The sequence below is a fragment of the Sinohyriopsis cumingii genome, chromosome 6 (assembly GCF_028554795.1).
Source record: "Sinohyriopsis cumingii isolate HCF-2022 chromosome 6, ASM2855479v2, whole genome shotgun sequence".
NCBI lineage: Eukaryota > Metazoa > Mollusca > Bivalvia > Unionida > Unionidae > Sinohyriopsis > Sinohyriopsis cumingii.
Genome location: NC_142966.1, coordinates 48,371,372 through 48,443,460, shown reverse-complemented (window position 1 = coordinate 48,443,460; position 72,089 = coordinate 48,371,372). Strand labels below are relative to the sequence as shown.

Sequence of the window (72,089 nt, the reverse complement as noted above, 5' to 3'; positions counted from 1 at the left end):
AAGGACATGTGAACCTATTTATCAGAGGGCAGTACAGAGACAGTTGCGTTCTCTAGGTTTCAAACAGAGATTTGTTGGGGAAAGAATGACGATAAGCCAATGTAATAGCTAACTAAGAAAATACATTAGTTGGTGCAGGTCGATACTAATATGGACCGTTGACAATCAGTGCAAAAGAGTCATTTATTGTAGTGAAAGTTGATCAGATAATCGTGAACAGACCTTTTGCTGAAACGTCATTTTGAAAACTAAGACCTCATACGAAAAAGTTAAAACAAAATAAGGTCAATAACGCCTAACCAAAACCTCTAACTTTACCTCGAGTTTCTCTAATTGAGTTAGTTTTTTGGTTACTTTATCCTTGTCGAAGTTTTTGTGTGTTTTTGTTTGCCCGCCTGACGTCTCATTTAGGTCGCACCCTCCCTGCTGCTGCAAATTAAATCATTATTATATAAACCGAATATTTTATCAAGACCTGCACGATATCTTGTTCTGGGATTGTATGCATGTATTGTTATAAATCCGTGTGGAGCAGATTGTGCTTATGAAAAGAAGCTTTTGAACTTAATCATGTCCATATCCCCACTACACTAAGTCTGATGAATATTTCGTGAAGTATGTATATCGACTCCATTAAACACAACTAAAATATTACAGTTATTTCTAATTACTTTTGGTATTTATAAATATCTCTGAATAACATAAATCCCATCAGTATCTTTATGCCTACCTCGAGAAAATATCCGAGCTGGATTTGTTTGTTTGTCAAGCATTACGTCGACGTATACGTATATATTCATTTGAGCAATTTACGAGGTGTCACTCAAAACCAAAATGGCAGATTTGGAAATCCTGGTTATAAGGATAATATTGCAAGAAGAGTTGTATCTACAACTATAGAGACAGATGACATAATATTTCAATCGATGTATGCAGCTATAAAATATTTTGATATTTACAGGTGTTCTATTCATCTAGCCGCAGAAAATATAACCAAATCGGGTTTGTAAAAGAAATATAAACAAATTACATTTCCATATTGCTGCATTTACGGCATCTTCCAGTTTTTTTCTAATCGTTTTTGTGTTTATATCAACGAGTTTTACGTCAACAGTCAACGAACTTCTAAAGAAATCATCTGCGATTTCATTAAGTTTTTGAAAGCTTCTACAAAGTCTTGTAAACACGCGTACATGAGAATCATACTCAGCTTGTAGCGTAGATAATTTAGTGTCTACTGTGTTTACATATTTTTTTGTTGCGGCATCATCATCAGATGTTGGATCTCTTAAAACAATTATTGTATTTCCGTTCATGCTTTGTTCGCCCGTCATTGTATCACCGGTGTTCGCAAACGATTAGCAACCCTTCTTGCAATTTCATTTCTAATAATCGCGATTGATATACTTGAGTCTCTGAGTCTACCACCGTCTGTAAATACTGGAATATTATCCGTGGTAGCACCGAGAACTCTACGAACTATATCATTCCATTTGATATTACTCGTCTTTAAAACACCGTATTTATCCTAAAAAATACCAACTTCATCACGGTCAACTCCAGAAAGATTCATAATATCGGCAAGTTTATCTTTAGTCACGTAATTTGACAAATCAGTATCATCTTTTTTTTCTTACCCTTAGTGGTACCACTAAGAGAAGATCTTCCGTAAATATCAACTAATATACTTTAAAATCTGTTTAAAACGACGAAGTTACTTGTATACTCGTGCAGGACTTTATGAGGTGGTAATGTTGATGAAGATATGGCATTGAGTACATTAATTTTTTCACGACCACATGTCGGTGCGTCTGTTATTGTTTGTGTTGGTAATGTTGAATACCAGAATGAAATATGTTTTGTGTTTGCATATTTTAAAAATTCAATTGGTGGTGCTAGCCCATACGAATCGAAATAAACAATTCCACGTGGATCGATTGCGTATAAAACCCAGTGAGTTCCTGGACCATAACTGTTATCTAGATTAATAATTCCTGTTTCAAAAATGTTTGGTTTGAAAGGTAATTGATCACGCATAGCAAACACCTCTAAACGTTTTGATATTTAATATTTTAGCAGCACCAAGTAAATCAAAGTTAGACATTGGAAGAATTATCTAATTGTTCCTGGAAGTCTTAGACCTTTTCCGTATCGATAGGGGGTTCCCGGTAACCTTAGACCCCTTCCCTGTTTTATATCCTTTTCCTGTTATTTTATCAACAAGCATACTGCCAACCTTTCCGGCAGTACCAGTTAAAACACCAAGTGCAGCTGTTTTTGCTGCAGTGGCTATGAACGCTGGTAAAGCTACAAAAAGTGGAAATATACCTAATGTTTAATTTAGTCTTTAATGGAACTCTGAGAAAGATTAAGTTGAACTCCGGTGTTTGATTTTAAAGCCTTATTAAAATGTTTAAGTTGAGTCTAGGTTAATGCTAATTTGTTTGGACCGCCACTAGAAATTTGAATTTTTTTAGTGATATTTTTGTACCGCATTTAATTGCAAGGTTTCATTGTAATTTTTTCACCTGACCGGAAGTCAGAGTGACATTTACATGACTATACGATATTTTTTTAATATCATGAGCGATTTAATTACATGTTTTCTACTGGTGCGTCAAAACCTCGCATTTTTCCACCAGCAACTTCAAGTAACATTTCTTTACCTAAAATAATAACTGTAATTTCTCTGTAACCATCAACGGGTACTTCGTTTTCGCGAGCTCGGAAGTGTATATCAACGACGGTTATTCGTGCTAAATCAAGATGATCCAGTAAAAAATGTAATATTTGCTTCAGCGGGTATTAAATATTTACTTGTATCCTGAACTTGTAATTCGATGCTTCCACGCTGATTCGGTTTTCTTGCTTCATAAGAATAAAATTGTTAATCACGTATCGATTCATCTTTGAGAATCGATGCGACTATGTTGAATGATGGATCAGATGTACTTTTAAACATTTTATTATATTTATTATCGTCTAAAACGAAGACTACTTCCTGCTCTTAAATTTGCAGTTATATTTATTTCTGCTTCACCAGCCAACTCTGACAGTTTTTGGATTGCGGATTGATTTATTATTTTACTGACATTTGCAGGCATAACTTCAGTGCTAGGTACTTTTACTGGTTCCTGTGGTTTCGTCTAATTAACCGTGCTAGTCTATCCTTGATTGTCGAGAACGCTTTACCGGCAAGATTACCAATAGCGCCGATGCCTTTATCACGAACAGCCTCAATAGTATTTATTCCTAGTTGTTTAGCAATCGTTATTGCTTGTGGAACTATCCTTTTGAATAAACCCATAACAACATCACCGAGTCCAACTCCGGAAATCGCTTTGTATGTTGGTAATCATGAGTGTACTACCCTTAGCATTACACTTCCATATTGTGCATTGTGTATAATCATTTTTAAATTACATGCTGATTACTTGGTTGTTTCTTTAAATAATCATTCACAATTTCATCAATGAGAGCACGATAAACATTGATATCCTTAATACCGCCAGTAAATAATCTTCGACAAATAACAGATATTTCATTAATAATTTCCGGAGAATTACTTCCAGTACGTTTTCTTCCGTTCAGAATTTCTAATATATCTACGTCAGAAAGAATATTATTAGGACAAGTAATAAGAACGCGTATTCCTGGCGTAGCTGAGTAAAAATCACTTCCAGTAGCGCCTGACTTAGGTTGGTAAATTTCATCAGGCTCATTATATCGCTGTTTAGCTTCTTTAATAGTCTCATTTGCTTCTTTCGCTATTCTTTTATATTCTCCCTCTCTATGTCTCATTACTCCTTTTTTAAAGTGAATAAAATCCTGACTAGTAGCATCCAAATAATCTCGATTTCTATGGGCGGCATATACTATAGCAATCCATTTTCCAGCTTCTATCCGTTCAACAAAATCTTCATTCAAATAATGTTCTCTACTTCTAAATAAAGCAGCAATACTTGTTGATGATGCTCGATTAGCAAGTAAAACATGACTTTCTTTTATCAAATATATTCCTATAAACACTAGAGTTTTGCTCAGGAGGTTGTGTTTTTTGTTGTGACCGAGTAATTCGTGAAGGAGTGTTTCGTTCCTTTTGTTCTCGCTCTATTTGTTGCTGCGGTGGAGGAAGTAGATAGGAAGGCTCTTGCTCTGGAGGTTGTGGTTTCGATTGTTTCAGTGCCTCATTATAAAGTCTTTTTATTTCACTAACAACACTTTTATATTTTAGATCATTATCTCTGGCTTCCTTTTTCGTTATAATATATGCGATATACCCACTTGATGAAATTATCATCACTTACAGTATAATGATCAGGTTTTAATATTTAGACTTTTTAAAAATAGCTTCCAATGTCACCTGAAGTAAATCTTTCTTTTTAATATTTTTAAATTCTTTAACAACACCTTCTCTAAAATAAATTCAATGTTTTCTTCTTTTACTTTAGGTTTCGATGCAAGATCTTCATTTATTTGACCAATACCTTCAAGCATTTCTTCACCTATAGAAGGAGGCTGAGCAGCAGCTATTTCAGTTGGAAGATCTCGTAAATCTTTGCTTTTTGTTTAGTTCTTCTTGCTATCTTTTCAGTTTGCTAAGCAGTTTGTTTTACTGCTGGAACAATACCTTCAGTAGCCTCTGCAACTCTTTCAGTAACCTTTGTAATGGGCTTAAGTAATTTTTCTGTACCTTCTGCATGTTCAACTTGAGATTCTTGACGTTCTTGAAGTTTTGTCTAAGAGAATCACGAACAGGCAAAAACGTTTTGATTGCTTAACTCTTTCTCTAGCTAATCTAGCTATATACGATTCCGTACCCGGTGTCATTATTGATATATAAATAATGATATAATTATAGCAGCAGAGAGGGCGCTATCTCAATGAGACGTCAGGCGGGTAAACAAAATCACACACAAATTTCAGCACAAATAAAGTAACAAAAAATCTAACTCAATTAGAGAAACTATCGGTAAAGTTAGAGGCTTCGGTTTAGCATTAGTGACCTTATTTGTTTATTTTTTCGTATGAAGTCTTAGCATAAAATAGATATCTAACCACTGCATACATTCTGACATACGGTGACGTAAACGGTTAATGGTCCTTACAAATTTAGACTGTATTTGGAGTAATGTACATCTAAATCGGGCCTAATTCGATAAGTCATCACCCTCACTTCAAAGCAACGGACCATAAATTAATATGTGAGCGGTGCATATAACAAATATTTCCGTATATCTCTGTTTACGCTACCACATGACTCATTAAATATCCAACTTAGTCAGTTCCACTCAATAAGATAAATGTTATCGATTACTATTGCAAAATATTTACTAACTTCTAGCTCAAGTCAATCCCTAACCTACAAGGTTTTTAATCATTAAAAAATCAGATTAAAATATGTAATTATCGTTAAATAACGATAATCAGTGTCGTCCTAACAGATTAAGGAAATTAATGAAATCCTACACATCTGATAATTTGGATCGCATGCAACCCTTCAATTCTATCAATGAAACATTAACTATAAAATTAAAGAAATAAACTGCATAACAAATGTAGCATATCAACACATTTGCATAAAACAAAATAAACAAAATAGAACATTGCATGAAAATTAAAACTGCGTACCTTAATGCTGTTCTTTGCAGGAAATTGTACATCCTAGCGCTTATGGCCTGTCTTTGCCTACAAGACAGTCACCTGGTCCACCTAACATGTATAACTTGTCTTAACGAGAAAAGAACAACCATTTAGTTTTTCCTCGGAGTCAGACGAGTCTTGCTCATGCTGCAGGAAAATCTTGCGCTGTGGAAATTCGCCCAAATTTGTGATTTTAAATTCAACCTTTCTTCCAGGGTGTACGCTTTATGTTAAACTGACCAATCGTGATCAGCCGTCCCTAATTTTCCACAAATAATCTGAGAATTACGACACATACCAACTTCCTTTTATTAAATGACTATTCGACATGCCGTTCCCATTAGGCGGCTATGGTCGGCATCTTAATGTTTACTTTTCAGGACGACTTTACACTGCCCGGGCCAATTCTAAATTAGCCGCATATGCTGGCTTCTCCCTCTCCCACGAAATCTAACAACTGACATGGGAAAAGGCCGAAGTAGCTTTTCACATAAACCGTGCTGGTTTGGCTGTAATAATATTTTAATGTACAATGCATACTCAACATTGAACAGATTACAGTTGCCATTGGTCATAAATGGACTTCTATTTTGCTTCAACATCTAAATGCCAGTTATAATTCAGGCCTCAGGAGGATACGATCTCTTCCGGAAAAGACCTATCATAAAGTAAATTGTGTTATATTAACGCATGAATATAAGTATACTTTGTGATTATACTCATAACGTCACAATGCATGCATCATGTATGTGTCAGCGATTTAAATGGAACGTATGTCTTAAAGGTTAAAGCATTAAATCAGCAAAATACATGCATGGGTTAAGTTCTTAGACTCTAAAAAATGCTAGAATAAAATATGAGATAAATAAAAACCTAACCAAATTAATGCAAAAGTGAAGTAGTGGTCACTTAGACCAGATTTCGGTAAATCGGTGTTGTACACATCAAAATATATATATATATATATATATATATATATATATATATATATATATATATATATATATATATATATATATATATATATATATATATATATATATATATATATATCTGTGTGTGTATGTGCGTGAGAGAGAGAGGGAGTAAAAATGAACAAAAATGGAACACCATTGTATAAATCAACATGTTTTATTAAGCTCCATTAACTCATATATCTTTATATGAAGAGACAGGTTTACGGAAGTGTTTGAACAAAACTGAATCCCTCTATTATAAACTTATGTTATCTTATTAATATTTAAAATTTAGACAAAGAGATTAGTACTGATAGGATATTTAATAAAATCACAATAAAATTGCAAACACATAACAAAAGGTAATTTCTTCTTCTGTCTTTTTATTTTGAGTTTATTCATTGGCATGTGCTCTTCTGCGTCAGAAAATGATCTAACAAGAATCAAAGACTGTGTTGGTGATGAAAATAAACTCAATACTGAGTGTACTCTCTCAGAAGGCATAACATATCATGTCTTATAACATTTGCAGAAAATTCCAGTCACAAAATGCTTTCTGTTTTCAAGTAAAATCAAATTTAGAGCGTTCAAATAAAGCACATAAACCTCTAAAATCGATTCGTCGGTGGCGTCTAAAATTCACTCTCAAAATAAGAAAGAGTACGAAAGCCACAAGAGATCTTTTCAAATCCTCATGGAATCATATTACAATTTTAACAGTGATGATAAGCGTATATTGAATTAAGATTTCCAGACTTGTCGTGTCGCAAGACGGATGAGCCATAGAAATGTTGGGAATGTAAGTTACAATCTCTTGAGAACATCGAATTTAAAAATAAGATAAAATCCACACGATGGTCCTGCTTCTCTTCCTGTTCTATCCGTCATGCAATGATTTTTTTAGTTCATTTTTATATCCTGGAATGTAACATTTATAGTCAAACTCATTGCCTTGGACATAAACATGATATGATTTATTTCGTAAACAAATGTGAGGAGGGGTACTAACATGCTGCTTACAAGCTATAATGATTGTATATCCAACAATCATTACTAAAATAAATGGAGATGATAGAGTCACTTAAGCTGATTAAAGCGAATGATCTGCAAAACATTGGTACCAAAGGCATGTTCAATTACCGGCTCAACAGACCATTATAGTCTTCACCTAGCAATCCTACTTATGCATCGTAAACAAGATGGAGAGAATAATAAACAATCATATGGCTTCAACGTGAAATGTATTGCTAAAATTCCCATTTATTTAACATTACAAGTCTCAGTTTTTTATGCAAGAAATGCAACGTTAAAATTACACATACTAAATACTAAGGCATTTTTGGAGTAATCAATACCCGTTCCGTGTGAAATACGTCACATTGGCTTTCGTGGAAAAAAATACCTTTATGTGCCACACATGGTGCGGTCGAAATTTAAAATACGCGTAATGATATGAAGGTTCTAAACTCAGAGCTAAAATAAACTTTCAGCAATTTCCCGTTAGAAATCAAATTATATGAAAATTATACCACTATCAGTGAACAATGAACTACAAAGTAGCTGCATCCTCGCAACAGACGCTATTATCTGGCTGATTGTTTTAGTGTTTTTAGTGAGTTAGTCATTGTTTACTGGATTACACGTTACTCATATATCTGTGTGTAGATAATGAAGAGATGAGAAGACCGTACTGATCTTTTTCATCTGGAGATTCTGAAAATATAATTTACGACTATAAACACTCATCAGATTCTGACGAGATGCATAACAAGGTAAACTCGCGGATTGCTCATAGGGCAAAATATATTTTAGATTATCTAACAGTTGAAGACGAGATTGTTACTGATAAAAATTGGATCTTTTGCCGTGTCAATATGTATGATCTACACTATGCTTTATGACTTTTGGTTATCGTTATCTCGGAGATGATCGTCGACGGATCGAGTAATCGATAAAATGAAATATGAAATTAACCACCTAATATCGCGAGGGAGATTACTTTAAAATCCTGAATTCCATCTAGGAACACGTACCAAGTCTTTTAGCTTAGCCAATCATTATTACAACTTTAATTTCCAAACATTTTAACACTCCCATACAAGTCAGAATAATCCTCTCCAGTCCGCCTTTATTAATAACGATTCAGGAAAAGATCACTTTATCACACCTGTTCAAATGGGCCCAACTTCCTTGGTTCGTCTCGACTCTCGTCGTGTACTGCTAGATGGCCTTACACTGAAATATTTGTATGACCTGTATCGAATGAACTGGAATTAAAAATCAGTTTATGCCTCCAAGCATAATAAGTTAATTATTGAAAGCTGACAAGTAATAGCAGACATGGCCAATACACCAATCTGAATGTCCACGTGTCATGCTGACCACGTCAGAAAGCACTGAAATGTTCTCTACAAATATTATTCTACAAACTTTTGCACCATTACACCCAGAAAGCTTTTATTATGTTTAGGAGTCGCACTGGAATAACTATCAAATACCATTTGTGGGGGATGGGGTTCATACATGTGACTTCCTGTTAGAGACACAATGGGACCGGTCAACAAAAGAACTACACAAACTCAGTGCAAAAATAGATCAGATCATTATCAAAGGGGAAGAAAAACCAAGTGTATTAGCTACTGAACCATATAGTGAAGATTAAAAACAATTCCCGAAGGAAATACAACATATATCAGCTTTTGATTCATACCGTGAACCGGTCTTTGATCTAGATAAGAAGAAATGCCACTTGACAATCTTCCGTGGATTCCAGCTCACCCCGTCCTACATGGTGTTCCGTACACAACCATTCCCTAAAGAATCTTTCAATATCCATATGCTTATTCGCTACGCCAAGGATGAGTTTCGTTATGACGGAGCGGCATATTTGTACTAGACTAGATCCAGGACTGATTTAAATTGCAAAATAACATAACTTTGTGCATCAGTTATGTTAGTGTTTGTTCCACCCAACAAAGGGCATTTCTCACAAATGAAATTTATTATTGTCGATAAACGTTGTGAATGTTTTGTTTCAGATAAAGTCGATTCAGTGCGTGAGACTGTATGTTGCTATGTCTGCGTATTGGCATTTGATGAAGTAATAATGAATATCAAGCACAAGCATTTTGGAGAGGTCAATAACGGCTGCGACAAAGTCGATGGGTTTCTACAGCTTGAGGTTGTTGTTTATTTAATTCGATTGCGACGACATATTCGTCAAAGATTTTCATGCTGACGAAGGCATCGTTGGCCACGAGCTTATCTCGTCATAGGTTATTGCCGATTTCTATTTTCTTTCTGCGTCTAATATTTCCCACGTTGTTCATGGGTTTAAAGGAATTTTTACCGCTGTAAATATTACAACGAAAAATTGAGAACCACCCAGAGACTCAAAAACCATTCGACGGTATTCGATGAGTTTTTGGCGAAGATTAGGCATGACGCTGTAAATGAAGTTAACCACGACTCGGGAAACTGCGTTCCCGTAGAATGTTTATCCAGTGTTTAGTCGTTACGAAGATAACGTGAAGGAAGAGGCACGTAGCGTGCACACAAAAATCAGACACGTGGTTCGGTTAAGCACCACCGGATACTCCATCGTTCATCTGTAAGTCATAGAATCAGGGTGTGCCGTCATCGTTTTGTGTTTGAAGCTCATCATGGAATTGTTCCCATAGCTTAATCCGTTGTTCAGCTAATTGGTGATAAATCCAATAATTAATTAGACAATTTAGAGAAAAGACCTGACGGATAGCACAAATAAATGTTGTGTTAACGAATACAAAGACATTTTTATGCCTATGTGGTTTCGTACACCAAATTGAGGAGCTCTTTTCGATGCATGCAGGGGATTCTGTGCTTGAAAATGAGGTCTTTATCGTAGACGATGTTGAGCTTGCCAGTATCGTAGAGCTCTTTCTGCTGTGCCGTCGTAAGCGACACGAGATCGTTTCCTATTTCGACCACCTTGGTGAGTACGAGAGCCAAGCTGATGTCAATGTTGAGATGCAAAGCGTTCACGATAGCATCCTCGAGATCTTTCCGATTTTCCACGATGACGTACGTAAGATATCGTGTCTGATCAACAGAGTTGATTGGGTCAGCTTCGGCGTTGATTGAGGTGACCTCACTGTCGACTGGCATGGCAACCGAGCTCATTGGACCCACTTCCTCCATGTTTATTCTTAAAACTAAGATAATTGTAGGATTTGCAGTGTTTGTTCGCTGATACATCGCATGCAGTGCTGTCTGATCAGATCCTCGTCGTATAAGATAACTCCACAATTTGCTCTCGCGCGAGGAAGTCCTGTTTGCGCGCTGCTTCCTACGTTTTTAGTTAGCGTCAGTTGCAGCACATTATTTCGAACCACCGTCGCAATGGCTTCATGGAGCGCTTCTGGATTGTGCATGATCACGCCGACGACAAATACCTCATCTTCATCAAGACCGGCAGTATATCTGCTGTAGCCTGACATTTTCTATATATAATCCCTGACAAACTTTTTATCGTAGAATTTTCGAATCCTCTTAGCGTTTTCAACCCGCATTGGTTGCCCATCATGCCCACGATGAGATCATGGACGGATCTCATCTATCTCTCCGATGAGCAAATCCATGTCAAAGGAGGTTGTTTCAGATACGAGTGTATTTTATTGAGCATTTTCTGATATGACAGTAAGGCCTGCTTGGTGGTATTTTCTTAAGCCTCCAGTCGTGGCTCAATGCGTTGCATCATCGTTTATAAAGCCAGTCCGGGTCCGGATAGAATCAGCATCATCGGATTGACCATCGCGCCCGTAGACACTACACAGGCGGTGGTCACAACGAGCGGTGTCAACGAGATGAATCTCAGAACGCGCTTATATCACATGTACGCGTGATTCTACACGTAGACTTAGCTATAATACGATTCTTGTTTGGGACACTTTTCCGCCGACAATTTCTGGTCGATGTGGTTGACGTCGATGATGGGCTTCATTTTTAGATGCCTCTGCGTCGACTAAACCCTGAAGCAGCCGTTCAAATTGTTGCACGCTCTCCTTTAATTCATGGTAATTTTATTGACCATAATGTAACTAACGGTTTCTCCAACCATCCAAAGGGGAAATCTATTTAACCCTGTTGTGCTGATTTAATGTTACAAATTCCGATATCGTATCAGAAGTTGCTGTCAGCTCAAGATGGTCCAGATATCGCTGTGAGTCTAAGAGCTTTAACAATCAGAAATCTTCAGCAGAATAATGTATTTTACGATGTTATTTGTAAATGTAATATAACGACAGGCAATTTTATTCTCCTTTGAGATTTACTTTTCACAGTCTTTTGAAAGCACACTTTCTTTTTTCAAAACACTGCTCAGTTTTTTCTTTATTTCATCCGCCGAGAAATTTTTCAAATAAGTTATGATGCTACAGTGATATCTGGATCGATTTTATCATGCACGTTATATATGATCATGTTAAAAAGTGCTTCCATAGCCGTAATCCTTTCAAAACCAGGTTGTTCTGCCACCGATTGTAGAATCGATGGTTCAGAAACAACTGCATCGTCAAGAGCAATCACTTCCATGATCACTTCGACGTCCTCTTGCTCTAGTTCGGCATGTTGAAAAAAAATTTCATCTTGTCGATGGCATTGCTTAGTGCTCACTTTTCGCGAAATCTCTTTTTGGATACTATTTTGTTTATGCAGTCGTTATATTTTTAGAGTGCGTCATCGTCTTAAATCGTAGTCGTTTAATGTATCCGGTTTTCACTACTGTATCAACGATGTTTGGATGCTGTTACTGGATAATCGTGTGAACAATTTCTTCAATGCTTTTTGCAAGCCATGTCGATTCCCTATCGTTACAAAATTTAAATACGGCTAAATACTTGTCTAAGACTTCACTGAGTTGTTCTTTTGAAATAAGTCGAACTGAAATATGATACAGTTTGATTTTATTGTGTTTCCCTTGTTCATTGCATTTTCTACAGACAACTGTAACCTATTTCTCACCTGATTGATACCCGAGGAAATCTCCGTGGTCTACTGAGCAAGTTCTTGTCATTTCAAGCATACGACGCATCCTGCCTGTAAGTATCGTCGAAAAATAACTGGTAAAGTTCGATAGCTACTCCGATAATTTACGCCATGGTGAAACCTATATTAGTTAGATAATGCTAAAATAATCGTTAATCAATATCAGACCATCCAGTTTAAAAATGTGGAAATAACTTAACCCAAAATTAGAAGGTTCTGCCCTAAGAACAGAAAATTTAAACGTGGAATACTTCATGCTTGTGGCGGATATATATAAATTCAAGCGTTATGGAACCAATGGGAGAGGTACCTTCGTAAAGATGATCACCGATGATATCTAACCTCCACGTGAGAATGCGCTGTGTTCCAGAGCTGTGTCCACGAACTTGAAATTTCCGGATTGCTACTTTAGCAGTTAACTGAACATGAAGCCAGAAATTAGACGTACTTTCAGACGTGGCCCACTAGTTGCCAGCATTGGACGTTACCAGGTGATTGTCAGAAAATAATAAGCATGGTAAGAGCTTGAGAATTCTGATGAAGCTGATACAGAAACTCTACACCAGTTTCCATTATGTCCCCTGAACTTTGGAATGTGCCAAGATCTGTCTATGACACGGTGCGGATCGAGGTACATTCTCGTAGTTAACTCGTTGTGTACCGTGGGTGGATAATTCGTTACCGCGATTTTAGCTCCAGTCACTACGGTGTGATTTCCTGTGAGCGTTCCTCCAGTGGTAGATAATTATGTGCCACCAAACGTGTTCACCGGTGAATACGATATCGCCTGGCTGCACTATGTGATCGACCATGTGGTGGGAAGTCCGTACAAATTTTAGTTTTCCATCGATGTCGTTCTGTACAAGCAAATCTTTATATTATTGATGGTCAAACGTTGATCATAATCATCATTGTCAACTCTGAAACCTTCAACGGTCTTGACTACGATTGGTGTATAATTTCCACTGGCATCCTTGTCGATCCAGATAGATTTATGGCACCAAGGTTATAGATCATAGTTGTTCTCGTGTTCAGTCCGGTATACACTCCAGCTAGTCTAGAATTCTGCGATGTAGTTCCAGAGGTATGTAATAGAAATGGAAAGATCGCTAGTCACTTAGCCAGTCACGGATAAATTTCCATATATATCACCACCCAGCCAGTGTCACATCAAGATCTGCCGACGAGATGACACGAGAAGATGCAAGAACCTGTCCTATTGGAGATGGTAAACCATACAGAAAGTTTTCCTCCCATGTACATATTTATTGTCATTTCTCCTCCGGTCAACCATAATTTCCTCTTTGCCAGTCTGTTGGCGTGCTACCATCGTGCGACGTTGGCATCCGGGGTACCTTACATCGTCGACACTGGTGATGGTATGACCATTCCTGTTGCGATTACGACATGGTTTGTAGATAAGATCGACTCACGTGAATGATTTACTAAGATCACTGAGGTTCTGAACCCACACTGGTCGTTCTATTTCAGAGCTATAATTCCATTAGTGAAGACGATGGCACCAAAAATATTTTCATCGGTTCTTGTTCGGTTGGGACCTTCCGCAGCAACTGGAACTATCACCGGAGCTACACATAAAGCGATGATGGAAGATGGTGTTGCACGTAGCAGAAACCTCCACGGTGTAATTATCCGACAAATACGTGCCATCGTGACATCGTCCATAGGCTATCGAAATAAACCCGTGAAAAGAATACTCCCAAAATAATAGCATTTAATATAGCACTATGTCCTACATTCCAGTAGATGTTACGCTGTCACCACAGAAGAAGAAAAGTGTCGCTGTGCCAACCACGCATTAAAGGCCAGTATCCAGGTCTGGATAGAATCTCCCGATGAAGTCGTGCGCTACCTCCAACCATCGCATAAAGCAGCTGTGCACAACTCATTACAACTTCAAGAGTTCAACGATAACACGTGTGGATGGTACTGCATCGATTACATCCATCGTAGGTACGGAGGAAAATCACCCCTCGAAATTTTTTTATCGCTAAAATAATGCACACTATAACATAACACAACCAAGAAGAACTCGTGGTGCCTTATGTGCAAAATGAAAACAGAGTATCGATCCCGTCCGTGGTCGCAAACAATCATCGAGTCGTGATTAAATCGAAGTGTGCAGTATGTGGTTCCAAAATATTACACATTGTCACCATCGGAGACCAGTAAAATATAGACTATGTGCAACTTTGCTGACGACAACAGAGTTGCATGCAACATCGTGTCATGGCTCTATATAAAAAATGTACCATTGTAGGAACTGTGACATCGACACGAACTCCAAAAATCTTCGCATGCAAAGAAATATGTGCGTCTGAGACTGTAAATGCTAGGGCAAGAGACCAATTCTCGGTGGCGCCGTGGCGGGTGGATATTGCCTGGACATAAATGTATCGAACCGAGGAATCCCTTAGAACACAACTGGATGAAAACGATCAGCCCCTGTCCGGGCAAGAGCCCTAAAAGGGAGTCTATGCCATCGCGATGCAATACGGTATATGTTACAGAGATCATATCGACGACCAAGCGCGATGCGATTAAGTCATACTGAAGGACTTAAAAACACTCAGTCCAAAAACTTTCAGAGAACGTGTAGATCGAGCTCTTGTGCGTGGCATCATTGCACCAAACATAAACTGGGCATCGAGATTCCAGGTATAATGGAAAAGTCTGCTGCAATAGAAGATCTTTCGACGCTCGCAGATTAACGGCATCAACAAGCACGTAAGCATTTTCCACCACGCAGAGTCATCGTGGTCGCGGATGACGATGTATAGTCAGCAGATCTCGTCGACATGATAGATTACAGCACGTACAACGATTATTTCAAATATATCATGACAGTCATCGATGTGTTCAGAAAATACGCATGGGAAGTTCTTGTAATGAAACAAAAACAAAGGGAAATTATATCGTTAAAGTGTTTGATAGCATTGTAGGTGTACGAAAGCGCAATAAATTATGGACAGATCATGGTACTGAATTTTATAACAAAACCGTCTCATATTGTCTTCAAAAAATAATATCATCTTGTACAGCAAACAAAATCAAATCAAAGTGGCCGTCGTAGAGAGGTTTTATAGAATTCTCAAAACTTGCACGTGGAAGAGATTTACTAGCGATAACACCAACGATACTTAGATCTTTTGCCAGACATCGTCTACCAGTAGTACGATCATATATGGTATCGAAGTATCAAAATGACACCTACGGAAGCCTCTTCAACAGACAAAAAAGTAACAGGCCAGAAAGGCCTTATTTTTTAAAATCAAAATTCGAAGCAGGAGACAAGGTCAGAATCAGCAGTCAAAAAACTACATTCTAAAAGGTATACACCCCTAATTGGACTGAAGAAGCATGAGTTCCCGTCACGTACAAAGATCCCTCGGGGAAAGCCCATACAGGGTCCATTTCACGAGCAGGAATTACAACAATAAAAACACTTCAGAGTTGAAAAAGTCATGTCTACCAAAGGCAAAAATCGCTCATCAAATGGTTTGGTTATCTTGAACAATTCATCTCGTGGATTCCCACAGCATCATGATTCCTTTGTCTCGAGAGTCTATGACTCAGACGACAACGCCTCAGAAATAATCTTATCGCACTCCTTTCCCAAACTCTTCCCGGAGACCGTCTTACATTTCTCCGCATGCTCGTGAAGACCAATCTTCTCAAATATACGTATGAACACATACTCAAATTTTACAAATTTCACATGACCTACTAGCTTAACTCGAGTCACTTTATTCAGCCAATAGTAAAACTGGTCTCGCTTTATCTCTTACTTATGTTTGAAGTAAAACTGCTTATTGTACCGCTGCACCGGACGCTGATGACTATGACTGCGTCTCACCCATTCCTCATTCTCAGATTCGTCTTCGCTTTCCTCGCAATCAATCATCTCTGGTACAGAACTCAGATCCCTCAATCCCAATCGATCTACACTCCATGGATAACACGGAAGAGTCATCTTCCTTATATTACAAGCACACCTCTAACAACATGAAAGGTGAGGCAGAAACCCTTAGTATATGGACAGAGAACATTACTTATCACGCATTGCGCAACCATATAGGTCTAAAACAACCCCATATTTTCTGCGCTGGAATCACCACCCACCCCCCAAGAAAAAAGTGACCCAGAATCCCATACTCCAGTAGTATATAGACCCATGGCGGGCTCTCTCGACCACGCTTTATCACGCAGTGATAAAAATGAGCAAGAACCCCCATTTCTATATAATACCGTGGCGAAATCAGTTCTTCAGTCCCGACAGAATAATCGGCTCATCTTAGTGTTATATAGAACAATATTACAACGGGGCCATTTTAACAATTATCAAGCCAAACATTATTAATAATAATTATTAGTTTTTAATGAGCGATGTCCCGGCAAGGTGGAAGTTTCGCCTAGGGTGCCAAATGCCCTTGCACCGGCCCTGGTTACAACGTACGTGTCATAATGTAACTTGAACGAATCTTTGGAATGTCAGAGATATGATAGACTCTCTCTCTCTCTCTCTCTCTTGTCTACTTATATTTGTATAGCCCAAACGTTTAGCTTTATATGATCAGAATTTAATAAAGTCGAATTTGTTCTGTATTTTCTACTGTCTTCAAACCTGTATTTTATATACATGATATGATCACATTGCTCTCATAGTTGATGTAAACAAACATTTTGTTAATGCAGCTAGTAAATATTTTACACAGATTAAATTTTAATGTCAATGTGGAAAGACATAGTGCCATTAGGCTGGGCTATATAATGTTGTTTTCGGTTCATACAGGTATGAACCCCAAACAATTTAAAACAGTCTGGTCAATTAAATTGCTGGAAATAGTAATGATGAAAAAAAAATTAATTATATGAAAATAAATATAACCTACTCAGTGAAATCTTGACTGAGGCATCAGTATATCATATCTTCAGTAAATAATTCTTAATTATTTACATGAATTATTATTATTATTATTATTATTATTATTATTATTATTAATTTTGTCGTTGTTGCTGTTGTTGTTGCTTTTGACATTTTTGTTATTTCTTGCTCAGCGTTCCTCTACGACATTGTTATGACATTGATATTTGCCACCAATAGTTTTTATCCATTTTTTCAGGCTGGAAGTTGTTGTTGTTGTTTTAGGTAAAAACAATTTGATTATCTGTTCATAGTTACAAATTACACAGGTCATTCCATGTTTTATGCTTGCTTTAAACGTTTTCAAATCTGCCAACCGCACACATGTAGTTAACTCATTTCGAGACCTTTTTTCAACTTTTCTTATTTTCTTTTTTCCGGTATTCAGCTCGTTGACAAATTCCCTCTCATTCAAAATTTTATAGTCCACATTTTCTCTCGGCTTTTTTGTTTATCGTTGGATTTGTAGACGTAAGTTGTCCCTTCCCTTACTGTATTGTCTGATTAGCTCAAAATGTTGGGAAACTGTTTTGGAAACTTATATTAGAAAGATGACATTGAGAGCAAATCTGGCCAAGCGGTCATAATACCTGAATACGTGACCTATCTGGCTTTACAGAAGCGTGTGCATAGTGAAAGAACAACAATAAATGTGAACAAATTATATTTCCGACTTCATTTTTCCTATAGATGAGCACAACTGCATAACTCATTAGTCCGAGGACAAAAATGTGTTCTTCCCAAAACTACAAATATACATGAGGCTATATAAAAAAATCTTGCTTATGTTTATAAAAAGATTCTTAATGATTTGAAGGTCTAATAGTTATATTAAATAAAACACACATCAAGTCGCCAATGATAATATCCGAAATATCCAGATACCCTTCCATCGGAAGGTTACAAGTCTAATAAGGGCAAAATTTGTCGCACACTGGAACATGACACTCAGCTTAATTACACAAAATAAAGGAATATATACTTTTATGCTCGTGAAAGTTCATCTGCATTCACATTATCTTTTCCTATGTTTCTAATGTCAGTATTGTATTTTTGCAGCATCACCTCAACATTCTCCGATTTTTGTTTTTAATTTTGTAATGAAAATAAGGGATTGTGTTCACTGACTACAATATTCGGAGAAGGAGCTGAATTTGTTGTAAATATTAAAGCCAAACATTGCTTCTTGACTTTTGAATAATTTATTTCGTTTATTTCGTTTATTTTGTTGAATGTTTTAAAGGACAAATAGCACAGTGGATGATTCACATCATCTTTATCTTTTTGAATCAGTAGTCCACAACGCACACATCAATTGCATCAACATAGTTTCCATAACTGGTTGACATATGGTGCTAAAAGAAAGGTTCACTTGAAAGTATGACCTTTAATTTGTCAAAACTATCCTGACACTTGTCACACTAAAGAAACTTTACTTGAAAAATCTGTCAGAGGTTCCGCAATTATGAGAAAAAAATGATGAAACTTTCCCATAATATCCGGTCATACCCAAAATCGTATCAGCTTTATTTTGCTAATAGGCACTGGGAATTCAGAGATAGCCTTGACCTTAATTTCTACAAGTTAAACTTGACCTTTTCTCACAATATGTCATAAAATGTGACAACAAGCACGGCAAAACTCGCTTTTACTAAAGGTTATGCATATTTAATTTATATTGTGTACTTGACCTTTGTCTGTTGTTGAGGGTAGAGGTCTTGCCTATTTGATTTGTATCATGTAATGCCTGCCTGATTTAAAATGGTTAACAAGATGTCTACTAAAATTTAAGTTCAATGCCTGACCTTGATTACAAATTAATGAATTTTTCCAAAATATTATGTTGCGTTATAGGTCCGATGACATTTTGAATATGAAGAGGTTTTAGCAAACAATTATTTATTCCTGTCTTAAGTTCATTCTGGTGAATCATTTGCTTTTGATTTCAGACATAATTTGATATGAATCATCTACTCAAATTATTCATTGGAACTACAAACTGATCATCGACTTTTTGTATTAAAACACTACTTTCGAATTATTGTAAAATCATTCAAAGGCATTATGGACTATATCATTGTGATACACCAATACTATTGGTACATCAGCATATTCGATACTATTAGTACATCAGAACATTTAATACTGGAATTTATTTGCAGCATTCTAAAAGTTGGGACCTGTGAGATCATTTAAAATAATTTAGGATTAATCTCACAATACTGCAAGTTCCTCTTAAAGTTTCACTTTGTAACTTAGAGAAGTAAATTATTTGTTAGTTATACTAAACTTCTTGACTTCGCTTCTTTCTGTTATATAGATTAAGACCATAGAGTGGTAACAGAATTGTGGCTCGCCTAGAATCTGAATTAATTTAAAGCATTTCAGAGATATTACAAATAGTCTTTACAATTTAAATTTTCTTTATTTCGGAAGTTTGGAAAAGATTTCGTGAAACCAGCAATCCTTCATGACGACGTTTAAAATGGAGACCTCTGTTTTAAATCCTACCTAAGAAGGGTTAGAGTCTTTGAAAAACGGGCGAGTTGTTTGCTTGGGCTACTCAGACATTGTGATCTTCTGAAGTGTAAGCATTTTTCACAAAATTGGAGATATAAATAATTTGATTCAGCATTAGGAGGAAAGGAAAGTTTCGATGATAATGCTTTGGGTTTGATTAGTAAGTCCTCTCTGGTTTTGATATGATATTAAAGGAACTACAATGAAATAACGTGACGGAATTGGAATTAATAAAGCACCAGCATCAGGACAAATGATGAAAATGCAAACTCACAATGAGGAAAGGGAAATGCAATTACAGACAGAAGAGAGAGAAAGAGGAAAAGAAAAGTCATAAAAAGAGAGAAAAACGTGATAGAGAAATACAATATGCAAAGAGAGTGAAGGTAAGCAGATATAGAGAGAAAATGGGAAATGCTCTGAGAGAGAGAGAGAGAGAGAGAGAGAGAGAGAGAGAGAGAGAGAGAGAGAGAATGGGGGTAATGTAATATAGTTCATAAGAATTAGCACTCCCAGATGGAAAATGCGCCCCCCCCCCCCGACCAAAGTTCAGGTTTTGATGTTAGCAGAAATATTAGGTTAGTACAGTTTTATAGAAAATAAGTAGATGAATAATTTCTTCATTTTGAGAAAATTGCTAATTGTAAAAACACGTGAAGTCTACTTTTCACTGTCGCTGCAACAAAGCGCTGATTATGTGGTTGAAGAGTTATGAGTTGGTGCCTAAAGCATAAGGACAAAGGGTTAGGAATTGTAGACAAGAATAGGACAAACCGATGTGGAATTAGCTAGGGAAAAATAAATTATATTTGATTGGTAGTGTTCAGCCAAAAAGGTTTATCAAGATATGATAAACTCGGACAGCTGGTATTAGTTGAATGGCGTGTCATTTCAGATTGCTACAGATTTGAAAAATAAGCAACATAATAAAAACACAGCTATTCCAAACGCTCCTATTTCAAAAATGTCAAGGTCACATATTGAAGTTGAAAGTAATTTTTGTGTTAGGACAATCAAACCCCAGTCCGATCCTGTTATGGCTAACTACTGGTGATTCTGTCTAGCTTATCACAATTAAAATATTAAGGGACATATCATAATCTTGTGTTATCAGGCACTTTGCATTTGTCACCGAAGTCTTCTTTCAGTTAATCTTCTTATTTAGGAGTTGACTGCGGTTTTGTTCATGTTCTTCAACAACTTGGCATAAGGCTTAGTCTCAGGAAACATGGATGTCGAGGTAGTGGCTTCTAGACGTATTGACGATATCCGTTTATTGCTAATCAATGAACTAGTGAGAAATAAGGCGAAAAGGAGCAGGATCCTGAGATATATTTGTTTCAATTGGCTATTAGTGAAATTGAAGCCACACAAGTCCCAGTGTGTGTCAACAAGATTTCCAGAGGCAATTCCTTTGAGAAATAGTAACACGAAATGAGTAATAAAAGCACTGATTAACATTTTTACTTATGTTGGCCTTCCCACATCTGTCCAGTCCGATCAAGGGTCAAATTGTATGTTTATAATATTCCAACAAGTTTAGCATAAATTAGGCATCCATCAATACTAATCATCTGTTCATCACCATGATAGTCAGGATAGATTGGAAAGATTTTCTTAAATTTTGAATAATATCTTTTCGGTTATATTGCTTTGATAAGGAACAGAATGGAGTGAGGGTATACATTTATTGTTGTTTGCTATTAGAGAAAAAGTTCAAGAATCATTAGGTTTTATTCCTTTTGAGCTTGCAATTGGACATCCTGTCCATGGACCATTGAAGTTATAAGACTCTTCTTAAATATGGCTCTGATTTCAAATGTAAGTTGACCTTTGCCGATGACTGATGAGAAAGTTTTGGTTTTTATGTTTTTTGTCATTTTCTAAGTGATATATAGATTATCTTTGTTCAAGGTCTAGTCTCCTTTTAGAAATTTAGAATGTTCCAAAAAAGAACTTTTGACCCACATCCTCTTAATTTTTTGCCTTAGGTTTTCATATAAGGTTGTGGTCAACAAAATTAATCATTCTTCCCTTAAGGTAAGTCTGTAGAATTATTTACTAATGTTTTGATATATTATCTGAGACAATTATTTATTAGAAGGTATTCATTGGAATTGCCAAATCCACATTGCCATTTGAGGCTAAATCACTGTTTTGTGATTATTGCGAATTCATTCAAAGACATTCTGAATAACATCATTGTCATACATCAAGACTATTGATACATCAACACAATCAAGACTTTTGGTATGTCAACATACTTAAGACTATTGGTACATCAACATACTCAAGACTATTGGTACATTGATACATCAACCTAGATTGGTACATCAACCTGCTCAAGACTATTGGTACATCAATCTACTAAAGGCTATTGGTACATCGACCTACTCAAGAATGTTGGCACATCAACCTACTCAAGACTATTGGTACATCAACCTACTCAAGACTATTGGTACATCAACCTACTTAAGACTTTTGGTACATCAACCTACTCAAGACTATTGGTACATCAACCAACTCAAGACTATTGGTACATCTACATACTCAAGACTATTGGTACATTGATACATTCATTATTGAAATTCATTAAAGTTTATAATATTACCCACGTCTTCTAACTACAGTTCAATGAATTAAAGCGTAGGATCGCAGTACCGTCATTTCCTATCGTGCAATATATATTTGGGGTTAAGACACCATTCACAAAAAACGCAAAATTCACTTGTTCACCAGGACGTCCCTGTAGGTGAATTTCTAGGTCATCTGATACTAAGACTTCCCTGGACTCGTTGGGGGGACATCGAAACCCATTTGTTCACTTCATCATATATAAGGATCTCATTCTTCCTAACAAATATGAAAATATAGGTACAAAAAACAAAGTAAATTGTTTAATGCCCGATAAGGAAAAACTGAAGTTTGTAAGCAAGAAGTAAATACGCTACAAATATGCAGAGAAAAAACATAAATCAAAAATAGTCTCATGAATTCCGTGGAGTCTGATGGTCGCTCTTTCCTGAGCAATTCTATGAATCATTGCTTTCAAATAACATGGAGTTTACAAGTGCCAAGCATGTCAACTTTGCATACTACTGAAGGCACGTTTGAGGCATGTCTTGTTAAGTACATTTTAATAATTACGTTTATTTACAGAGGTGTACAAATTGTCTTTACAATTTAAACGAAGCTAAATTGCATGAAGGTCGCTGATATAGTTAAGCAACAATTAGTGAGACACACGCGCAAAATCTGCTGTAAAATGAAAGACGACAATACAAGGTCAGAACCGCTGCACCATCGCACCATACATGACCCTACTATGACTTTAAATGACTGTATTAGTTGTAGTACTAGTAATAGAAGTAGTAATGCTAATAATACACTTTAGGTAACTCAGATACAATATTCTATTCTATTTTCATGCCTCCAAGACAAAATTGGCAATTATAAAATGCAGTTAAAACAATTCACAAAGTCACGACAGCACATACAAGTAGACGGCATACATGTTGTAAGTGTATGAAACTAAATTTCAGAACCTAATCCTTAAATAAATATACTTCGAAAACAAAAGTACAAAACTTATTCTTCAAGGCGCAATTTGCTTCTATGGGAGATATTCATATATTTTAGTATTTAACACCTTTCGATTTATTGTTTACTTAAAAATGTTTGGTAAAACATTCCATAAGATAGTACTGGAGTTGGCAAATGCTTTTTCAAAGTATTTGCTTTGGACAATGCATTAATCATGGATGCTGAACAAATAAAAACATATCTCGGTATAAGCACAATTAGGAAATGATGATAGATCAGTTTATTAAATTATTGTTCTAGAGTCAGGACAAAATACAGATCAGTTCATCAAAATAATAGGGGTTATGACTCTACACGACATATAGCGGTAACACAACGGTGAGAAAAATAGAAGTGTCGCAAAGGAGAGAACTCGAACGTTATATTATACGGCCACCCCTTGTTTAATAAACGTATACATTAGCCAAGAAAGGCATCGTTGACTATTGACCAACCTGTCTTCAAGAGCTCGACCTTTTAACAAAGTGTGCGGTTTTGAACTAAATTTAATTTGTACAAACCATTAGCTTTTTAATGAACAAGAATATTTTCTTATTACACTTACCATGGCCATGACGAATAATCTTTCAACTCCATAATATACAAGGTCATTAATCACCCTAAGTGAAAGTCGTCCACATAGTTTAATGAAAAATCTTATTCTAGGGCAAATTTTACTTTGCTAAACCCAAGTAATTTGTTACAATGGCCATTTATATTTACCCGCCCACCCCTACACAACCTCCACCAAGCAATACCCCTCTTTCATATTTTAAGTGCAATTACTTTACAAATGTTAGTCTAGGTACGTGCTCTCCGACTTAATTTAATGCAGAAATAATTGTCTTGTTTTAGTACAGATGATCCTGACCGTTAACATTTTAGCGACGAAATCGAATGTTTCTTACTTGCTATATATGCAAGGCATTTGCAAAGTTTGTTAACTTTTGACAATAAACAAGTTGAATTATTTTACAGAACCTGAATTGTTAAAAGACAGACGGACAGACGCTGATTAGACGGACGGACAATATATTATCAAATTACGCTCCACCTTATAGTGGACGTATACTAATACAAATTTCTGGAATTTTGTATTAACTGCACTAAATATGCTGACATCGAATGCATTTAACTATGAGTTCTTATTTCTTTTAAAGCAACCCAAAGCCCCATTTCATTTCTAAATATTTTACCCATATCTGAAAATGTGGACCATAGCAACGTGGTCACTTGTCACCTACCCAACTTGAAATATGGAACTTGTATACCACACACACGGAGCTTCTTTCGGACAATTTTGTAGTTTCAGATGATACTGCTCAGAGAAATTCATAGCCACCGAGTGTCCTTCGCTGTAGCTGAAAACTTTCCGAACTGGAAGGATGAAATAAATTTTGCAATGAAAATATTACCCTTAGATCTATTAAATATATAATTTAGTGTATTCAGTTTATCACGACATTCGTATATAGCTTCCATGCGTGTTGAAATACTATCATATAAAAAATTTATCGTTATACCTTGACCGGGGGGGGGGGTGACGTAACGGGATGTGATAGGGTTAACAGGAATCTTCGTGTCCGTCTTTCCATCCGTCCTTGCGGATTCTGAGCATGGTGTAGTATATTGCAGAAATTTGTTTAACACGACTAGTCTCAGTTTTTAATTGATCGACACGAAATTCTATACATTTTACACTCGTGAAGACGTACACGTCGAAAAATTACTCTTATTTAACTATTTTGGCAAAGGTATTGTCCGTTTTCTCATGCAGCTGATACTTTGTAAGACAGAATCTTTTGAATGTGATTTGCCTTGGGTTTTTGTATGGATAGCTTTGAAACTTGATACGATATTATGGTATATTCTAATGATGGAGATATTGACAAATGTTAGTACTGCCATGATGATTTTTTAAATAAGAGTTATTGCCCTTTGTGACGTGTGTGTGTGTGTGTGTGTGTGTATATATATATATATATATATATATATATATATATATATATATATATATATATATATAATACCTGTGTTAGTAGAACTATTGTTGCAGTTTGTAGTGTATTACTGTGAAACTTAGCATATAGTATGACCATGATCAGAAGATATTCATGCCGATCATGGCCTCGCTCTATTTTCAGAAGAGTTATGCCCCTTTTCCATCATAGCCCCATCGCCAACATGAGGTAGAAGGGATATGCTAAAATAAGTGGGGGTATAATTAAATGAGCTAATTGTTTAATCCAATTTTGCTGATATTTAAAAGGTAGCTCTATGTCACAGTCTGATTTCAGAAATTTAGCCAGTCTCGAGTTTTCTCGGAAAGGGATGGGTGAAGTGGCGATTCATTGTGTGCATTTTCTAGATACAAAGAAAAAAATGTTATTATGAACTAATACAGCTTGACAAAGGGCAAAAATATAACGTCTATTATTTCTATTCAACATAATCATGGAAAATCACAATAGAAACACATATAAAATCACACAGAATATGATTATATATTTATTGTGTGCGCCGGATGCGGGAGGTCGTGGGTTCGATCCCCGGCCGAGTCATACCAGAGACTTAAAAAATGGTACTAACAGCTGCCTCGCTTGGCATTCAGCATTAAGAGGTTAGTGTTAGGACTGGTCGGCCTGGTGTCAGGATAATGTGACTGGGTGGGACATCATGCTACATGTCTGCGGCATGATGCCCCAGTGCTAGACATCACTATAAACTGCTCAATGCAGACATCGTAGCGATGTGACTGAAAAATTGTTAAAGCTACGTTAAAAAAAACTAAAACATCACATCACATCACATCACATCACATTGTGTGCGCGTGTGCGCATATTTCGTACTGTCTGAATATGACATTAATACGATTGGGTAGGAACGTTTCAACATAGTCACTGTTCAATTGGTAAATTAGGGACATAGTCATCTCAAGGCTACTTACTTGTAATGTTCTGGCTGCTAATTGAAGCCATTAAAAGTAACAATATATTTCTTGCCAAATTTTGAAATTATAACTCATATTTAGGGAGATGAAACTGGATATGCTTATATCCATGATAATCTGACGATGTTTCATGTACCACTTTTATGTTTCTATTTAAATGTTAAGGTATTGAATTTTTGTATCCAGGCTGTAGCTCTGAAGCTGTTTAAGATATTAGGAAGAATGTGTATAGATGATACAGAGAGTGTGTTGCATAGCATGTTTCATGCCATTTTGCAAGGTCAAGACAAGAAAACTTAAAGTATCATGTTAAATTATGATATAACTATTAATACATGTCTACATCCATCTTAATTTGGGAAAATTATGTTAACACTATAGCTCTCCATCCTTCTATTAGCGTTTGCTTGTCCAATCCGTAACATTGTGACAGCTGGAGAGATTTCATGAAATTCAGCCCATTATATATCATGACTGGATGGTGCATCAAATGACATACACAGCCCCCCACCCCCTCCGAGACTAGGTTATGTTCACCGCAATTCAAGAGAAAATGTAATGTTTTGATTGTTCACATTTTCTGGAGGATAACTTTTAAACTACTGATATTTTAAAGACACTTGAACCAGTTATATATCTTAGATATTCCTAGCCATGACGTTAGTCTCAAGGTTTAGGAATCAGCTAGGTAAGATATAAATCAGTGAGCTCTGTATGCAGGTACAACATTTTAACAAATGATGGTATTTTCATGCAAATTTATCTTGCTATATATCGGGACTTGGTAATATCTAATATATTTAAAGTCACACCCTCTAGCCCCAAGGATAAGTTCCAAAGAAAAGGAAGTCACTGACTTGTTTCCGTATCTAGGCTTTCACCTTTTAACCACTTAATATATTTTTTTATGAAATGTTAAGTCCACAACTTTTCATGAAGAAGGCAGGTTTGCAGCTCTAAGGTTAACGTAGGTGGTAAGGAAAAGGGCACGAGATGGGCCTATACTATGCTTTGTGCTACTCTTGACTTGTATGCTGGAGGTTGCGTCACATATTATTGTTTTGGTACCATCTTCAGAACTGAAACTGTAGACATTTAGAATGTTATTCTATATGCTTTTACAATCAACCATGTTTCTGTGCATACAGCTATAGTGGTAGGGTTTAGTAATGCATAAAAGGGAAGAGATGCATACATACTGATTGTCTAATGCTTTCCATTTAAAAACAACTACCCATAAGTTCTATATGACACACATTTTGGCACTAAAGAACTCTTGACATGAACCTATTTGTCAAACATTCGAAGAATTTGAGGAGTGTTTCAACTGCTGCTAAGAGCTTAATTGAAAGTGAGGCATGACATATACCATAATCATTTATCATCTGTCATGCATGCATTTGTGAAGTGAATTTACAAGAGTTTTTCATTTTTGTAACAGCTGTATATACAAGAACTGCTAAGGGACCAGTCACTTATTCTGGCAGAGGGAGAGGAGTGTTTCTTGGATTTTATTTAAAACCAGAATCGTTTTCTATTACAGCAAGATAATTCTCTTCAACTAATATAATGGATATAACAAGAAATTTTTCCCCACCAATCAGAACCACCATTTATTTAACCTATTCAAGTGGCAGTTTAATGCAACAGTGTGACTAATGTCCGAATCCAGTTTAATTTGAGAATTAATATTATTTCTTTATTTTTTTATTTCGTTCAATGTTATCCTAGTAGGTCATCTTTACTTCATTAAAAGTAGGCTTCATTAACCCCGATAAAATTCATTAAATTTCTTGAAATGTAATTCTAAAGATGCGACCTTTTCAAAATATTTTCTTTTTGTATTCTCATGTCAATAATCTGGATTATGGGATATACTTTGCCCATCTATGTGTGCGAGGGTTTATCATTCTTCCATGTCCATGCTGAACCTTCTTTAGAGCTTCACTTATTAGCATTAAACTTTACCTATGTGTGAATTTGGGATTAGTATGTATGTACCTTAGAGACAAACAGATATAGGGATCATCCTTTTATTATTTCATTTCACCTTACCTTACGAGAGAGAGAGAGAGAGAGAGAGAGAGAGAGAGATGTGACGTAACTTTACAGTCATTAACGCTTTGAAATGTCATCCACGATCCCATTACACAATAAATTACGTGCTTTATCCACTGCCCTAAATCTTCGTATAAAAACTGCTTTACTTCAAGGAGGATACATTACTTTGTATTAAAACTCCTTCATCTGATTGGCGACAGCAATAGATAGTCTTATATTATCAAATAAATAATGTGAATTGGATTTTTATTTTGATTTGTCCTGTAAGCCCTACGTACGCCGAAGTTGAACCGTGTTTTTAAATGCGATTTAGATCGAACACAAGCTTAATATCAACTCATTTCGCCATTTCGAATCTAACAGAAAAACGAAAACATTAGTGCTTCTTTAAATAATTATGTGCACATCTTCCTTTGTAAGCCCAATATTCCTACTAAGATTTTTTTCTGTTTGAATATTACGAGATTTATCTAGTGCATTAGATATTTCCTCGTTTGTACAGGCATTGTGCTTTACGTGTACTGGTCGTCATCACTTCTATTTACATCAACAAGTTTTCCATTCTCAGCACAATGTCTTTTACAGGGTGTCTACTATAGTATAAACTGAATTATTATTCATCACACTTTAGTTGCAGTGATTTGATGACAACTTACAGAACAGATAACATAAAAAATTAATTTATTATAAAGTACTGACCACTTAATTATTGGGAAGGGAAGTGAACAAGGTGGATGAGATTATGTTTTGGGCCGAGATAATTTTAATTTTATCGCAAGATAATGAATTTCACTAATATAATTGCAGAATACCGTGATAGGTTTCCCATCATCTTCAGAAATACGTCGGTACAAAATGTTTATTGGTACCCGACACTAACGTTTAGTGTGGCATAGACTATTGAAATAGTATTTTTAATCTGTACTACTTTAAATAGTGTACACAGCAAAGAATATTTTATGTAATAAGAAATTCACAATGAAAGTTAGTATGAATAATTGATAATGTAATGAACCGATTTTATCCGTATCATTTAAACATATTTATATTATTCCATGAGCCATACTCTGTTGTATTCGACTCTCAGCAAAATGTCTGGCGTTATTTACTTCATGAACATTTAAAGAACTTCATTACTTTGTCTAGTGCTAATCTTTAAAGTTTCCATTTTGTTCATAAGAACTGAGGGTATAGCTGAAAGAGAATAATTCCATGATGTTGGACTATTTAATTATTTCTCTTGACTCTTTAAATTTTTCACTTGATCAAGAAAACGTGCCAAGAATGTAGCTCAGATTTAGAAAATATTAATTTTTAAGACCTTGTTTGATCTCTTTTGTTCTGTTTTCTTTTAGTATTTAACCACTTCATTGCAACAAGTCATGGTTCAGAATCGATTCGAGTTTAGAACTAAGAGTTTTGTTTTAAGTAAGCTTATTCTTTATATGACAGCAAAAGCATCAGAAACTCGAAACGTCATTAACATTATATATTTAACAAACACCTGGCTGAGAAACATACGTCATGATAATTTACATTTTGTGGAAGTTTGTTCTATGTACCAGACACATCAACATGGCAATTTCTAAGATGTTTCAGTTAGGACTACCCAAAAATCTGAGCTGAATACAAAAAACATGAGGAAAGTCATTGAAGTGAGAAATCAATGTCAAACTCACACACTTTGGAAGTTGGTTTTTCTATCAGCCAAATCTGAGTATGGGTTATTTTCTTTGACTTTAAAACAAACGCTAGAATAGAAACTGAGATAAATTAAAAACCTAACCAAAATAATCGAAGCGTGAAATGTAGGTCACGATGACCTACTTTCGTTTAATCTGTGTTGTACCCATCAAAATGTATTCACAAACAAAGAAACATTACTCTTGTCCTAATTATATTTGTGAAGCGAACCACAATACTGAACTTAAAATACTTTAATATCAAGTTTAATGAGCTATCACTATGCAAACAGTAGGATTTTTCAAGAACCAGCTTGATAAATACAAATATAAGTTCTTACTGAAAGCTGAACAGGAAGGGCTAAAATAGTGTCGAAAGAAAGGGGTGACACACAGATGGACGGATTTACATAGATTGTATATATATATATATATATATATATATATATATATATATATATATATATATATATATATATATATATATATATATATTGTACTTGAAAATAAATGTAAACATGTTTACCTGGCCTTTTGACCTTACACGGTTCTAGAAGGCTTACCTGCTTTATGTCTTCTTTGTAAGTTATCAATACTTTGTTTACTAATCTTTTAAGCTCAAGGTCTGTTTTGTTTCAGAAATTGAGATGGTTCTGGAGGCGAAATTGTAACCCACACTGGTCATTTTATGTATCTTAGATTTTATATTAGGTTGTTGTCATCAAAATTCATACTTTAAGTTCAGCCTCTAAAATCATTTTAGCTTTAATCAGATATATTTTGAGAGTAATCATTTATTTAAAAATTATTCATAGGAATTACAAAGTGCTCATTGACATTTGGGATGTTGGGATTATTGTGAATTGATTCAAGGATATTCTAGATTATACCATTGTGCTACATAAAGACTTTTGGCGCAAAAGCTCATTCAAGACCATTGGCACATCTGCACATACAAAACTGGAATTCATTCAGAATACTCTACAATACCTTAAAACTAGATCACCGTCTATTACTACTACTGCTGATGCAAGAGTGACTTTTGCTACCGCGTATGCTACTATAAAGTCTACAACAAGTCTAAAACAATTCCTAACACTACAACAGCTACTATTGTTACTACAAGCACGATTTGGTCAAATATTAATTCTATGTTACAAATGCCTGTGAGTCTGTGTGACGGGAAATGTAACATTACAAAATTTATGCTTTTTTTCTGGTGGGAAATGTAACATTGTAACATAATAGGTTTATCTGACCTTTTATGTGAATTTAAATTGAGGTTATAATGTTTGATTTCAAATAGGAAACTCTAGCCTCAAAAGTAACCCCTGGTACTAACATGAATTTAACACTGTGGCGCTCTCTGACGTTCTTTAATGGGAAAAGTAATGTTAAGAACGAAGTAGGTTTAACGTACACTTTGACTGACCTATACCTACTTTAAAATTCTTCATAGGTGAGAATCTTTAAAAATTTATTTGTCTTTCATATCCTAAGTATGTATATATGTATGTGTGTTTGCATGTAGGTAGGTAGAAAGGTTAGATGGCGTGAAGGAGTTAAGTAGGTAGGTTTGGGGGTCAATGGATATATACATAGATAAATCTCCATTCACATAGAAGAGATTTTACCAGTCAATCTTGGCAGACGCCTCACATGTGTGTGTGTGTGTGTGTGAGAGAGAGAGAGAGAGAGAGAGAGAGAGAGAGAGAGAGAACGAGTACAAATGTACAAAATTAAACACCATTTGATAAATCAACATGTTTGAATAAGCCCCATTAACTAGAACATCTTTACATGAAGAGACAAATTTATGGAAGTGTTTAAACAAAGCCGAATCCCTATTTATAAAATTGCGATATCTAAATTTTTAAAATTAAGAGAAAGGTATCATTAATGTTATGATATAAAAAAAATCAAAATAATAATTCAAAACACATCACTAAAGGCCATTTTTATCTTCTTCTTCTACTGTCTTTCATTTTTGAATATCTTCACTGGCATGTGCTCTTCTTCTGCGTCAATACATGTTCTAATAGGAACCCAAGACTGTGTTGGTGATGAAAATAAACTAAATAATGAGTGTCATCTTTTACGTAGAATTAGTCTCTTTGATAGCAGAAGTCATGACATAGCACGTCTTATAACATGTTTGCAGAAAAGTCTAGTCATAAAATACTTTCTGTTTTTAAGCTAGTTCAATTTTAGTGCGTTAAGATGTAGCACATAAGACTCCAATATTGCTTTGTCTCTGGCGTCTAAAATCCTCTTTCATATCACAAATATTATGAAAGCCAAAACATATCTTTTCTCGTCCTCCTGGATTCACGTTATATTTTTAACAGTGATGATGAAAGGTTCTATAATGAACTTATAGCAAGAGGGACGAGCCACACAAATGTTAGGAACGCAAATCACAATCTCTTGAGAACATTTAAAGCAAAAACAAGACAAAATCCATGCGATGGTCTTGGTTATATTTTTGTTTTTGCTGTCAAGAAATGTTTCTCTGAGTTCGTTCTTAGATCTCGGAACGTAACATTATTAATCAAACTCAATGCTTTGGCCACAAACGTGAAGCTTTTTGTTATTGGTATGAACTTGCTGCTGACAAGCTCTAATACAGGTACATTCAACAATCATTACTAAAATAAATGGAGATGATAAAGTCACTAAATCTGATTAAGCCGAATGATCTGCAAAACATCGGTACCAATGGTATGTTTTATTACTAGTGCAACACACCAACATACTCCTAATCTAGAAATCTTAAGATGGAGAACAGAACAAACACTTACGGCTTCAAAGTAAAATGTAAAGTTAAAAATTAAAATAGGTTTAACATAATGAATTTCTGTGGTCTCAAAAGTGAAATGCATTGTTGAAAGTTTACTTAGATTTAATATTATGGGTCTCTATGTTTTCTAGCAACACCTGCAATGTTAAAATTAAACATACTAAACATTTTTGAAGTAATCAATACCCGTGAAGTACGTCGCATTGCCGTTCGTGGAAGAATACCTTTATGTGCCTCACATGGTGTGAACGAAAATTAAGATACTCGTAAAGATATGAATGTCATAAACTGAGTGATAAAATAAAATTTCAGAAATTTCCCGTTAGAAATCAAATTATATGTATATAATGCCACTCTCAGTGATCAGTGAACGACGAAGTGATTGCATCCTCGCAGAATTCCACGTTATTTGCCAAAGGAATGAATAAATGGGAAATGATCACATCCCAGATACTGTTACTGCCCCGCTGTGGCTCTAAACTTACCAGCTGAGCCATGTCACTCGACACACGTCCCGGATTTTCGGTTGATGAGAATTCACAACGCAATTACACACAAACTAATGGAATTCACTCCTTTTCCTAACTAAGTTACTTTCTCTACTTAGCGATTTAATGACATGCATTTTCAGACATAGGAAAATCAGTTTTCAGGACCGTTATACAAAGCATTAAATCTTTATGATACAGATCATTTAAGACTGATAATTTACTCCTCACAATTTGTCAGAAGAAATGAACGAAATCTTACACTACATGATTTATTTTACATACAATATAACTGAATCCGAACGCATTTGTATCAGCGAAATATTATAGGACATTCTTATCATATAGGAATAATAATATATTCACGATTATTTCTGAACTCAAGGAAAAATCGATGTATGAATTTAAAACGAAAAAGATCAACATTAATTACAAACTTACATAAAAGAATACAGTAAATATAATTGAGACTAAACTTGCCTTCAAGAGCTCTCAATCGCTTATCATCAGAAAACTCCTTCTGTCCTCCTGTGGTTACTGGTGTCAAAACGTTGAGACCCACTGTCCGTTTTAAGATTTGTTTCACGAGAGAAATTCCTTACTAATTTTATCTCTGAGTCCCTCAGACTATCCCCATCGGCAGGAAAACTTGGACTGCTTAATATCACGAGGGGGATTATTTTAAAACGCTTAATTCCGTCTGGGAACACGCAACACCTCGTTTAGCTTAGCCAGACAGATTACTCATTTAACCGGCAAACATATGTATCGCTCTCACAGAAGCCAGAATAATCATCTCTAACCAGCCTTTATTAATAACGATTCTGGAAGATATCATTTTATGACACCTTTTCAAATGGGCCCAACTTCCCTGGTTCGTCTCAACTCTCATCCTTTGGGGCTAGATGACTTTACACTGACATATGTGTCAGACCGGTATCGAATGGACTCTAAAATTCGCCTCATGCCTCCAATCAGGAGAGGTTAATTATTACAAGATGCCAAGTTACAGCGGACCTAGCCAATACATCAGTCGCAATGTATGTATAACAGTCGTGTTGGAAAAACTATTCGGTACTATTTTTGGGGTCATACATTGGAATTTCTATTAGAGACAATGGATGGTTAAGATTTAAGTGAAAGGGACGGATATTGGGTCGAAGCGTTTATTGGGTAGAAAATATGTTTTCGACCTAATGTTTCGCAATCGATTTATCTTCTTTTCTCCTTTTTTCCTGTCCGGAGTATTATATTAAGAAACAATCCCACTGGCCTGAAAAATAGTGATGAACTCTATGTTTAATGAGTGAGCCACAAATGTTCTAACATGTTGGTTTCAAATCTGAGGGGTTACATATGGCCAGTGTGAAAAAAGTAATTTATGTGGAAAACACATTTTTGGCGTTAGTTTCGGTGAAAATAGTTTTATATCTTTATCTAACTTTGCTCATAAAGAAATACATTGATATTTGTTCTTAAATGAGCTTGTCTTCCATATCAATATGCAGATATATAAATTACTTTTAATATAGTGCATACATCTTCTTTAAATAGCCTCCGCCCGCCACAGCGGCTAAGGTAGAGTGAAGGTATAGCAGAGATGGCGTCGTCACGATTCTGATTAACAACGTGTATTTCATTTTTTTTGTGGATTATAGTAAGTTATTTTGTCTGTTACTTCTCATTTAAAGAATATGAGTGACGTTAATATTTACAAAGAGAGGTGCAATATTGTATTCCTCATCGGATCTGTCGACCATTTTGCATTTGTCGTGTTTATAAGAACCTAGAAAAAAAACCTTTTGAAGTCTGCTGCCCGTGCAGTGTGTCAAGGGGTTTATACATAGAAGATTGTTTGTAATCTTCATCTTTAGGTAGCATATAGCTATTGTGACAGTGTCAGGTACAGTACGTATTTTCCTTTACGTCCTGTTACTCAGTCATATTTTACATTTATGATTTTTGGTGGTTGCTACATATCCGCTACATGTAGTAGACTTACAATGTAAGAGTTGGACCCAAACCTTTACAAATGGTTAAAACATGTAATGTGCACACAGTTTGCTTCATCCTAAACAATTATGCAGTGGAAAAAAGCAGATTTCAAATATATTTTGTATACACCTTAAATTACCAGTAGGTTTTCAGTGCCTTTAGTCAATCTCTAATTGTTTACAGCCGCAGACTGCCCTCGCTGACGTTTAAAAGAAAATAAATATAAAGGATAAACTTGAAAAAATTCAGTATTTGGTTATTCATACATGATGTAGCATATGAGACTTTACGGAATTAAAATAAAGATCGAATTTTACAAAAAGAGCATTTGAAAGCCAGTTTAAATATTATAGGAAACATTTTGATAAGGAAAAGTATCGATTTGAAGCTTATCTATTATAGAATTATCATGTTGTATCCATTATGTTCGCTTTATACTCAAAATGCAATTATATATTCAAGCATATGCATGCTACAGATTCCAACAGGAAATTGTAACAACTTAAACACTCTTTAAGACATAATATCACAAGGTCACGTGCTATGTGCGAACCTCAAACTTACTGACAAAGAACTAAATGGTCGCTGAATTAAGAGGTACAATTAACAAATAAAGTGGTATCGGCTTCAAAGATTGCAAATTGACCTGAAGGCTTCAATATAATCATACCTGATTCTGATACTTACATCAATATTAATTCTTCATTAAGACCACGTTTAAATTAGATAAAATATTCGTACTAAATTGAGTCTAGCTATTTTCTAAAACATTTATCAATTAGATATTTTATATTTTAAGCGATCATTTATGGAAACAGTCACTTCTCTCAACAAGACAATCCTTCCAATGGATGCGTATAAATACTTACAAAAGTTTTATGTAGATTTCGGGAAGTCATTTTTGTATAGATGACGTATAAACTAAAAAAATAAAGTTCAATAAAGACATACAGACAAGCAGGCAGACATACGTAAAGAGTCAAGGAAATCATATTATTATCGAAAACATATTTTCATTTAGAACTGAATTTACTTAAATACACATTTTATCAAGTGAATTAAATATGCGTCTAGCTTGAATAAGCCAAGTTCATTTTCCCTTCTAATGAAATGGAGTGAACATTAAAATAGTGTATTTTTTTTTCTTCCAATTTATCCACAGTTCGTCCTTGCTTAAGCAAATTAATACGTCCTTCCTTAAGTCCATTCGTCCCTGAACAAACTAGACACCCCTACAGCGTCCGAATTTTTTGTTGTTGCATTTTGTTTAAAAGTATGTTGCTACAGCCCAAGGAAAGAAATTGAGAGCACTGACCTTTCAATTTCTACAGTTATGGCCTTTCATCAACATCAAATCTACGACCGAATGTCTTGTCAATACCTGAACATTGATAGCATTTTTGTTCTCTTATTGCACTCAAGTCGATGTAAAGCTTCGGCGAATCATAGATTAATATGAATTCGGTGATCAATAAATTATGATCGCACTTTTCGAGTCAGTGGCTTCATTTCTCTATAAATAGGCATTCGAATGACGTGTTAGGAATCAGAATTTATAATATTGTTTCAACGAAATGTGTTTTAAACTTTTATCTTTACAAAATGGTAGATTCAGTCAGGGAAGATTTTCATCTTTTGTCTAGAGTTTTGGTCCCCGAATTCCTAGCAACTTAACAGCTTTCAAACGCTGTGGGCTGTAAGTTTTTTTATATATAAATTTAATCAAATTATCTGTGAAGTTCTTTCTTAAAACGGATGAAAATAACTTCGATATTAGCGTGCTGTCTTAGGTAATGGGTCACCATCGATGTTTAACGGGCTTACTGTTAAAGTACTCAGTCAGCACCGTTTTCGGTTATAATAATAAGATACTACGAATATTCACATATAAGATGTCCTGTCAGTGTCATTATCCGCCAATTTTGTATCAGTTTATACCAAGAAATTGCCCTTCAGCGACGTAAATACATCAATGAATTATAAATATTTAAGCAGTTACATTTTGCAATTTAAGAAGATCTTAGATAAATTGATATTTTAAGTATAATTTTGACATAATTTGCCAAGTTCGTGCCCGTAAGAAACTTAGCACACTCAGCTGATGCTATCAGTTGACACAATATCCAAAGAAACAAAACTGAAACCCTCAAGATCTCGTTTTATGTGATAAGCTGTTGATCCGTACAGGTCGTGTGTTAATAGAAGACAAGTGTCTCCACAAAATTTGTCTTTCTGAAGGCACAAGGCAAGTACGAAGGAAAACCTGATACTTTAAAAAGCGGGAACTCGGTTGAATGAATTTGAATTATTCAGACTCTGGACGTTTGAAGAGCTCAGATATGGTCAAGATAAAGAGAAAATACAGTACAACAAGGATTCGATTACACATGGATCCAATAACACAGCCAAATAAAATAAACTAAATTAAATAAATAAATAATTGAATCATAAATTCCAAGTACAAACTACCACGATTTGTTGATATTTACATTTCGCTAGTATTTGAGGGATTGCTTCCATTTTTTACTATCGTTGATATTAAATTGCCAGCAGCATAACTTGAGTCGGTACCGTGAATCAAACAAATTACGGTAACTCGAGTGCAAAACATTACGTAAAAAGGAAGCTGACTGTTGAGACAGCGAACCAATAAAAAAGATGTCACATCATTTAACATGAAATTTGTAGACGCAGGCCTATGTTCCATTTCTGTTAATGTCAGGATGCCTACAAAATAACGAAAGTAATCTTACGTCTTCGTGTATAAACAATTATTACAATAAATGACAACAACCAAATGTATCAATTATTGAAATTAAACTTAAACCATATAAACCCTCTAATTAGCCGATAGAAAAACCATAAGGACGGTGTGTCAGTAACATTCAATCAGCTGACAATCCAAATACGAAGGAAAATCTACTTTGAAATCTTAATAATACTTTTTATATCCATTTTATTAGTTGAATAAAAAAAGATTGTAAGGTGAAAGAAATGGTTCACTTGAGAGTGAGGGCCTGAAATTTTCAAAAGATTCCTGAAATTTGTAACATAAAATAAACTTTATTCGAAAAATAATTCTCAGAGGTTCAGCAATAACGACACAAATTGAGCAAAATTTCCAATAATATCCAGCCATACCCAAAATCTCATCAGCTGCTTTTTACTAATAAGCACTGGGAATTCAGAGATAGCCTTGACCTTAACTTCTACAAGTTAAACTTGACCTTGGCTCACAAAATGTCATAAAATGTGACAACAAGCACGGAAGAACTTACTTTTATCTAAAAGTTATGTACATTTCATTTATATCGTGTGCATGACCTTTGTCCGTTCTTGAAGGCAGAGTTCTAGCCTACCTGACTTTTGTCATGTAATGTCTACCTGATTTAAAATAGTAAACAAAACTTTTACTAAAATTTAAGTTCAAAGCCTGACCTTGGTTACAAATCAATGAATTTTTCTAGAACATCATGTTGCGTTATACGTCAGATGACAGTTTGAATATGAAGAGGTTTATTACATAATTATTTATTCCTGTCTTAAGTTGAGTTTGTGGAATCATTTACCGTTGTGTTCAGATATAACTTGAGAGGACTCATTTGTAAAATTATTCATTGGAACTACAAAGTGCTAATTGACTTTTTGGACTAAAACACCACTTTGGGATTATTGCGAATTCGTTCAAAGACATTCTGGATTATATAAGTGTGATACATGAAGACTATTTGTGTAATAGCATATTTAATAATATTGGCACATCAGCACATCCAATACTGGAATTTATTCCGTTAAGACGTGTGATAGAACATTTAGGATTAGTTAGGATTAATCTCAAAATACTGTAAGTTCCTATTAATGTTTCACCTTGTAACTTCGATAAGTAAATTCTTTGTTAGCTATACTAAACTTGTTGGCTTCGCTCTTTTATTACATAGGTTAAGACTATAGAGTTCTAACATAATTGGGGCTCGTCCAAAATCTGAATTAATTTCAAACATTTCAGAGATGTTAAAAATAGTCTTTAAAATTTAAATGTTCTTTAGCTCAGAACATTCGTTGTCGTTGGTAAAGGTTTCATCTTAATATATGTTGGTAAATCTTTCGTGAAACCAGCTAGCTATCATGAGAGGGAGAGGGAGAAGGGAAGGAGAGGAAGGGAGGGGAGAGGGAGAGAGACCCCTTTAAACACAAGTACAGGTTTTGATGTTACCAGTAATGTTAGGTTAGTACACACGTATATAGAAAAAGAAGTAGATAAATACTTTCCTCATTTTGAGAAAATGAACTAGTGAGAAATTTTGTCGTGTTTATTCCACTTGTAAAGGGCAATCGTTTTTGGATCGAAAGGTTGATTCGACTGAGAGTGAATTCCTGATTTATATCCTGCTTATGCATTTAACAACGCTATGGAAAAAGAGCTCTTGAGAATGTTCATCAGGAGATTGTTCATTTAGCTGAAACATTTATTGGTCAGTCTTTTGATGAGCTCATGTTTGCTCCTGATATTGATCAATCAAGAGTTATTGATCACTGTGATCCTCATTTGCTACTCATTCTCTCTATTCTAATCAGGGTAGTAAAAGACAATCACCCATTGGGGAGCAGGAGAAGAATCCTGAGATCTATTTGTTTCAGAAGGCTATCACCGAAATTAAAGCCACACAAGTCCAAGTTTGTTACTTGTGAGAAATGTGGTCCTGTAAAACAATAGCGAAGACACGAGGAACCCGCTGGTGACGGTTGATCAGTGAACTACCAATTGTTTTATTGTCAGATCGAAAGAAAATTCGTAGTTTAGCTCATTACACTCACTTGGCTTGGGCCAATAACACTTGTCACAAAATCTTGAATCATTTTATCTGGCCAAAATATAAAAGTGAAGTTCCTAAATTTTATTGATCTTGATACACTTGTCAAGTGGTAGGATAACCTAATCAGAAGATAGCTAAGATTCTTCTGTAATATATTCCTGGATGTGAAGAACCATTTAGCAGAATAGTGGTAGACTATGTTGGCCACTTACTTAAGACCAAGTCAGGCATCGTGTTGACCATACTATGCGAGTCCGCAAGATTTCCAAAAGCAATTCCTTTGAGAAAAAGTAAAACTAAACCAAAAATAAAAGCTTTTAGAAACATTTTTTACACTTGCTGGTCTTCTCAGATCTGTTCAATCTTATCTAGGGTCAAATTTTATGTTTGTAATTTTCCAACAAGTTATACATAAATTAGGCATCCATCAGTATAAATATTTTGCCTATCACACTGAAAATCAATGGACATTGAAAAGATTTTCATCAAATTTGAAGAATATGATTCTGTCATATTGCTTTGATAAGGAAAAGATTGGGGTAAGAATGTGCATTTGCTGTTGTTTGCTATTAGAGAAACAGTTCAAGAATCATCAGGTTTTATTCCTTTTTAACTAGTATTAGGACACAGTGTCATTGAAGTTAACAAACGGGAAATTCCCTTCAATGTAGATTCCAACATGAATCTTTTTACATATGGCTCTGATTTCAAATATAAGTAGACCTTTGTACATGATTGATTAGAGTTTTGGTGTTTACTTGTGTTTGATTTTCTAAGTTGGAAATAGATTATTCGAATTAAAGGGCTAGTATCCTTTTAGAATTTAGAATGTTCCAGAAGAGAACTTTTGACCCACATCCTGGTGATTGTTTTGTCTTAGGTTTTTATATAAAGTTGTGGTCAACAAAAATATTCATTCCTCCTTTAAGATCAGTCTGTTGAATTATTTATTATTGTACTGAGATATGATTTGAGATAATCATTCATTCAGTCATATACAGGAATTGCCAAATGCCCATTGACGTTTTAGTCTAATCACTATTTTGTGATTATTGTGAATTCATTCAAAGACATTCTGAATAACATCATTTTCATTCATCAGTACTATTGATAGATCAGCCTATTCAAGACTATTGGTACATCAACACGTTCAATATTAAAACTCATTCGGAACACCATGTACCTTTGGACTTGTGATAGAAGATTTAGGATAATTTGGGATTTTATTCAAAATACTAAGTTCCTCTTAAAATTTTAATTTGTAACTATGAGAAATAAAATTATTTCTTGATTTTAATAAACTTATTGGTTTTTCTGACATGTCTTACTTAGTATAGGACTACGGAATCGTAACAGAATCTACTCAGTCAAAGACAAATTTCGTTGCGACAAAAATACAAAGGAAAGGAGTTTTCACAGTTAATCATTCAACCTGTGGTATCAAGCCCCCCTACCCCCACCCCCATGACGATGTAAATGATGGAATGCAATCTGACACTAGTGACTTTCGTTTAACCAGTCTTCGGAATTCAGAAATATTAAACGATCTGGACCTGAAACTTTCACATCTACAAGCACAGGAATAGAGCGGACTAAAACAGAGCCTACCCTGCCCCAACTAAAAGAAAATTTGTAACAAATGGAGGCGAGATGTCAATGATTGGTAAATGCAAGCACCTTGGACGACTCAGCCACCCGAAAGCACGATGAAGAAATACTTTAATAGTCATGTGTGTGAATAAGTACAAATATCTAATGGAATTGCACTTGGACAATCATCCAGTAATTGTTATTTTCGAAGTATCCTGAAGTAAATGCATTTGAAAGAGATCATATTTTAGAGGAACATACCACCAAATTGTGAAGGACAAGAAAATCAAAGATTGGAAGATTGTCACGTCATTTATTCAGCAGTGAGAATGATCCCATTAAAAATGTACACATTGGATTTGGATATATATATATATATATATATATATATATATATATATATATATATATATATATATATATATATATATATATATATATATATATAAAAGCTGCTTTTATTCTTTAAAGTTGATAATATTGTCCACGCCTTCTAACTACAGTTCATTGAATTAAAGCGTAGGATCGCAGTGCCGTCATTTCCTATGGTGCAGTAGATATCTTGAATTGAGACACCATTCACGAAAAACGCAAAATTCACTAGTTCACCAGGACTTCCCTGTAGGTGAATTTCTAGGTCATCTGACACTAAGACTTCCTGGACTCGTTGGGGGGACATCGGGACCCATTTGTTCACTTCACCATATATAAGGATCTCGTTCTTGCTAACAAAAGGTAGACAAAACAAAGTAAACTGCTTCATGCTCGACAAGGAAAAGCTGACGTTGTAAACAAGAATTATTTCCGTAAACAAATTACATATATGCAGAGCAAAAACAAAAATCAATAATAGGTCTCATGAATTCCGTGGAGGCTGATGTTCGATCCTTCCTGAGCAATTCGATGAATCATTGCTTTCGAATAACATGAAGTTCCACATGTCAAGTATGTCAACTTCGCATACGACTAAAGGCACCTTTTGACGCATGTCTTGTCAGGCATATTGTAGGAATTACGTTTATTTACAAAGGTGTACAAATTGTCTTTACAATTTAAACGAACCTAAATTGAATGAAGGTCGCTGATATAGTTAAGCAACAATTAGTGAGACACAAGCGCAAAATCTGCTGTAAAATGAAAAACGTCAACACAAGGCCACACCCGCTGAACCATCGCACCATACATGACCCTACTATGACTTTAAATGACTGTAGTAGTTGTAGTACTAGTAATAGAAGTAGTAATACTAATAATACGCTTTAGGTAACTCAGATACAATAATCTATTCTCTCTTTATGCCTCCAAGACAAAATTGGCGACAATAAAATGCAGTTAAAACAATTCACAAAGTCACGACAGCACATATAAGTAGACGGCATTAATTTTATAATTGTATAAAATTAAATTTCAGAACCTAATCCTTAAATAAATGTTCTTCGAAAACAAAAGTACAAAACTTATTCTTCAAGGCGCAATTTGCTTCTGTGGGAGATATTCATATATTTTAGTCTTTAACACCTTTCGATTTATTGTTTACTTAAAAATGTTTGGTAAAACATTCCATAAGATAGTACTGGAGTTGGCAAATGCTTTTTCAAAGTATTTGCTTTGGGCAATGACATTAAATATGGATGCTGAACAAATAAAATCATATCTCGGTATAAGCACAATTAGGAAATGATGATAGATCGATTCATTAAGATATTGATTTAGAGTCAGAAAAAATGACAGATCAGGCCATCAAAAAATAGGGGTTAAGACTCTACACGACGAATAGCGGTAAGAAAACGGTGAGAAAAATAGAAAATATGTTGCAAAGGAGAGTACATGAATGTCATATTATACGCCACCCCGTTTTTAATAAACTTATACAGTGGCCAAGTAAGGCATCGTTGACTCTGCAGATTATTTACCAACCGGTCTTCAAGAGCTCGACCTTTGAAGAAAGTGTGAGGTTTTGAACTAAATTTAATCTGTACAAACCATTAGTTTCTTAATGAACAAGAATATTTTCTTACTAGACTTACCATGGCCATAACGAATAATCATTCAACTTCATAATCTACAGGTTCTTTATTACCCTATGTGAAAATCATCCACATAGTTTAGTGAAGAAGCTTATTCTAGAACAAATGTTACTTTGCTAAACCCAAGAAATTTGTTACAATGGCCTTTATCTTTACCCCCCCCCACACACACACACACATACACATCCACCATCACCACCACAATCTCCACCAATCAATACCTCTCTGTCATATCTTAAGTGCAATTTACTCCACATATTTCAGCCTAGGGACATGCTCACCAACTTAATTTTGGTGCAGAAACAATTTCTTCTTTTAGTCCAAGTGAACTTGACCTTTGACATTTTGACCCTGAAATCGAATGGTTCTTCCTTATCATAAATGCAAGGCATTCGTAAATTTTGTTAACTGTTGACGATGAACAAGTCGAGTTATTTTGCAAAAACAAAATTGGTAACAGACAGACGGACAGACGCTGATTTGACGAACGGACAATATAATATCAAATTAAGCTCCACCTTATAGTGGGCGTATACAAATACAAATTTCTGGAATTTTGTATTAACTGCACTAATATGCTGATATTGAATGCATTCAACTAGGAGTTTATTTTATTTAAAGCAACCCAAGGCCCCATTTCATTTCTAAATAATTTATCCATGTCTGAAAATGTGGACCCAACGTGGTCACTTGTCACCTACCCAACCTGGAATATGGAACTTGTATACCACACACACGGAGCTTCTTTAGGACAATCTTGTAGTTTCAGCGGATTCTGCTCAGAGAAATTCATAGCCTCTAAGTGTCCTTCGTTGTAGCTGAAAACTTTCGGGGTTCCGAACTGGAAGGATGAAATCAATTTTGCAATGAAAATATTATCTATAGATCTATTAAATATATAATTTAATGTATTCAGTGAATCCTACTTAGTTTATCCCGACATTCATATAAAGTTTACATGTGTTTTTAAATATTATCATATAAAGAATTTATCGTTATACCTTGGCTGGGGGGAGGGGGGGGGCGAAGGGACGGGACGGGAAAGTGTTAACAGGAATCCTCGTTTCCGTCTTTCCATCCGACCTTACTGATTCTAAGCCTGTTGTAGTATATTGCACAAATTTGTTAACACAACTAGTTTCACAGTTTTCAAATGATCGCCATGAAACTTTATACATTTTACGCTGGAGATGTGAAGACGTACATGTCGAAAAATTACTCTTATTTGACTCTTTTCGCAAAGGTATTGTCAGTTTTCTCCTGCAGCTTATACTTTGTAAGACAGAATCTTTTGAATGTTGTTTGCCTTGCAGTTTTTTATGGATAGCTTTGAAACTTGATAAAATATTATGGTATCTTCTAAAGATGGAGATAGTGACAAATGTTAGTGCTACCATGATGATTTTTATAAGAGTTATTGCCCTTTGTGACTTGTATATATAAATAATATCTGTGTTAGTACAACTATTCTTGCAGTTGGTGAAACTTAGTATACAATATGAACATAATCAGAAGATATTCATGCCGATCATAGCCTCGCTCTATTTTCAGAAGAGTTATGCCCCTTTTTCAATATAGACATATCGCCAACATGAGGTAGGAGGGATATGCTGAAAAAATGGGGGTATAATTACATGAGCTAATTGTTTACTGTTCACCTAATAGGCTTTTAATCCAATTTTAGTGATATTTAAATGATAGCTCTTTGTCACGGCCTGATTTCAGAAATTTAACCAGTCTTGAGTTTTCTCGGAAAGGGATTGGTGAAGTGGTGATTCATTGTGTGCATTCTCTATATACAAAGAAAACATAATGTTATTATGAACTAATACAGCTTGACAAAGGGCACAAATATAACGTGTATTATTTCTACTCAATGTAATCTTGGAAAATAACAACAGGAACACATATAAAATCACGCACAATATAAATATATATTTATTGTGTACGTGTGTGCGCATATTTCTTACTGTCTGAATATGACATTAATAGGATTGGGTAGGAACGTTTCAACACAGTCCATGTTCAATTGGACAATTTGATGAAAATGATCACAAAACTAAAGATTTTTATATAAAAACTACTTAGATTACCTGAAATCCAGTATCCTGCGGAGTCAGAGGATACATCTCTGATAGATCTGCGGCAAGAATTATACCAAAGTAGTACCCCGAGATTTCTGTGTACGTCGTCCATATTTCACCCGCTGGACCAACCCCATCGTCAAACGCCAGCTGAAAATATAATGCACAAAGTCATAGTTTGTGCAAAGAAATGAAGTAGACTGTTTTCACTGTCTCTTTATACAATCAAATGTCTAGTTCCTTTCGCTTACTTTTGGAATTGCAGCATTTTGCATGAATACTGTGAGTTAAAGCTGCAATCTCAACTGGTTCACAGTTAGTAGCAAATTATCATAATTAAAAAACTACAAATTTTTCCATATCGCGCGCACGTGCGTGTGTGTGTGTGTGTGTGTGTGTGTGTGTAGTATTATGAACGCTGTATCACTGATATACCACAAGATGTGTAAATTTTTCATTAGCATCACATGGAACGTTTACACCTAACCGTTGAGACGTCCCAGGTTCTTTTAGGTTACTTGGTGCAAGTTAATTTTCTGTTCTTTTTTCGCTCACAATTTGATATCCCACCACTATTGGCATATCAAACTACTTTATAAAAACACTTAAAAAGCCATGTTAATTTTTAATATATATATATATATATATATATATATATATATATATATATATATATATATATATATATATATATATATATATATATATATATATACGAACACCATACTGGTGTACATATTGATTCCCATCTGTCATCTCATGCTGAGACATATTTCGCAATTTTATTATGTGCTATACCGCTGAAAGATTATATTCAATATTTTCTCCTCGATTTTTTATCTCACGCGGGTATCTTGGATTGATATAATGCTACTTACGCGATGCAGTTGTTTATCTATAGCGGTTGCGGGTCTTGACGGCTTCAAAATCAGACCATCTTGATTGCAACACCTGGAGAAAAAAAAGCCAATACCATATGTTCGATTATGAGTCATTTATCTTGCTTCAGGTTTGCTGTACCTGTCAGTGGTGTGCTTTTGAGTCAAATATCTGTTGAAAGATGTATGCAAGCAGTAAAATGAGCGAAAGGTGAACTCTGCTAGATCCAATAATATTTTTCACAAGTAAAACATTACGCTACATCGTGACTGGTATATTCGTGTTTCCAACAGTTAGAAAATACTACAGCGTGCAAGAGGTAAAACTTAAAAACTGATTTGTATTTCCTATGCTAGCAAATAAAGCCACGAGACCTACTGTTAATGTACAAAATTACCGATCTTTTGGAAGAGTTCAATGTTTTCGCTAGACTACTCATAAAACAGTGACGTGTTTCCGGATTACTGGAATCCTGATCCGATGATGTATATGAGCACATTAAGCAGCGACAGATACTTAAATTCACGTAGAATGCTTCACCAGTGCATAACATCTTATGTTATATTGTACATTCACGACATCGGTGCACAGTGTTCAGGTTTTTGTTATTTTTTCTCACGGTTTTTGTATCAGTTCTTTTAAACTCATACAGGCAGATCAGGTCTACTACACTCCTGTAAGCAGATTTGGTCTATTACACCCTTATAAGCATCTCAGCTCTATCCCATTCATATGATCAGGTCTGTTACACAACTATAGTCAAATGACGTCATCGAAAAGGACCATAGACCCCCAACAGGCAAACCAGATTTTGGATCTGGTCTATTCCACCCCAATAACCAGATTAGCTGTATTACATCCATAAAGGCAGGTCGTGTTCGGGGTTTGAAATGAAAGTCACACACACACACACACACACATACACACACAAGCATATATATATATATATATATATATATATATATATATATATATATATATATATATATATATATATATATAAATGCTTACACTGGTGCATTTTTATGGAAATAGTTTGCAGCATGATATTAAACAAGCACTTAGAGCTACAAACCGATGCAATACAATTATACAGCGTAACACAACGAATTAAAACAGCTTTATTTAACCAATTCAGGCCCATTATGGATAATAAATCATGGGGATGAAACTAAGACCGTAAAACATAAACGTTACTCAGTGGTACAATAAGCAACGAGAGGGTTCTGAATCTTTAGCTAGAGACCAACCCTCAACGAGTCGAATGTCTGATTTTAAATTATTTATTTATTTATGATTATGTTTTTGTGTAGTATGATTTGATAACAATCAGGATATTTGTTATTTTATCAGAGCTGTCGATTTGACCGAAACGTCACAAAAGGATAAGATGTTTACCTCATCAATAGGTTTGGATCTGTGGCACCTATCTTATCACTCGGGCCAACCGGTCCGGTACTGAGAGTGGCGACAGCGGACTGCAACACTATGTTAGGTTCGCTTTTTCCTGAGAAAAGTACATGAAAACAAAGAAACCTTTCCTCAGATTACTATGAGCACGAAACACTGCAGGACACCATAAAACATTGTCCTTTCATTTTGCATCATATCAAAGTTACAAGAAAGGCGATCTGATTTGCATTACTTTGATGAATATCTTGGCCAGCATTATACAGCATATATTGCCATTTTTAATTTATCACATAAATAGAAGATATCTAATGAGTATTGATTTGATATTACATAAATTTAATATAACATATTTACCCGTTTGAAATTATGATTATCATATTAAAAAAAATTAATAGAAATAGTTTAGCGAGAAAGAAGAAATAATTTCTTTTATTCTGACTCAGTCGCTTCACAGTTTATTTGTTGTGCGTACAAAAGTAGTCCCAGATGCTAGATGAATTAATAATGAGCGGTTTTTTAACCAGTAGCATTCAAAAGTAGATTTTTGTTTTAAAAATTATAATTCAAAGGGCAACTGTCCTTTCAATAATTAGAACGTTTGACACATGCATCATTTGTCAACAAAGGATGTTCAATGGAAATCAATGTAATGTCGCATAGTTTAGTTTGACTAGGAGCAGGTTAGACGAGTCCATTACTTGGATGTCGATGAAAGTGTCTACATTGTTTCTGCTAAGCATTCCATTTGTTGAATATTATTGTGAATTCATTGGTAGATGCAGAAATGCAAGATTTACTGCAATGTAGCTGTGACCAGATACCTGCATTATTTGATATTAGAACGGTATTAGACAAAGACAAATTTTATTTTGAGTTGCATCAGATAATAAGAAACATTAGTTGTTTTACCTCGTAACAATGCCGTGGTTTGATAACTTTCTGTCATTGTGAGACCGGTTTATGTGCATATACGTATGTGAAAAGAGGTGAAGTTATTTACTTATGTAAGTTAACGTTCAAACCACGCCTGTCATTAGGTGGATTCGATGTTACAGATATTCGCCATCTATCCATTGACCAATAACCTTAGTTTTAGTTGTTAGCCCAATGTTCGATTGGAAAATTGCCGTCTAAATGTTAATAGTAATAGTAAAGAAAAGTTCCAGAAGGAAAGTTAAGTAAAATTCCCACAATCTCAGCAAATCCTTCAAGAAAATTCTGCCCAAGAGTTTCAGGGGCTTATTTAAACGAATCAAAATCACATAAAGTGATATTTAACATGTTGTTGTATCAAACATATTAAACTGCGCACATTATAATGTGACAAAGTTTGTCAATGCATTTGCAGTTTATTTTCTATCCTCAAGGTGCTTGCGACTCGTTTAATGAACATTGTATCTCTCCTTTGCCATGTTTTGAATCAATTTGTTTTCTTTTACTTTTTGTTGGCTTTTTAATTTTCATCTTTCAGTGATTGATTGGCTCATCCTAACTCATGCATATAGCTAGTTCGCTCCACACTGCTAACACGTTTCTATAATTTTCTCAGTAGTTTTGTCTCGTATAGTTCATGTTGATTGTTTAGTCTCGCTTGTAGTTTCGCAATTTTTTTTAGTCGCTTACCCACATGTGTGATATATTGCTTTTGTGTCTGTTATGTACCTGTGTCAGAATGTTGTCACTCTACACATGATCGTTCTCGTCTACTAAGGTATGATGAAGTAACAAAAGTAACCTACATATTTGTTCGTTCTGTTTTGCCTTGATTTCTTTTTTGTACTTACCATATTTGTTCCCAGTCTGATTAGTCGTGGTCCAGAACGTGTCCTTGAATGGTGCCAATCCTAATGCATCAGCCAACATGGAAGAGATTCCAATGCGCCACTGATCGTTTCCGGGCTGGTAGTCCCCGCTCACTCGGGCCTAGAACAAACAGTAAGTCAGCTGTAAAGCACACCATCGAACATGGTTCTAAGTTTTCAGTATATCTTCCTGATTTTCGACGTTGATTGGAGCTAAATATGATATGAGGACAGATTGATAACAAATCTCGTTTGAAGACACCCCACCCCCATGTTACCTTTTACGTCGGATGCAAAGGGTTCATTGAAACTTGAAACACGGAAAAACTATGAAAGATAAACTATGTATCACTTTGTGAGGTGTTGGGCGTATTGTGACTGTATTATGGACGTATTATAGAAAGATACGGAATATAAAGTGGCATTATTTACAAACGTCAAATCCATATGCCATTGAAAACACAATATTTAGGACCACTTTCGAAGATTTAAAAAAAAAAACATTGCTGTTTGCAACAACTTTAGATTTCTATTATTGTAACGGTGGATGCCATCTAAAGTGTAGAAATATTAAGAGAAAAAAAGCTTTTGGGACAGTTAGCCTATAACAGTTAATACGGTCAATTATAAAGGTCTCTTTAATAACATGGAATAATAATTTTCTTTAAAATCTGGACAGCGAATGTACCTGCAATGACTATGTGGGACAATATTAGTCTCCTTTCTCATCATCAACTAACTTACTGAAGCTAGGATGTAATTATATATATCCAGAACGACAGCACACACACGAGAAAGGCAGTTCTTGATGTAGCCGCCATTACGATATGACGTGTATCTACACTGTAATGTTGTCCAAAAAAAGTCCTACCTGCGTAACTACAGGTATCTCTAATGACTGCATGGCGTGCCTGGGAAGGGACATACAGTACTGGATGGTCAGGTCATTTTTCCTGGCCCCGGCCCCCATCTGTAACAGCCATTCCCGGCCTAGGTAGATGTCGGATCTCGTTATGTTCATACTGTACTCGACATCCAGCCAGTCCTAGTGGTGTAAATACAGCATTGTAACGTGAAGGCAAAACAAAAACTGTATTCGTTTAATTACAGATTGACTAGGTTTTACTTTTTTAATCGAGGGACATGAACATTGATTCATACATAGTATATATGAATTTTCAATACAAATAATCAGGTTCCACTTTCACTTAATTTCTCATACATGTTCCTCAAAATGAGATTGTAAGCTTTATTTAGTTCTCACATTTATAGCGGTATATCAAGAACGAAGATTGAACAACACGTAAAATAAAATAAAAAACCAAAATTAATTAGATAACAACCGTCAACACAATTATTTTACTTTGCTTTGGTTTAAGAAAACGCGACACTATAATTAATTTAAATTTTTTGCACAAGACACAAACATTTCTAAGCATAAACCACAGGCATACCTCTTAGATGTCAACATTGTGCATAACTATTGTTATTTACAGTTACCTGCTCGTACATTATAAGCCCCCACTGCTTAGCATCTTGATAAAAAGAATCCCAGAAGGTCTGTAAATGTACGAATAATGCAATATTAGCATGACCTATAAATGAACGAATAACGCTATATTAGCATGACCTATAAATAGACGAATAACGATATATTAGCATGGCCTATAAATAGACGATGAACTATATATTAGCATGGCCTATTAATGGACGATGATTACTGTACTAGCATGGCCTATGAATGGACGATGAATGCTATATTAGCATGACCTATAAATGGACGATGAACGATATATTAGCATGGCCTATAAATGGACAATGAACGCTATATTAGCATGGCCTATAAATTGACGATGAACGCGATATTAGCATGACCTATAAATGGACGATGATCGCTATTATAGCATGGCATATAAATGGACGATGATCGCTATTATAGCATGGCCTATAAATGGACTATGAACGCTATATTAGCATTGCCTATACATGAATGATGATCGCATGGACTAGAAATGGACGATAAAAGCTACATTACCATGGCCGATGAACACTGTATTAGCATGGCCTGTACATGGACGAACACGCATATTGCTTGCTTCAATACATGATGACAACACGTGCAATATTGATTTTAAAAAAAGAGAAGATTCCTAACTAGATTGTTTTTAGTAAAATATATATTCAGTGAAACACTTGTATGAACATAATAATAAATACTCCTTTTAATTAATATTTACGAGCCAGTTTTCTGACCTCTCCCCGTTGCGCTATCTCTCTCTCTCTCTCTCTGTCTCTCATTTTGTTTTCAATTCAAATTTTCATAAATATTGTTTCATTTAGTTTAGAAAGATAATGTGTGGACTTCATGTTATTCCAACTACATAGTTTTTATATGTCACCTGATCCACGGGAATCGCTCTAGGAGGTTCTAGAAGGAATTTGAATTTACCGCCATTCTGAATCGCATATGTGGTTTTACTCGACCTGTGAATGAAAGAAAAATTAAAACATGATTTAGTGGACACTTTGATATAAGTACACCTCGTCATAAAGGACAAGTATCTTCTTAATTTCATTATAATTTTCAATATGTGCATAAAGGACACCTCTCTATAGCACAAATGTTTGTGGTCACTTAGTGTCCATTTTAGAGTTGTTTCAGACATATTTGCTTTGGAGTTATCGAAATTGAATTTGCTGCGTTAAATTTAAAAACTATACATGACAAAGAATAAATTGTGCAATTGTACGCCAAAATGATCTCAGAAGTCAACGATGTCTGCGTTAAATTAATACTTGTTTTTAAGACCTCGATATATATTGTATTATATTAGAGAGAAGGTTAAACTCGATATTTTTTAAACCTAAATATAATTACTAATCTGCAATAATGTCATATTTTGATGTCAGAGTAGATTTGCAATGTTCAGCTAATATTGTATTTCAGATCCAAGCGGGACGCAAACAACATACATTTTCTAATACTTTCATAAGAAACATATATATAGCAATAAATAAAATTGATGCTTTCTGGTCTTCTTCTTCTTCTTCTTCTAGGGTTTAACGCCATTTTTCAGCACAAGATAGGCTATACATGGCGGCCAGTATAACTGGTGAAGGAAGAACCCTGGAAAACCCAGGGAAGAACCTCCGACCCACGAGAAGCTACTGGCAGGCTTTTCCCACGTACCCACGCTAGCCGAGTCTTTCTGATGTAATGAGGAAATATAATCACATAAATTCATGGAGTATTTCGACCGCTCCTTTCCCACACTATACCCTCTTTAAAATCATGTTGCATTAAAATTATCATTTTATTGCCATGTGTTTCTAATGTAAACATATTTTGTACTGTTAGAAAATGCAACACCCGTACTATTCCATAAATATTCCATAGATGTCAAGGAATGGTACAAGACCAGATCCAAACACACCATTGTCTTGCTATCGTGTGCTTGACGATTTAGATCATGTTTGTTTCAATATTTAGAGTGTAGATCCCACACCGCTAATTTCAAGTGGAATGATCCATCTTTATTTCCCGTGTGTGTCCAACTGTCTGCCAATACTACAGCAGTTGCTTTTCTTTTTTCTGTTTATTTCTAAACGAAACTCACCAGTATCTATTATGGGCAGCAATTGGTAGATCCAGTGCATTCCAGACATAACTGAAAATAATATTTATTAGTATTGCAATACATTGTTAGGGTGCTATTCTACAATATGTTTCCAAATAATAATGATTTATTCTTCCAAGATATATTTATCATAAAATTGGAGTTATATGAGACATTTCTCGAATAAAAATTAGCAGTACACAAACACATATACAAAGATTCAATCAACCATAACATTACGCAGATATACCGCCAGTAAATGTTAAGTGATCAATTTGTTTAAATTGTCTTACGATAAAACGCGTTTTGCTGTAATTTTTAATAATAATAATAATAATAATAATAGTGGTAGGATCAAAGCACAGGCCAGAGAGCTCATGTTAATTCTCAAATAAATGTTTTGTATTCATACAATAGACATTTCATTTTGGAGTCTCTATTATATATGTGAGTCTTTCTTTAGAACATATCTGCCCTGTTTTTTGTGTGTTTCTATGTTCTTTCTTTGGATGCGTATTTGTTTGTTTCTGTGTGTCTAGTTTGTCCCTATCAATCCTTTGTCCATATAACTGCATTTCACCCTATAAATAATGTTGACCCCATGACGTCACCAATGTTCAGTTACCCTTGTCGTTAAAGTGGTCCACCATATTAAATTCCCACCGTCGTTATATTTGTATTCACCTATTTTAACATTAATGTCCCATAGTCGTTATATTCGTGTTCACCGATTTTAACATTAATGTCCCATTGTCGTTATATTCGTGTTTACCAATTTTAACATTAATGTCCCATTGTCGTTATATTCGTGTTTATCTATTTTAACATTAATGTCCCATTGTTGCTATAATGGCCTCATGTACTGCTAACATACACTGATGTACTGATGACTGCAATGTCGGATATTTAAACAATGCTTCCATCTATATGTCTTTCATTACCATCATCTTCCCTGTTTGGTTTTAGATTTGAATCTTACCGCAAACCGTCTGGGAAAATACCTTCCATGGCTACCCATGTTGTAACGCCACCATACTCATCTTTTGGGTAGAACCAGGAGTCAAACTGGAAATATCTGTAAATGAAAGAGACTAAATTTTAAACCACTGCAATATTTTAACTTATTTCTTTAAAGAGGAAACAAGCTTCACGGAACCTGGTGTCTTGCATTTGTCTGTATGCTTGTCTGTATAGTCGCTTCTTCTGTCTTTTAAATCTTTAAAATTGCTGGTGACGCATGCATATATATATACAGAGAGAGACAGACAGACAGAGACAGAGAAATAGATAAACATGCATACATACATGCATATATGCATACATACATATATACAGACACATGCATACATACAAACATGCATACATACATATATACAGACACATGCATACATACAAACACGCAAACATTCACGCACACATGGACACATAATGCATACATACATGTATGAACACACACATACATACATACATCCATACATACATACACACACACATACATACATACATACATACATACATACATACATACATACATACATACATACATACGATATAATTAAATATTGTAATTAAATGCTAGCATGATCAACTGTGACGCAAAATGTTTTACACGTCGATAAAAAAGTTAGTGATCACCTGTATGGAATATTTTCGACGACGGTATATTTTCTGACGTCGATCATTGTCCGTTCGTATGTTGTGTTCGTCTCTGTGTTGTAGTAGTAGAAGGCACCTATAAAAAATACATCAAGACATTGTTATTTCACCTGGCACCATTGGAACTGGATGAGTCGAAATAGACAATGCTCTCTCTCTCTCTCTCTCTCTGTATATATATATATATATATATATATATATATATATATATATATATATATATATATGCATGCAGGCATAGCCTGTTGGGCTACCTGTCTCCTAGTTTTGAAATAAATTTCACCCCGGTTCAATCTTCACCTAACTGATCGGAATTCTTACCGTTATGAGCATATTACCTGTGTATTATTGAGTGAACGATTCCTTACTCTATGAAGATTTTGGTCATTGTGTTATTAACAACATTGTGATCTTTCAATATATATATATATATATATATATATATATATATATATATATATATATATATATATATATATATATATATATATATATATATATATATATATATATATATATCAACGTTTGATATGTTGAGGTTGCTGACTGCGTGATGTTGTCCACGATTATATAGATGAAACTGACACTTGCAGTAATATTAAGAAAATGTAATTAAGTTAAAACAGAATATAGTGATGATTCGAATTCAGGATCTTTTCATACCATTATCAGTCCAATACCCCAGGTAATTGATGGTCAGATCAGATTTTCTGTAGGATCCATCCTTATCGTAATAGAACTTCATCAGTCTTCCCCATTCACTGAAGGCCTTTGGTTCAAGAAGAAGAGAAACGTTTATAGGCAACATAAATTATTCCGATATGCCGTTACGGTGTATATTCCCAATGTTTTTGTTTGTCCTAATAAAGTTTTCCTGTGACCTGACCTTTGCCATAAATATTCTAGTAAACACGTTTTCACATTGATAGCTGAATTTAATGCAGCAAAAACAGTGTCAGAATCATTATTTGTCTTTACTCCTTAGATATACATTTTTAAGTCTTTATGTGATCTCATTTAACGATACACTTCAATGAAAGCCGTTAATGAAGGAGAGAGTTGTCTCTTAGGAGAAACAGTGGTCGATATATTCGGACAACATTTTTTAATTAGAAAGGACTTATGTTGAGTTCAATGTTAACGCTAAAAAATGGTGAAAATTGAAATAAAGTATCTCATGTTGTGGAAAAATTCAAATCTGGTTGATTCAGAGAATATTAAAACAGAAACTGAAATTCATCTTCAATACTGCTTAGTTATTTGTTCCATTATTAGGTGTTATTATTGCACATATTGAAAATAGATTATATTTTGTATATTAACCCAAATAAAACAGTAGTCACATGTTACATTCATATCTCTTTAGGCTGAAATTGTCCTCTTAAATTCACGATTTGTAACCTATATAGCACATTGTTGAACACGTGACTTGTAGATCTGCAGCTGTAATTCACTATCAGTCTAGTACAAGAAACTAGCAAAATAAGCTGACGCACGTACGTTTACTTGTGTACCCTTGCAGTACGATGATGTAACTCAAACAGGCTTCTTGCTTGATGAGATTGTCCTAATACTTTCACTTTTCTGACGGTGATTATATGCTTCTTCCTTCTTTAAAAACATATTTTAATCAAATATTAAGGAATAAACGTGGATAACATAAAACGTTTTGAAACCTTCAGAAATGTCTCTGCGAAGTGCACAAAGTCGGTACTCAAAATGACAAAGAGTGGAAAATTCAATTACAATCGTGCTATCGGACAAAAAGATTGCGTCACCTACCCGATTGACACCATCCGGGCTGTAGAACAGGATTGTCTCATATACATAATTTTCTGGCACAGTATTAACTCCGCCCATGATTCCCCAGTGTACGCTATTTCCTGTAACGTCATGGTATAGCGAAGCTGCCATGAACTGATTGAAGGGAGCGATAATTATTGCATCACTGCCAGAGTCAAACAGCACAAGCGGACCACCGATGATTCCGTAATTAAGTGTCGCGTCCGGAGACTTAAACCTTTAGCAGAAAAAGTAAACACTTGTATTGATAAGGTACTGGGTTGTCAATGAAAATATGAAAAACGTATTATTTTTATAAAAAATTCCGATGACATATCGATTGTTATCTTTCTGTGTTGTAGCAGGTTACATCAATCAACATCCTAGTTATTGTGTATCTTATGGTGAGATGATAGACTGACGGGTATAAATGTTACTGATAACTTTTGAAAGCCGTACAGAAAGGACATAAAAGTGATATTGGTATTTGCTTATATCTTCAATAATATTAAATTTCGATGTGAACGGCAGCAACAGTAACAAGAATAAAAGCAGCTAAAACATATACATCAATTACCAATTACCAATTACCATCATCAATGGATCATGATTGCCATTTATGAGAGAGAGAGGGGGAAGGGAGAGAAGAAGAAGAGGAAGAAATAAAAAATTATTCCAGAAGAAGACAAAGAACATACATAAATCTCATGATCTGTTTTTATTGAAAACTGTTAGTAACTGCTCTACATGATGCGCCAACAAAGACATTAAGAACAATACTTGCATAAGTATGTATATCAATTAGAAGAATCGCTCTCGGAAACATAACCAAGTAATTAAGAGACAGGGTGGTTGTAAATACTAGAAGGTATAAAGAAGAGTAAACACACCTCCCCCATTTCATGTGCGTGTCGCCAACCATGTTCCCACCAAAGGAGACATAGCCGAGGCTGGTATTTCCAGAGCCAACACCGAACGACGGAAACGAAGAAATAACGCTATCAAATTCGCCGCTGGTCGTTCCCTGTACTTGTGCCTTGAAGTTCTTCAATGATGGAAATTGAACAAAATTTCAAAATATATTATAATTCGCAATTACATACACGTTTAGGAAATGTTGTATTTGGCATATACTAACCTCTACCAGACGGTTAAGATCTGTGACTATCTATGCTGAAATGATGTTATATCTATTAAGTTTTAGTAATAACAGGAACATGATGCAGACAAAGAACGCTGTTTCATTTGCATACACAAGTTCAAAACACAGATTTAAGTTTTATCATGTTTTACATTCATCCTCTCAAAATTAAACAAGACTGCGCCACAAACACATGCTTCAGGAAACAGACGCATCGTGTGAATGATTAAACTTTTCTTGACCTTTGATAGATATGGCTGGAGGCAATTCGCTAACCATAATGTTTGCAAAATTAGTATAACTGGCAAAATATCGGACCCCATAAGTATGCCATTTCGCTTTGTATGTGTGAGATATCATTGGCTAAGTGGCTGCTGACACTTAAACAAACACTTATATCCGCGTACCTGTGCAAAAATGACAAAGTTGTCATACACTTTGATAGTGGCATGGAAGCTGACATTGATGGATGGCACTTGATACTGAAAAGTTAACCCATTCCAGTTCCCGAGCTTATCAACACCACTAACACCATTTGTCTCCACAAGTTTCAGCCCCTGTCCACCAATTTGTTTTGTTCCGGACGAGTATATGTACGTGTCTGCACTGGTAAGCCACGTGTCTTGGTCGACACCTATCGTATACGTCCCATCCGTGTACATCGTTATATGTAGCTTCGGATTCGCAACTGAAACAACACAAGGTGCTGATTGGAGAAAAGTGAAATGTAATGCGTATTAAATACGGTGTATATGACAAAATATCAATGAGATTAAATGTTAATCATAATACGAAAGAGAATGTTGTCAAATGCGATACTTGAGATTTGTTTGGGTTTATTTTGTTCAAGCGCAGTAATTTTTTTAATTTGTGTCAATATTTCAGAAATTAACACGTTATAAGTAGCTGTACGAATATCTTACAATGTTATTGTGCCATGATAGTCAACCATAACAGTTACCGATTTATTTCTTCTCCAAGCCAACACATATTTTAAGTACAGGAAATAAATTATTGTACAAATTGATCAGAGAAACTGGTCTAAGCGCTTTAAGCTCTCAAAGAGTCGTTGTCAAAAGAAAAATGAGAAAACATAGAGGAGCATAACAAAGTAAACACAAATGAAAACCTTGAATTAACAAAACCTTGAACATCTATTGCTTAATATCAAGTAATGAAACCGCAGATTATATCCCAAATAATTTATTGTATCTTTATTAATAATAATAATAATAATAATAATAATAATAATCCCAGCAAGAACGACAAAAAGAAATAACGAATTAAATAAACCATATGTATGCATGTATTTCGTAATGTTTTACGCCACCTTAACACAAAAGTAACTATGTTGTACCAATTAAAAGTCAAACTAAAAAATTGTAAAAATGAATTCCTCAAAACTTTAGACCGTTAAACCCCTCCAACAACTGTCGAATTAAGTGCAAGAAGATAAAATACAAAGGCTAAAATGACTTTAACAGATACTGAGTGTATTTTATTTTATTTGCGTGTGGGAGCTCATTTGGATTCTTTTTGAAGCCGCTTGATTTCAGTTTTCTTAGATAGTGTGTCCAAGAAAGATTTCTTTCTCTTTCCTTGTTTCAGAACTCCAGTACCGGCTGTGGGCAATTATAACAAGTATAATATAGCTATAGCTAAAAAGAAATGTTCTGCTACAAACTCCTGCCATCCAAATTTTTCATCAAATCAAATCTATGAAGATTAATTACACTGGACAACAAATTTTTACAAAAGTCATGTTACTGAAATAAAATTAGTCAATTCTTATCAATTTTTATGTGCTGAACACGAATATGACAGTCAAATTGCAAAATTGGCTCTAGTTTTTTTGTAATCTGCAAGAAATTAATGTTTACATAACGAAATGCATTCCAATAGTAAAAGGTCAACTGTAATAGCCTACCTATAAAAAATCAAGTCATTGACTACATCTTAGATTTCTTCGCCTGTCTCTTGTACAGCTGTTCGGGAGCATCTCTGAGGAGTGTCCAGCTGCCTTAAGTTATCGTATGTCTCTTTCATGTGGACAGCATACGCTACTGGAATAGATGGAAGAATGTTTCCATTGTGCAAAAGCACAGCCTTGAGACTCAGTTTCGAAGAGTCCACAAATAGTCTCCATTCTTGTGGGTCATGAGTGATTTTTAAAGCATTCATGAGGCCCTCAATATCGGAACAGAATATCAGATTACTTTCCTTTCTGAAGAAAGGCTCCAATTGCTGGTGGCGCTTTCGATATGCAGTAATTGTGACATCTTCTTCTAGAAGATTCCATTGTTGGAGTCTTGATCCTAGCAATTCTGCCTTGTTCTTTGATAAGTCCAAATCACGAATCAGGTCATTTAGTTCTTCCTGTGTTATTCTGTGTGGGGTTGATGATGCACCACAGTGAAAATCTGGATCACTGCATGCTGATGGACCAGGAGAAGAACAGGTCGACTCACCTTTGTCTTCGTCAGATGAATCAAGAGAATATTCTGCTGGAGGTTCTGGAATAGGAAGTCCCTCACCATGTGGAACTGGTCTCAATGCAGACGGAATGTTTGGGTAGACTATTCTCGACTTCTTTCGCTTCGTTATTCCGCCGGAAAGAGGAGGAACCAAGCAGAAGTAACAATCATTTAGGTGGTTGCTTGGTTCTCTCCACACCATTGGGACTGCAAACGGCATTGATGACCTTTTGCAATTCAACCACTGTGAAAGCTGTGTCGTACATGTAGCACAGCATATATGCGGAGCCCAAGGCTTGTCTTGGTCACCAACCTTGCATCCGAAGTAAAGATGATATGCCTTCTTCACTTGAGAATTGATACTTTTCTTCTGGTTGGCAAATGTCACTTCCCCACAAATATAGCAAAAATTGTCCGCGGTATTAACACACTTTCGAGGCATTACTGTTCTTTATTGTACGTAAATGGATAAAATAATAAGTTTTATGTAACAGTAGCTTGAACTGTCTCGCACAACGTCTAAAATATTTTAAATGCTGAACCTATCTGATTGGGCTTTATATAGTACACTGCTTACGTCAGCTTCAGCAGCCGCCTGGCATTAGTATAATAGGCCTACACATGTATAGTACACTGCTGACGTCAACTTACTTCAGCAGCCGCATGGCATTAGTATTGCATTGCATCAGAAAATGATGCAATCAACTGTGGATGATGTGAGCATGATGGTATTATGCAATGTTACATCATTATTCCGGATGTTGCTGCAGTCCTACTGGAGAAATTTACACAGTGAAACATAGAAAATGAGGTATATGAATATCTTCAAAACGAGAGCCAATACAAATTTTTCACGGTTATATTCGTGTTCGGCACACCAAAATACTACAGATTAGGGCCTTTTCAAGTCAGTAATGATTTCACTGTTGACCAGTGTTATTTTGTGTAGTTGTTCGGTTTTTCGGACATATTCAAGACCTGCAAATATTAAAAATGATGAGATAAATCACAAGTGATGGTTTGCATGTTTCGTTTGAACCATACATGTTCACTTTCTCGCTAGAGAACGTCTGTCTCTATCATATGTTGACATGTTTTACACCTTTTATCACCACAGGCCCATATGTGCCAGTATGGTCTTGGCTTGTGACTGCCGTAAATATGTGTCAGTATGGTCTTGACTTGTGACTGGCGTAAAGATTTGCCAGTATAGCATAGGCTTGTAGCAGGCGTCAAGATGTGCCAATGTGCCAGTATGATATAGGCTTGTGACTGGCGTAAAGACGTGCCAGTATGATATAGGCTTGTGACAGGTGTCAAGATGTGCCATTATGATATAGGCTTGTAACAGGTGTCAAGATGTGCCAGTATGGTCTAAGCTTGTTACTGGCGTAAAGATGTGTCAGTATGGTATAGGTTTGTGGCAGGTGTAAATGTGTGTCAGTATGATTTTGGCTTATGATTAGTAAAGAAACTGCAACTTAGTATGAAACACAGACAACATGATAGTGTTAGGGATCCCCAGGCGACAGTTGGGTTAGAAATGTTAAAATGAAGAATTAGATTATTTAGTTTTTGTGCAGTTTTTGAGGCATTCAATTTTAAATCTGTGTGGGGTTCGTGGGTACAAACTGCTGAAGGAGTAAGTCAGTACTGTAGTTGTGCACGGTGCGTGACAGTTTTGCTGTACTATTTTCCAGGTCCAGTGCAAACGTTAGTACATATTTTCGCACTACAATTCTGTCGTTGTCAGCGTCACACGTAACCATTAAGATTGCCAAATGGGCTAGGCTTGCAACAAATTTGTAGCTTGCGATGATTAACTTCTTTTGTTTGGGAGCAGGCTAAACGAATGGGGTGTTCCCATAAGAAATTGAAGGTTTTAAGTCATTTCCTTGCGACGTTAAGCAGTCCAAGTTTATCTGTGAAACGAGAAGCTTGATCCGAGATCAGTAAAAAGTATTTTGCTCTTTAAATTATCCAAAAGACGAGGTCTGGAGAATTTGAGGGACACGGAAAGTGAGATTCGGCTTCGTAGAAATGGGAGCGAGTCCCGGAAAAGCACAAGGTATTGACTCAATCACACACAATGTGTTCATTGGTGTATGTTTGCAATTATTTGTTGAATTAATTCGTTTTAAATTCATACTTAAATTTCCCTTGAATGCAGAAGTTAATCGTGCATTCCTTGTCTTGAATGTTATACGATTCAGGTATTGTAAGAATTTCATACATTATCTCATTGGTATGAATGTAGTCGGATTTAGTGGCTTGTATGTAACAGAAATTATGTATTGTAGGGGTTTAATGCATTACTTTGCTACAAATAATGAGAATTAATGTATTTGCCTTAAACGATATGTAGTATGTATGCTTAAAATTGATTTTACTGTGTTTATCTATGTCAAATAATCTGTCTCTGTCGCTACCTCTGTCTGTCGTAGAAAATGAACTTACATGATAGATTTCCATGTGACATAAGAATGAAAGTAACCAGAAGTACAAGAGGCCGCTGCAAAACTGCCATTACAGTTGGTATGATCCAGGACCCGTCACCGAGGTTGTATAATCAAGTACGCAAGTACTTGTACCAGGTCAGTAATGTTATCAAAGTACTCTCGAGGCCGAGAAATTCCACCTATCTGTAAAAAGGCAAAGTACAAAATTTCATTCGTTTGATTTAAGGGCATCCTGAATACCATTTGCCACACCGTTTTCTTCACGACCTTGAGATTGATGAAACAATACATTTTAGCTGTGAGGCGACAGAAAGTTAATAATTAAAATTTCAGTGAGGAGTCTCGAAATGGATTTCTCTGTGTTAGTCGAACTACATGTGAAAATGGACGTACAGACGCAAGCAATTTTAAAACTTCAGATATTACTTTGGTTTGATTTTTTTCACTTATAAAAATAGCTTATACTAAATCGTATTTAATGCACTACTGCGTAATAATCTCATGTTTTTGTTGTTATCAGAAATGAAAAGGTTGGGAGGTGGAGTTGACATTCTAGTATTGGACTGCTTTTATTTCAACAACTAATTCACATTTTTCTGATGCTGTAACTACTGCTTTCAATTTTATTTGCTGCGTGAGGTTTATATTCAAGGTCATATACACTGACTTCATACGTGTGATGCATAAACAAGCTATGCTATACTGGAATAAGGTAGAGACTGACTTCATTATTTTCCACCCACGGTGCAAGTAAGCTGGTAGAATCCTTTACGTCGCACCAGTAAGACATTTTTGCCAGTATGGCCGTACTGTATGGCCGTACTGGACACACGGGATGGGTGTGGGGGTACGTTTCCATTCCAACCTTGCACTACCCTTTTTTAACCATACAAATGCGTGTGACGGTTTCAGAGTAGGATTCGAGCTAAACTGTTCGAAAATGTGTATAAAGATGTATTTTTGACCCATATAATTCCAGCATAAAATCATGTATTTATTTACAAGCTATAAAGGTATGACGTTTACTCACCTGTCTGTCGCTGCGCTCCGATCGAATCTGTCGTACGTTACGCTGAGTCAGATGAATCCATTGATGTTATCAGCTTTTATCAAATAGTCAAGCTTAAACACGCGTCTTCTCACTCGGATGATGCTCAGTTTGAAGATTGGAGACTTATATACCTGAGTTAAAATGTTGATATATAATACCGTTTATTTGTATACAGTTATTATCAGTACATTATGCAGGGCATTTCCCTCATGTATTAGGAATCAATATGCCTATACAAGATGCCCTTTGGGGAGTTAGTCACCTCTCATGAACACTGATTTTCCCAGTGGCAATGAAATTAGAACATATATAGATAAATAAAAACTTTAATCGAAGGAGATAAGGTTATTAGCGACGGCCCTATCATGAACTCAGAGAAGAAATCAAATAAGTACCGCCTCACAAAATCATCTGCACCTTCAAGAGAACCAAATATTAGTTGTAAAATCTTATACATTTGGGAGAACATGGCGTGCATTCAAAAATAATTATATTTTAATTTTAGATAGAGTATCGGTAAAGTCGGAACTGATCGGAGGCAAAGTATTGTGAATCCCATGCTATACACGAACATTTGAGATCAAGAGAACAAAGCTAGCATGAAGTTTGCCGTTTGTTGGAAACTTTAATGTCGAATGCGATATAAAATGCAGATTAAACATGAGTAGAATCTGAACAGAAATAATTAAATGTTATTCCCAATGTACTCATCCTACACCTGCTCTTCAAGCATATAGCGCGCACATAAACGGACTGTAGAAAGCATTCAAATGTACATTTTATTAAATTTCGTCTCGTTTATTCCCTCCTTATGAAAAATAATATTGTTCTCTCCTTAAAGACCTGATGGCGGAATAGTCTATGGCGCTCTCCTTTAAAGATCACTGACATGTCTCCTCTATCCGCGTGGGTTCGAATCTTGGTTCGTCCAACGTGGCTATGTGAGAAAGATTGCCAGTAACTTCCCTTGGGTCGGTGGGTCTTCCCGGGATTTTCCCAGGTTCTTTCTCCATCGAAATATTCTGGCCGCATTGCCTATCCTGTGCTGAAAAATGGCGTTAAACCCACAAAACAACAAAACTTAAGGACCTTTGTACATAATGGACTACTACTGCTAGAAAAAAGAAATAGTCTTGGTCACCCTAACTTTCTGGTCTTCAGTGTAATATCATAGTTTCCTTGAAAACTTGAATTATCACAATAAAGGTTTTATCATGTACTCAAGTAACTCAAAAACACATGATCTGGTTAAGCTGAAATGAGATGAACAGTGGAGTTTCCGGATCTTGCTCTCATTAATTTTAGTGTACTCTCATTATCTATCATCATTTATTATAACAAATACCTGGTTTTTTTAATTACTTTTCTTTCCAAACTAATAAATCTATAATTACATGGCAAACTGCGTGTTTGCATAAACGTATTCACTTTCGTCAACCTTAAAGTAAAATATATCTTCCTCAACGTTAAATACCTAACATTGAAACTCTTTCCGACAATCACGAGCTTTGATTGCTTTATTGGGAGATATAATGTTTTAAAATGGATATTGATTGTCACCTTACAGTTTTATCACTTCAAGAAAGTTGTGGAGTATTTTTCATATTTGTTCCTGATGAAAAAGTGGGCCCTAGCGGAAACACGTGTCAGTATTTGGGGGACATGGGACAAAAATTTGCGCTCTGTGTACATCACTGCAAATTATAGTACCTCATCACTCTGAGAGAAACTATACCTTTCGAGTTTCGTGTATTTTCCACCTAATTAACAGGAACAGGAAACGATGAACAGACACTCGGACAAACAAAGTTACAGACCGATGAACAGAGCCAGAGTATCCCCCGAAGCTGTAGAAAAGCTCGAAGAGATATAAAGTGTTGGAAGTCGAGATATCATTTAGGTGTCTCTATTCAAAATAACAATATTTAATTGTCTCTTTCGATTAATTAAAGATAATTGTTTCTATAAATAAAACTGACCACATAAAATATGGTACTATCAAACACTGGCATGACCGCTAATGCATTAGTTCGGACTGAGCTTCTCATTTCCATCCTCTGTGCTGAGGTGAAAACCTCCTTTCCGATGTTCCTAGAGTCCGCTAATACACTACAGACTGTTTCAGATACTAGCCTAAGCAAAATAACTCGAGATACACACACACACATATACATACACACACACAGATACATACATACATACATACATACATACATACATACATACATACATACATAAATACATACATAAATACATACATACATACATACATACATACATACATACATGCATGCATGCATGCATGCATGTATACATACATACATACATACATACATACATACATACATACATACATACATACATACATACATATATACATACATACATACATACGCTACAATTGTGATCCTTTGCGGGCTTTGAAAATTCTGCTTTCTTCAAAATGGATTCAAGTCACCTTCCCCTTAATATAAAACTGTCTGAGCCAAAAATTTGAACTCGTGCTCACATCTCAATTAAGTGACCTGCCTTAACGTTTCTCAGACTGGGCTCGAATCTCAGAAGTTTTTTAATTATCTTTCTTTGAAATTCTATTTTAAGATACATGCCATATTTTGATGACGGCGAGATCCTTTAAGCATGGTTTATAATGTTGGAGCTTGATAAGAATTCATGTGCTATACTTAGAAGGTATAATGACTATTGGGAGATGTGACTGATGTCAGTCGTCGAAAGTTGCCCAGTTCACATAGTACTAGCGCAGCCGATGCTACGCTCTGAATTGATTTGTTACGACTCTGTATTCTTAAACTAAATAACATAAATAGCAGAATGGAGCGATAACCAACAAGCGTCGTAAAATTCAACAAATAGTTTTAAATTTCTTGAATACAACGTGAAAATTTAAAAGGAACTTACAGTTTTGTGAATAAAATCTCAAATAGTCTTAAAAGTTCAATCACAAGTCCTAAAGTGTAACGTGTTCCTCATGAATTCCAATCTTGAATGTACTTTTGTGCAAGTAGTCTTAAATGTGCTGATTTGCTAACAATTTTGGTATATCACAATGATATAATCCATAATATCCTTGAATGAATTCACAAAATTCTCCAAATAAAGATTTAGTCCTAAATTCAATGAGCACTTTGTAATTTCAATGAATATTTTAAATAAATCTCTAAAATTGTGACTAAACACAAGCAACATTGATTACACAAAAGGCTGGTGCTACGATAGCAATAAATAGTTCTGATGTAAACAAGCATGGCATAAAAACCTAAGACACAATAAGAGGACAGGATGAGGGTCAATAGTTCATTTCCAACACATTCTAAGTTGTAAACAAGGTCAGGTTTTCTACTTAAATTCTGGTTAAAAAACACGACGAATATCAGGTAGAACGGGACTTTCTAAGACAAACACAAATATCACTGGTCAACAGTGAAATCATTACTGACTTGAAAAGGCCCTAATCTGTAGTATTTTGGTGTGCCGAACACGAATATAACCGTGAAAAATTTGTATTGGCTCTCGTTTTGAAGATATTCATATACCTCATTTTCTATGTTTCACTGTGTAAATTTCTCCAGTAGGACTGCAGCAACATCCGGAATAATGATGTAACATTGCATAATACCATCATGCTCACATCATCCACAGTTGATTGCATCATTTTCTGATGCAATGCAATACTAATGCCATGCGGCTGCTGAAGTAAGTTGACGTCAGCAGTGTACTATACATGTGTAGGCCTATTATACTAATGCCAGGCGGCTGCTGAAGCTGACGTAAGCAGTGTACTATATAAAGCCCAATCAGATAGGTTCAGCATTTAAAATATTTTAGACGTTGTGCGAGACAGTTCAAGCTACTGTTACATAAAACTTATTATTTTATCCATTTACGTACAATAAAGAACAGTAATGCCTCGAAAGTGTGTTAATACCGCGGACAATTTTTGCTATATTTGTGGGGAAGTGACATTTGCCAACCAGAAGAAAAGTATCAATTCTCAAGTGAAGAAGGCATATCATCTTTACTTCGGATGCAAGGTTGGTGACCAAGACAAGCCTTGGGCTCCGCATATATGCTGTGCTACATGTACAACACAGCTTTCACAGTGGTTGAATTGCAAAAGGTCATCAATGCCGTTTGCAGTCCCAATGGTGTGGAGAGAGCCAAGCAACCACCTAAATGATTGTTACTTCTGCTTGGTTCCTCCTCTTTCCGGCGGAATAACGAAGCGAAAGAAGTCGAGAATAGTCTACCCAAACATTCCGTCTGCATTGAGACCAGTTCCACATGGTGAGGGACTTCCTATTCCAGAACCTCCAGCAGAATATTCTCTTGATTCATCTGACGAAGACAAAGGTGAGTCGACCTGTTCTTCTCCTGGTCCATCAGCATGCAGTGATCCAGATTTTCACTGTGGTGCATCATCAACCCCACACAGAATAACACAGGAAGAACTAAATGACCTGATTCGTGATTTGGACTTATCAAAGAACAAGGCAGAATTGCTAGGATCAAGACTCCAACAATGGAATCTTCTAGAAGAAGATGTCACAATTACTGCATATCGAAAGCGCCACCAGCAATTGGAGCCTTTCTTCAGAAAGGAAAGTAATCTGATATTCTGTTCCGATATTGAGGGCCTCATGAATGCTTTAAAAATCACTCATGACCCACAAGAATGGAGACTATTTGTGGACTCTTCGAAACTGAGTCTCAAGGCTGTGCTTTTGCACAATGGAAACATTCTTCCATCTATTCCAGTAGCGTATGCTGTCCACATGAAAGAGACATACGATAACTTAAGGCAGCTACTGAATTCCATTGAGTATAACAAGTACAGCTGGCACCTCTGTGGTGATTTGAAGGTAGTTGCCCTTTTAATGGGACTGCAGCAAGGATATACAAAATACATGTGTTTCTTATGCGAGTGGGATAGCCGAGCAAGGGAAATGCACTACATGAGGAAGGAATGGACTCACAGGCAGAATGTAGCCATTGGAGAGAAGAATATCCAACACCCAGCTCTGGTTGAGGCTCAGAAAATCTTGCTACCACCCCTTCACATCAAACTAGGTTTGATGAAGAACTTCGTGAAAGCCATTGACCGGACTTTGCCAGCATTCCGATACCTGCATGAAAAATTCCCTCGACTCAGCGAAGCAAAGATTAAAGAGGGAGTTTTTGTGGGTCCTCAGATTCGAGAGCTTTTCAAAGATGACCGGTTCAACAACTTGCTGGAAGGTGACGCGAAACAAGCATGGAATGCTTTTCGCCTAGTTTCTACAAACTTCCTCGGAAATGTTAGGGCAGAAAACTATAAGGAACTAGTAGAAGACATGTTGATGAAGTATAAGAAACTTGGCTGCAATATGTCTCTAAAGATTCACTTCCTTCATTCCCATTTGGATTTCTTTCCTAGCAACTGTGGTATTGTTAGTGATGAACACGGCGAACGTTTTCATCAAGATATCGCAACAATGGAACAAAGATACCAGGGAAAATGGTCCACTACAATGCTGGCTGACTACTGCTGGACACTCCTCAGAGATGCTCCCGAACAGCTGTACAAGAGACAGGCGAAGAAATCTAAGATGTAGTCAATGACTTGATTTTTTATAGGTAGGCTATTACAGTTGACCTTTTACTATTGGAATGCATTTCGTTATGTAAACATTAATTTCTTGCAGATTACAAAAAAACTAGAGCCAATTTTGCAATTTGACTGTCATATTCGTGTTCAGCACATAAAAATTGATAAGAATTGACTAATTTTATTTCAGTAACATGACTTTTGTAAAAATTTGTTGTCCAGTGTATTCTGCACTCTGATCCAAGTCAATATGTTTACAAATATTGTCTTAAAGTTTCGTCTACACTCTTGGACAAACGCGTATTATGTAACATGTTGTTTACAAAATGATTCTTCCAATGTTCAGTCAAGGACAAAAATTAAACACAAAATATTTATTTATTATTACATTTTGATAAAATGGGAAAACATCGGGTTTATAACCTCCAACTACTATTGTTTGCATGATTAATACACTTTTGCTCTCGAAACCTCAAAGAGTCCTGATACATTTCACTTTGGTCCAGGTTTTGTTTTCGTACAATATCGTCGAGAACTAAAGGCAAGATATTTTTGTTGTGTGTTTATTTTACACAAATCAACTTGTCATTCTAATCTTTGTAAATAACTAAGACATTGCACCAGTTATCATACTGCCATATCAATAAACAGTGCAGAATCAGACTGTTCAAATAATATCGATGCAAATTTCGTGCTTCAAGAATGAAATATTCGAACGACTGTAAATGCTGTCTTCTTTTCAAAATTCTTTACTTTGCAAGTAAATACATTCGACATTTCGACAATAAAGAGTTTGCTTTAGAGGCATAACACTGCAGCTGAACCTGGCATGTCTGGGCAGGATTGGAATCCACACACCTACCAATTGTGATTCTGGCAACTAAATCATTGACACAACCACTGGTCATTTTATAACTGAACATAATTCAAAAGCTATCAATCAGGAGGAATACTTTTTTAATAAGCCAGACTCGAACAGCTTCACTTCGCAAAGTCTTTAATGTTTCACTGGCTCTTAATCACACATCATCAACGTAACTACTAAGACACGTAGGAAACGTTTATGTAAGGTGGAAGGGGGGGGGGGGGGTCGAGTGGCCGAGTGGTCTAAAGCGCTCTCCGTTACGGATCACTGCCATCTCACCTCTGTCTGCGTGGGTTCGGGTCTCGGATTCAACCAATGTGGTTATGTAAGAAAGCTTGACAGTAGCTTGTCGTGGGTCGGTGGTTCTTTCCGGGTATTTTCCGGGTTCTTCCTCCACCATTAATACTGGCCGTCATGTATAGGCTATCGTGTGTTGAAAAATGGCGTTAAACCCTACAACAACAACAACAACAACGTTTGTGAAGGTCTTCTGTCCTCAAAATTATTCTTTAACATCAAATAAGTAAAGCATTTGCACCACCCACCACCCCTTACGCCGCCACTTTGTAAAAGTTTAGGAACATTACCAAACCACCTGTCTGGGTACTGGTACATGAGGGATCCATCTGCACTATGACAAACCGGCGTATAAATCTTTACACATTTCCCAGGTTTTCTTGTTATTTGGTTTACCATAAGAATTAGGAATCTAAACTTTGCCACCGATTTAGATTCATTTGATCAATGAATCCCAATATCAAAGATTCGCTGAGAGCAGAAAACTTGAAAGATGTCGTGCCTTATTTGTGAACACCCCACAGTCCCGTTCCAGCATAATTTTAGTCTTGGGATGTTTAGAGACCTTTCACCACCACCCCCTTTTCCGAAATATGAATGCGTTTATTTATTTATGTATTCCCTGTCCCTTCCCAGGCCTTTTATTTTAATTTTATTGTTGTTGTTCTTTGTTTACATTTGGAGATGGGCTATTTTGGGTTAAATTCCCAACCTTTCTATCTATCCATAAATATTTTGCAATTTATGGATATTTGGGCTTGTACTGCCCGCCTCCCCCGCCAAGAAGGGGGATGGGGAGGGAGGATGCTTATACTCCTCTTGGGTTAGTTTCCTTGTCATATCTCGTTCTATGTCCCTTTTGGAGACGATGTTTCGTTTTAGTGACC

The 72,089-nt window shown here is 35.6% G+C and overlaps 1 protein-coding gene across 1 annotated transcript; it reads right to left on the bottom strand.

Moving 5' to 3' along the window:
- Positions 1–42,487: 42,487 nt before the first annotated feature.
- Positions 42,488–64,546, bottom strand: LOC149796884 (uncharacterized). The gene is made up of 18 exons (XM_089960296.1): positions 64,415–64,546; positions 63,383–63,567; positions 58,859–59,139; positions 58,201–58,355; positions 57,311–57,548; positions 56,192–56,297; positions 55,508–55,604; positions 54,852–54,947; positions 53,873–53,923; positions 52,655–52,739; positions 51,756–51,815; positions 51,127–51,300; positions 50,238–50,376; positions 48,439–48,547; positions 47,040–47,112; positions 46,171–46,311; positions 44,779–44,918; positions 42,488–42,775 (listed from the first exon to the last, which is right to left on the bottom strand). The coding sequence occupies exons 2-18, from the start codon at positions 63,450–63,452 to the stop codon at positions 42,544–42,546; spliced, it is 2,247 nt and encodes a 748-aa protein (XP_089816422.1). The 5' UTR covers positions 63,453–63,567; positions 64,415–64,546; the 3' UTR covers positions 42,488–42,543.
- Positions 64,547–72,089: the final 7,543 nt, after the last annotated feature.

Coding starts and splice junctions, on each gene's coding strand:
- LOC149796884 (XM_089960296.1), bottom strand. CDS start 63,452: ATGGCAGTTTTGCAGCGGCCTCTTGTACTTCTGGTTACTTTCATTCTT. Junction 58,356..58,858: donor ACTTTGTCATTTTTGCACAG/GTACGCGGATAT, acceptor CCATCATTGAAG/AACTTCAAGGCACAAGTACA. Junction 51,816..52,654: donor GAGCGATTCCCGTGGATCAG/GTGACATATAAA, acceptor GTACATTTACAG/ACCTTCTGGGATTCTTTTTA.